The 72,089-nt window shown below is 40.4% G+C and overlaps 1 protein-coding gene across 1 annotated transcript; it reads left to right on the plus strand.

Annotated features, from left to right (window-relative positions):
- The first annotated feature begins 10,803 nt into the window (after positions 1 to 10,803).
- On the plus strand, positions 10,804 to 42,163 carry LOC148022062 (Translation elongation factor EF1A/initiation factor IF2gamma family protein). The gene is made up of 17 exons (XM_087697675.1): positions 10,804 to 11,350; positions 11,730 to 11,774; positions 11,887 to 11,964; positions 12,048 to 12,159; positions 30,675 to 30,720; positions 30,803 to 30,874; positions 36,556 to 36,618; positions 36,896 to 37,050; positions 37,378 to 37,442; positions 37,546 to 37,696; positions 40,646 to 40,751; positions 40,873 to 41,008; positions 41,091 to 41,158; positions 41,243 to 41,407; positions 41,483 to 41,555; positions 41,640 to 41,752; positions 41,836 to 42,163. The coding sequence occupies exons 1-16, from the start codon at positions 10,915 to 10,917 to the stop codon at positions 41,696 to 41,698; spliced, it is 1,830 nt and encodes a 609-aa protein (XP_087553801.1). The 5' UTR covers positions 10,804 to 10,914; the 3' UTR covers positions 41,699 to 41,752; positions 41,836 to 42,163.
- The last annotated feature ends 29,926 nt before the right edge of the window (positions 42,164 to 72,089 follow it).

Raw genomic sequence — 72,089 nt, forward strand, 5'->3', positions numbered from 1 at the left:
TTTTCTTAATAGGAAATGTCGAGACCTTATACGAATAATCATCAATAAACATAACAAAGTACTTCATGCCACCTAATGGCTGACAGGGCATGGGATCACATACATCAGAATGCATAAGAGCTAGAGGCTCACCCATGCGTGTAATGCTAGACTTCTTTTAAGAATTATGTGTCTACAAGCCATAAAGGCAATGGTCACAATAATCAAAACATTTGTAATCAAGAGATGGAAGATACTACAAAAGAGTAAGCATTTTCGTTCCTTTTAATAAGAATATGTGCCCGAGGTGATGATGCCATAAAGATACATGTGGTATGTTGGCCACATCCAAAACATAGTTAAGAGACCCATATACAAACAAGGGATAAAGGCTTCCAACCTTGCCACCTTGAGCAAAAATAGGATTCCCACTAATAGTCTTCCATGTGAAATTACCAAAAGATACATAATAGCTTGCACCATCCAATTGTCTAGTAGATAGAAGGCTTTTGGTCAAAGCCAGTACATGATACATATTATGCAAATAAAAGAGCTACTTGAGGGAAACTATGGCCTTATATCCCTGAAGCCAAGTCATTTCAAGTTGCATAGAAATCATCATGCTACGATAGGACTAAAATCATTCCCTATGCGGGGTAACATGAAAGGAACCCCCTAAATCAAGCAGCCCCAATGCTGAGAATATGTAAGTGAAGCATCAATCAATTGAGAAGCATCAAGAGAGGAAGCTATTAATATGTACTCATCGTCTAACTCAAGCTACAATACATTGATCTCTTCAATCTTTATAGTGGACTTACTAGATATGATGTTATGATCATTAGAATTTCCCTACACTTTATCCTCGTATTTTTCTTTGCACTTATCATTGCGCATCTTATGGCACTATGGCCAAATATAAACCTACTTCCCATAGTAAAATCATATTCACTCTCAATATTGATGCTAAAAATTAATACATTCAAGTGGTATACTCGAATGGCATCAAACCTCAATAGCCATAATCTTCCAGTTAAAAAGCTTGCTGCCCAAACACTGTACAATAGTAAACCTTTCACAAAGCAAGATATTTGAGCTCAAATGAAGCCAATGAACATGTGAATACATTACCATAACATCCAGGCATCAATGCTAAGCTCTAGAGGCATCACATAATTAATGAGAAGCTCAATACATACTGTCCTGGAGTGTATACAGTAAACTTGTATTGTTCCACAGTTAATGACTAAGATATTTCACTTCTGTGAAGTTCTAAATGCAACCAAGCAGTGTTGAGAGGTGTCACAAGTGATCAACCAATTAGCCAAAGGGCCCAATAGATGGAGGAGTGTTGGAGTAGAGCAAGGACAAGAGGCTAAAATGTGGTGCAAAACACATTGCTATTGCTACCCCCTTTGTTGGTCTTACTACTGAATATTGAGTCTCAAGCAATGATGAGGAAGGTCCTTTGCACCCTTGGAGCAAGCCTCAATAGGTGGGATTAAGTCAGGAAGAATCATCAAGAGCACAATGCATACCTTGGGGAGAAGAGGATTGAACTACCATGAAACCTCAAGATGAATATTTTGTCATGGGTTGAAGTGAATGAAGAAGAAGTCCTCAAATGGTAGGCTCTAATACCAGCTAAAGGGTAAAGCCCAAGTGGAGGCATGTTAAAGGCAGCGGCACTAGTAGCCTTTAAAGTTAGGAGCCACTAGTGGTATATTAAGGAGTCAACGAGTGCACAAGCAATAAAGACTAGCTAGCATGGCACATGGGTGGAGAGAATGTCCCACTATAAGTAGTGGCCTATATAAAGAAATGGATCAAATCATTGCTATTGTTATTCGAGCATACACACAACCTCAAAGGTCAAGTATCCAAGGGTTCTCTTGCTTCAGCGCCATATCCCTATAGAGTCCCTTTTGCTAGTCACTCTTGACTCGCATCTTGAGTGCTCTCTAATAGTAGAGCTTATATTGTATCATCCCTAGTCATTACATTCAGTAATAGTACTGCCTTGGTTTTGTATCTTGCAGCTGTTAATACTTATGATCCATAAGTACTAATTGTTCTCGAAGTCTTGTATTGTGATCGTATTGTTCCTTAACAAATACATTGTCCTTATTTCATCAATATATTTTGGGTTGAACTTTGGGTGCATTTATTGATTGATCTTTTGTCGTTACTATGCCTCATTCTAGTGCTTGGATAACTGATTACACATGGTGACCATGATTACTGTTCCTACATGCGTTAATGTGAATGCATACGTGTTTGCATAGTCTACCTAAGATAGTTCCGGTGTTAGGCCCTACATTGTGGATTAGGTCTCAATAGTGCCAAACAATACCACCTTCTGATGTTGTTTTGATCGTGAATGACACTATATTTGAAGTGCAGTAAGCTTTTTCAAATTTGCGGAAGTGTTGTTCGCATTACACTCCGCTGATTGGCAGTGAACTTGATCTTTTTGTCATTCCTCCCACAATGCCCTTAAACCTAACAGTCAATTCCCCGCTTTACCCAACCCAATAGGTGTCCTAGAAATAGCCCCAACTCCACCCTCAGTCAACTATCCTGGCTAGTCAATGAAGCCCACAAGGTCATCATATTCGAATCCTCAATGTAAAAAAAAAGGCTGCAACTTGGCTAGTAGTAGAGCATGGCTAGCCATCATGAAATGAAGCACTGAATGCCTTCTATATCTAGTTCCAACCAAACTGAATAGATGTGCAAAAACTTGAATACTTTGCTACCTTAAGCAAGGTGATAAATTTGTCTAGGTGTATACATCTAATGAGCCATATGAAAATATTGTGTCAACTCTAAGCAATGTTTCAAACCTATGACTAAAAGATATTGAGCACTCCTTACTTGATGAAGAAAACAAGCACAAAAACAAGGACACAAAGGGAACTGTCTCAACACCTAGAGATAATCTCTTGTTTACCAATGGAAATTTTGGAGCCAAAGGAAGAGGCTGAGGGAATAACATCGACAACAACAAAGATCATGTCATCTATCACTATTGTGGCAAGATTGGCCACATAGCTAGTGAATGCTACCACCACAAAAGAGTACAACATGTGTAGAATGACAACCATCAAAATCAATTCATGCAAGAAGAAGATGTTTTCGTTGCTAACAACAACTCAGATAGACTGTTTTGACAAATTTTCCATTTTATTTCCCATTGTGGATATTGCTCTTGTAAAATCCTTCCCCAAAGGTAAAGTTTCAAGCTGTAACTTGACTAGGCTACCTATGAGCTAGTCCTCCGGACCATGTCTTCATGAAGGGGGGGAAAATGTCAACATGTGTAGGAACTTATCATTTGAGGGGGGTGTTGGAAGATATAACAAATGATGTGTTGGAAAATAGGCAAATGATGTATGCACTTGGCTCTCATTTTAATGCAATATAATACTCTTCTTTTGTGTCACTCAAGTATGTGTTTATGGGTCCAAGTTAATCAATCTTGGAAACTAATTCACTTGAGTTACAATCTCTCATCTCACTCACGTACTGTGTCTATGATATGTGTCCACCATCGCTAATCTAGCTCTAGATCCGTGTTTGTTAACAAACCATCACTAATGTGATCTCCTTTGTAAGTGGGAAAAATCTTTTATGGGATATTGTAAAAATGGATGCCCTCAAGTGCAACACATTTTAGGATAATGAGTATCAACCTTTATGACAATGTATCAATCTTTATGACATGTGGCATGCTGCTGGGAACACATGCACACACCTTGTAAAGGAAGCCTCACTCCTATAAGGTCCTATGTATATTTGATCTAACGTGAGCTTATCAATATGTAATCCTCTGTGCTCCCTACTCTCACTAGATTATGTATATTTTGCTTCATCTTACTATGTTTAATTTTAAAGCTATTTATCTATCAATGATTACCCTTTTTACTGGTCTTGACTATGTCAACATAGTGCAATTCCATGATCATATGAGTTGATAGAGAGCAAGTTTCTTTGCTCTCTAGCACTTCTATGTTAAACTTCTTTTGCTATGTAACCAATCTAATGGGTTTGTTTTCACTTATAATAGTACTTTGTAATGGAAATAAGAATGAATAAGTAAAGAAAAAGAAAATTAATCCATTCTACCACTTCTCTTTGTCTCCTACTCTAAACCTATGTTACAGTGGCTTTCAAGTTTTGGGTGTGCATCACTTCACCGCAATCATGACCTAATCACTCTCGATGACCATCAAGGATGCTTAACTCACACTGTTTTGATGATATGCTTGTCTATAGTGGGACCAAAATGGAGGCAATTCTAGCCCAAGGGTCTTGCACTTGCAATGCTACTCATGGATATTGTGACCTTTAGTCTAGTGAATCACTTAATGGGATTGCCCTCTCATAACGATCACACCGCAATGTAGGCTATGGAACCATGAGAAGCTTGCCTCCCATGAATCCCCACAAAGTAGGCTTACCTCCTGGACTACGATGTGGTGCAAAACTCCACATCAAGCTTGACACTCATGCTAGCTGGCTCCTCAATTATGTCATGATGCTCCATGTGCTAGAGAAGGAGATGAAAAGGGAAGGGAAGGGAACAAGGAGATGGAGGGGAAGCACTCATGATCACATTAACTCGCCCATCATCTCACACTCACCTTCAATATCTTTCACGCACTTTGCACACATAGGAGATGGAGAGCACAAGGAGAAAGAGCTTGTGGGTACATTAGCAAATGGCAAGTGAAGGTATACTATAAGGGTGGTTCCTGTTTAATATTTTCAAAGGCAACTAGTTAGTATGCATTGGCCTTGTATGGTTGGACCCTTGGTCACTAGGCAAGGTCCTCTTTATTTTGGCTTTCTCTTCAATAATCACTTTCTATTGTGCCTCTTAAGGGAGCTCACATGAGCCATGCACAATTGGCCTACTAGTTATGGCTTGTCATTGGCTTGCTCTTTCATGATTGGCTCCTTTGATCACATCCATGGAGCATCCATGTTTTAGGCTAATACATTTATCAAACACAAGATGACCAACTCAATCTTTCTTCTATTGACAATTGAGCATAATAAACAAATATACTCCTCATTAGACCAATACAGCATCAAGAAACTCTTTTCACCCTTAATTATGTTGGAGTTTTCACCTATAGAGAACTACAATATAAATGTGAGCTATAAGGGAACCTCAAACCCTTACTAGGTGAGATATTTGACCCTTGGGCCAACAAACAACCTCTTGTTGAGCAAGTACACCTATTAGGGAATGCAGTCAATGCTCACATCCTAACCCATCCTAGATTGGGAACTTCATTACACTAGAGGCTTTACCTCTATTGTATTTTTGATGAATCAATCCCACATTTGGTTCAAGGATGACATCACCATTTTTCTTATCAAGTAGGGCATAGTCAATGCCATGGCCCCCTAAATCAAGATTGATCGTGGTTCTAAGTTTTTGTCTTATTTGTATACATTGAATCCTAATTGTAGGAAACCCACGCAATCAATTAGGTCAACATGTCCATCAATTGGGGCCATTGAGGCCTCCGCCACCCACTTTCCACCATGTCACCCCCATAATTTTAGTTATTTAATTACCACCACACTATGAACATACATGCCACTCGATTAAGCAATGGATTACAAGTTGTTGGAGTCTAATAATAGGAAAATTTAAGTATGTATAGCGAATTGCTTATGTTCATTAATCCTTTAACACAAGTTTTGTAAAACATTAGCTTAAGCAATCAAAACAACTCACAAAGCAATGTTTCATCTAGAAACTTAAATGAAATGAATACAATAGTCAAAATTGCCAAGTTTGTGGTCATAAATCCTTGTGATAACCTAGGATTTTGCCTTCTAGGCTCACTAACTATGTATGACCTAAGGGACCACACATCTCATCCTAAGCAGCTTATGAGGCATCAAGTTGGATGGTTGCCCCCCATGGACCCAACACTTGATCCTCCCACTCCTCAAATAGGTCTTAAACACTAGGGGAGGAGACCCAAATATTCCGTATCTCATATCTAGAATACTAGGTAGCTCATTTGTTATTTTTAGCATCCAATTGACAACTCGATTCACTCAACTACTAACCATGGTTCATCCCATCAATGCCCATTATTCTCCAGTGGCAAGAGGGATACCTTGGTTGACTTTGACAAACTGCTAGGATTGCTCCATGGACTTTGCAAACCATAGGGTAAGTCAATGTGGTAATGAGATATATCAATAGAAGTTCAAACATTCCTTTATATGCAATGAATTTCATAATTAATGTTCTTTTCCAATCTAATGAAAGCATTATTTTCCAATAGAATATAATGAAAATAACCCTTTTCCCCCAAAAAAACATCGTAACCAAAAACATGCTCTTTATTGTTTTAATCATAATTTAAAATACAATGTAAGTTCTCCACACATGGCATTCACCCACATCACTATTTATTATGATGGAGACCTCATTGTTGGTCATTAGGTTATCCACTCTTAGGTTGCTATTGGATGCATTTCCATTGGTTATGTTTCTATTACATGTGACCCCTTGTAGTAGCATCATTCCATTGATAGGGAGCCATGATCTCAACCTTGTAGTTGAAGTATATAATGCAAATTTGTAGAAATATGGACAATTTATGATAACTAGGGGAAGAAAATAAAGCTTATGGGGACGATAAAATTACGAGGAATGGAATGGGAATTTTATGATGATACAAGAAGGATGTGTTTAAGATAGATGGGGGAAAGTGTAAAAAGATCATGGAAGTAATAATGCAAGATTATGGAAATGTGGTTTTTAAAAAAGGATAACATATACATAGGGTAATTGATGTAGGAACAAGGGCTTAGAGGGGTATTTTACCAGCTTATGCAAGAAAAGAGAATACAACAAAGTACAATAAATTTGTAAGCATGTGATGAACAAAGAATTTGGAGAATCAAAAGCTGTGATTATTGGAAATGATTACAATCTATAATTGATGCCTCCTAGTTGTGTTCTTCTATTAGGAAGCTTGAATAACACTTAAGAAACAAGAGAGAGAAAAGGCTGCACATATAAAAAAGCATAAATTGGGTTTCCATAATGAGCCACAAACTATTATGCTAGTATGGGGTGCTCACAAATATAGAGCCATTATGTACATAGTCTTACAAGAGAGTTGACTTGAGAAAAGGAAGCAATGCCCAACAACATTCTTTCTCTGTACACCCCCCCCCCCCCTCTCTCTCTCTCTCTCTCTCTCTCTCTCTCTCTCTCTCTCTCTCTCTCTCTCTCTCTCTCTCTCTCTCTCGTGTTGTTTGATTAGGGTAGTAGCACTGGTGTGTGGAGTGCGTATTTATTTGAATGCTTATGGGGGAGAGTATATAAATGAGAGAACACGAGGCATCTCCTTCTCTACTCTTCACCACTCCTACTATTCCTCTACTTCCCCATCCTCACATCTTCACTTCATTAATGCTGCACTCATCTTCTTTTTCTCATCATGTTTATTGGCAATCATGATAGCCTATTGCGGGAGATAAAGAACAAATAGAAGAAACGTAAAAAATAATTATTTAAATATTAGAAACCTTTGTGTTATTGTAGTGTTTTCTATGGGCAACCCAAAGCATTGCAACTCATGCAAGACTAAAACTAGCCGATCTAGTCTTTTAAGTAAGGTTTAATGGTGATAGCAAAAAATAGGGGCGTTAGCAAATAGACTTGATAGATAGACCTTCGCAATTCAAAATATCAAGACATTGTTCCATTAACATTGACCTTAGCACTTGCATGGCCAAAAAGAGCCTTTACAATTCTCATAAATGTCTAGCCAAATCCCAACCATTTCAAAATGTTTACGACAAAGAACAAGCTAATTCTATTGTTGCTAAAGAGGCATAAGTGAGAAGGATGATGGCCCTAAATGGTTATGCTCTATGTTGTAGGGCACGTTCTCAAGTGGATGACGGCCCTAGATAGTTCTCCCTCGAGTGGAAAGTTGATAGAGATGTCTATCCTTTCCGAGTGTGACACTCTTGTGTGTGTGGGTGATTCCACTAGCAGTAGGTGATCCCATAATATACACATGAGCTAGTGTTAGTATCTTACTACTATATTATTTTTGCTATAGGTTCGGGACCTCTAGAGGGCTTTCTGAACCCATCCCCTTTTCCAAACCTCCCTTTTTCAATCAAAACCCCCTCCCCTCCCCTATTTCTCTTTCTCACGTGTAATCTCTCCTTTTCTTTTCCCCCTCCATTTTTTCATTAGAGCCTCCCTCCCCCCCCCCCCCCCCCCCCTTTTTTTTCCAATTAAAACCCCCTCCGCTTTTTAATTAAAATCCTCACCCCCCTCTCTCTCTTTCTCTCTCTCTCTCTCTCTCTCAGAGTTAGATTAAAAAAATTTAATTAAATAATTTTAAATTTTTTAATTTAAAGTTGTTCGAACATAGTTTTTTACACTTTGAGAGAGAGAGAGAGAGAGAGAGAGAGAGAGAGAGAAGAGAGAGAAGAAGGAGAAGAAGAAGAAGAAGAAGAAGAAGAAGAAGAAGAAGAAGAAGAAAACGGAGAGAGAAGGGGGGGGAGAGGAAAAAGAATAGTCATTTTTAAATTATACATTTTTAAATCCCCCTCCCTCCTATCTCTCATGTGTAGGGCCTAGATTCTCTCTCTCTCTCTCTCTCTCTCAACTAGATTAAACCTTTTAATTTAAAAGTTTAATTAAATATTTTTAAAAGTTTTTTAAAGTTAAAGATTTAAAATAGTTTTTCACACACTTTGAGAGGGAGATAAAAGAAGAAGAAGAAAGAGAAAAAGACGAAGAGAGGGGGAAAGCGAAAAGATAATTATTTTTTAAAATTAAATATTTTTAAATATAATTTTTGACTTAGAGAGAGAGAGACAGAGAGGAAATATATAATTTGAAAGAGAGAGAAAATAAGGGGAGAGAAAGGAAAAGATAGAAAAGAGAAAAATAGAGAGAATAAAAAATATATAGAGAGAAAAGAGAGTGAGAGAAAAAAACTTGAAAGAGAAAGAGAGATGAAAAGAAAAATAAGGAGATATATATAAAGAGCAGAAAAGAAAGAGGAGAGGGAGGGAGGGAGAGAGAAAGTAAATTATAGAGAGAGAAAATATTAAATTTAAGAGAGAGGGAGAGAGGAAAAGAAAAAAGAAAAAGAGAGGAGAGGGGGAGAGAGAGACAGAATGAAGAAAAGGAGAGAGAGAAAAAAGAAGAAGAAGAGAGAGAATTTGTACACACATAGAATTGTAGAGAGGAAAGAAAGAGAAAAGGAAAAAATTTAAAGAGAGAAGAAGAAAAAAAGGAAAAAAGAGGAGAGAGAAGGAAAAGAGAGAGAGAGAGAGAGAGAGAGAGAGAGAGAGAGAGAAGAAAAAATGAAAATTAGAAGAAAGGGGAGGAGAAGAAAAGGGGACAGAGACAGAGAGAGAATAAAAGGAGAGAGAGATAGGAGAAGAAAAGAGAGAATATAAATATAAAGAGAGAATTATACATAGGGAAAAGATAAATTTTACATACTTTAAGAGAGACTAGGGGGGAAAGAAAGTGAAAGAAGAAGAGAGAGAGAGAGAGAGAAGAAAAAAATGAAAATTAAAAGAAAGGGGAGGAGAAGAAAAGGGGGCAAAGACAAAGAGAATAAAAGGAGAGAGAGATAGGAGAAGAAGAGAGAGAATATAAATATAAAGAGAGAATTATATATAAGAAAAATATAAAATTTACATACTTTAAGAGAGACTGGGGGGAAAAGAGAGAGAGAGAGAGAGAGAGAAAACATGTAGAGAGAATTATAGAGAGAGAAAACATGTAGAGAGAGAGAGAGAGAGAGAGAGAGAGAGAGAGAGAGAGAGAGAGAGAGAGAGGGAACATATATAGAGAATTATAGAGAGAGGAATGATAAAATTTAAAAAGAGAGAGATAATAAAAATAGAGAAGATAGAGAGAAGGAAAAGAAGAGAGAGAGAGAGAGAGAGAAGAAAAAATTTAAAAAGAGAATGAAGAGAGAGAGAAGAAAAAAAAGAAGAGGGAAAGAGAAGGAAAAGAGAGGAGAGAGGGGGGAGAATAAAAGGAGAGAGAGAGAGAGAGAGAGAGAGAGAGAGAGAGAGAGGGGGGGGAAGCGGGGAGAGAAAAAAGGAGAGAGAGAACCAGGAGAGGAGAAAAAATAAACTAAAATAGAAGGCAGAGATAGAGAGAGAAAATTAAATATAAGAAATTTGGGGGAGAGAGAGTAAATAAAAATTTAGAAACAGAGAGGGAAAAGAGGAGAGAGAAAGATGAGAAATAGATTGTTGAGTGAAGTTGCAACGCGATATTGCTGCTTTGAGATAATGAAGCTACCGCGAAGCGGCCTATCGTTATGTGCGTGCGCGGAATGCTAGTTACACATTAGCTAGCATTGATGTGTATGTGAGTAAAGAATTCTTGCCAACATTCTTTTTCTTAGTCAGATGCTATTGGAATCCCTTGATTATTTACTTTTGGTGCTAACCGATGTTTAATAATGACTCAACCACCCATGAACCCTCTTGCCACATAAAACATGCCTTTTGACCTCGGTGCATCAATGGTGCTTGGCTCCGAGAGAATCTAGGCGCTGAGTGCCTGGTCAAAACTTATTGGGGTGAAGCAAGGATGCACATTGTGTATTGGTGCGTTGGACAATGGAGTGTGGTGGTTTGGATGGTCCCATACAAAAAGGTTAGAAAAAAGGAGAAAACCTACAAATTGGGAAAAAAAATGGTAAGAAAGGATGCCAGTTAATAAGTAAAAGGGCAAAACCTACAAATGCTAGTTAATAAATAAATAGGGGTAATTTGTGTCTTAAGATCAAATGTAGGCGCACAGAACTGCCCTTCTTCCTCACACAACTCAGTCATCTGTGTGCTGCGTGCTTTGTGCGTAGGGTTTCCGAGTCCATCTCGACCGGGATTTCTGCCATGGCGGAGCCCGATTCGTGGGAGGACGATGCTCCTCCAGCTCCCAGCAACACAAGCAGCAGCAGCAGTGGCAGGGGCGGCGGCGATCCCTCGCCACCCCGCCAGCCTGTCTCCAGACTCAACGCTAACGCTCCTTCCTTCACCTTCAACCCCTCTGCCCCTTCCTTCAACCCTTCCGCCACCCCCTTCACCCCCTCTTTCGCTCCTGCCCCCTCGCCTGCTCCTCCTTCTGTCAGCCTCGGCTCGCAATCGCCTGCCCCCGCTGACACCGGCAGTTTTCCTAATCCTTCCGAAGGATCTGAGGTCGTGAATGAAGCTGCAAACCCCCCTTCTACGGTGGCTGCTGCTGCCTCCTCAGTCACAGAAGCTAATGGGCCTCACTCGAAGGACGATGCAGATGAACTAAAAGGCGGCCCTTCTGATGATTCAGGGGCAGGTAAATTTTGTAGACGAATCTCAATTCCAAGAGAGTCATCAATCTCTTGCGAAGATCACGTACTTAAGATCCAGATGTCTTATGGCAACGGATTGGAGGTTTGAAACGTAGCTGTGGCTAGAAGCCGAGCGGGATTTAGTAGTGTTCTCACCTTAGGCGTTGCTTAACACTATACAAAGTACAAAATATTTAGATCACCGCAAGCATTTTGGCATACCGAGTAGTATCCTCTACCTGAAGGAGGCTTTTTCTCTATGTACAAACGATTCTCAGCTGCTCATAGAAAATTAGATTCACAGCTCCTCATAGAAAATTATACTCATGCTTTCAGAGATGGTTCTTTCTGTTTATGCTTTGATGATTGCTTATCTGCATGCAGATCATATTGAAGAAGTCATCGGTGATATGAATTCTCTAAGTTTAGGTAAGGCAGCAAAATGCTATTTGCAGTGATTACATCAATTAGATGCACAAAAACAGTTTTGGAGTATGCTGTAGTTATGCTATTGACTACATTTTTTACATCTCATCACCAGGTGTCCAAAATGAAGACAATGATGAGGAGGAAAAGGAGGAAAAACTACATTTGAATGTTGTGTTCATTGGACATGTTGGTAGGTTGTCTTTGCATATCCAAGCTTCATGGCCTGTATGTAGTCATTATATCTAAGGCACATTTTGATATGACTCTTACCAGATGCTGGCAAGTCAACTATTGGTGGCCAGATACTTTTTCTAACAGACATGGTAGACGAACGAACTATTCAAAAGTACGAAAGGGAGGCTAAAGATAAGAATCGCGAAAGTTGGTATGTGAAACAAGTTGTTTTATAATTGAGCTAGTTGTTATGGAGTTTGAACATTGTCGTGTCAAGGCTAGTAATATTTTGCTTTAATCAAAGAAAAGATACTATTGATCTTGTTTGATTTTGAATGTTGTAGGGTTAATATCTTGCTTGGGTCAAATTGAAAACCTATGTCAAGGGTCATTGTTGTGGAAGGATTTTCCTATCTTTGCTTGATATGACAAAGAGATTGAACTACATATCAAGAGGTTTGATTGCATTGCTGAATCGATCCAACCTTTTGTGGTTGTAGGCGTTTCAATCATTCATTGGCAAGCTTGGCCAGTCTCTTCAGAGGTATTTTGATGCCATGGGCTAGATGATGTCACACTAGTTAGAGGCATTTTCATGTCATGAGTTAGATGATGTTCATTACTCTTGTTATTCACACGGTAGAAAAAATATTGGCATTGATTGGAACAATCAAGAGGCCTTATTTCTTATTTATGATGCAACCTCCCATTCTCATATAGCTACATCATCAGCTTTACAAATGATTCAACAACCTTTTCCATATGTCACATTTTGAATGGATCCTAAATAGCAAGATGTAGTGCATATTGGAGTGTTGGAACTTGTTTCTCCATGTATGTTGCAATGTGAAGCTGAGGAGTGTTAAAATTGGGGATTTTGATCAATTGACAAAGATTTAGGTGGATATTTGGAGTGTTCCAATCAGCAAGATGTAGAGCGTATTAGAGGCCTTGGAGGTTTACTAGTGTGTCTTCTATATAGGGACAATGCCATTTGATAGTTGAATCATCAATTTACTAGTGTGTGTATAGCAAGTGCACATACTAGTATGTATATAACAAATGTATGTCGAATGTTCAATTTGCTAGTATGTATATAGCAAGTGCACATATATTCCGTGCATAAATTCAACTTAATGATACATTGCTACATTCTTGTGCATTTGTATATAACAACCTATTTTATCCTTTTAAAAAAAGGTTAAATGCTATAATAAATATATAGCATAACCTTTGTGAAAGAGTGAATGAGCATAACATTATGTGGTAGGTCATCGTTCAATTGAAAGGACAATCCTCAATCCTATTATCAAAAGTGGCCAACACTTCACAAGAATACTTGTTAAAGTCGTAGAATTGTACTTACATGAGGGTGTCACTTGTTGGTGAGACTAGTCAAATTTCTAGGGTATATCACAGGTGCCGACAAGCTAGCTAGGTGCTTAACACAAGGGCCACTTGGGCTGTATAGCTTGACGATGGTGAGCTCATGAAGCCTCAAGCCTTTTTACTTGGAAAGTTTGCTTTGAGTGATCAATGGCAGCAAATATTTTCCTTGAAATTGCTATCAAGTTCCTAATCGACTTTGAGACATGAGGAAGCACAGTTAATCCTAATCTTGATGTTGCATGCTGAAGCTTAATAGGTAATTAGGGTCTCTCAAGTGAACCTAATCACTTGTTGGAGAACCAGATAGAATGATTAGAGCAGCCCGTTGATTGGATTGGATAGCAAAGAGCACAAATGTTAAGATTTGAGTTCAATGGCTCTTTTATTTTCTTTAAAAATTAGAAGAGCTTGAAACACATGGATTTTAGGGTTGGCGAGAGGGATGAGATGATTATGCAATCACATAGACATAGCAAATGGGGTTGGATGGAGGCAAAATGCAGCAGATGGCAGCGTTGAAGATGAAGGTTTTGGAGAAAACTTGCACTTAAACAACTAATTCAATTGAATTGAGGTCAGATTGCACACTTGGATTGAAGAAGATATTGAATTGCAGTCAATGCTTGGACATGATGATAGTTGCAATTAAATGACTAAGCTGATCCATAAAATGCAGCAATTGACCAGAAAAGTTAGGCAAAACTAGAGAAAGTATTTTGTTGAAAATGTAGCGAGGGTAGCAATTTTTCAGAGTGGTATTGTGACATTAGTAAGTAGGTGGGGAATAGTAACATGGACTGGGCTTTGGGAATGGGAATGGAAAGGGGGAGCGGGGTAAGAATTGTCATCCCTTGTTATTATGAGAGGGGGCTCTAACTTGGGGATGGAATGGCACTAGGATGGAAAGCTAGAAAATGGCTATCCCTTGTTATTGGTGGGGCAGATTGAAAGTGTTAGAGCTTTGGGCTAAAGATTGGGTGCCAAATTGCAATGAAATGTAGCCATCATAGCAACATGGAAAGGGGGGAAGGAAACAGGGTCGGGGACTTGCAACAGCCAAAACTAGAGAATGGGGACCTGGGGGGAAATTTATTAATAAAATGCATTTTCACATGTAAAATAGTTTTCAGTTCATCACATAGGACTTTACTACAATGAAATACATGAAGAAGCACTTTTTAAGCTTTAAAAACATTAGAATTCATTGTATTTTATTAGTATATCATATAATGAACATGAGATGAGCAAATGGCAAATAACAAACCATATAGAAATTTAAAGATCGATGTATTACAAAAGAGTAAATGTCCACCGTCATGATTCATGTGCCATGAAAACTCGAGTCTAAACTTCAAAGGCAAGAACTAAATGTCAAAGGGAGGCAAATATGTTAAATAGTCAAAATAGATACTAGCAATTGGTAGGTTGTAACTAGTCGTAAAGCAACATAGAAAACGAAATTTCAGCAAGAATTAGCTCAAATCTAGAGCGTATCATTAAAATTTGTTAAAAACAAAAAGAGTATTTATAGCTCTCAGAGTGTTGGCCTTATGATCATGGGTACTAGGAATAGATAAAATGAGCATTCTTCTCCTCTTGCTCTTTCACTTGAAAAATGGTTGGTGTGTAATGTTATACTTTTATAGAGCATCCTCAAGTTAGCACTAACAATGACTAAATCTTTTATCTTATTCCACTATGAGGTGACTCCTTTTCTCTAAGGCAATATAACTATACATGCTTTTTAAATGGTCCAATTGACCATCATCACAATCATTAGAGCCTTTTCTTCTCTCATAGATAGCAAGTTGATCTTTGTCTTGTGCATGATATCTATATTAGGTATCATGTGCTCCAAAACAAGTCTCCAATGTAGATTGATCATAATGATTTTCTTAATTCTTAACCTAAAACTTAGGGTCTATAACAAAGGCAGTTAGCATTTCACCTCTCAACAAATAGATGATCCTATTCATTGCCTTTGTATACTTTGTTGATACATGGGTACACATCATGAATAAGTCTCAACAAGTGTATGATAGGATGTGCCATTGCATCTAATTTCTTTACATTCTCTTAGAGGTCATCGCACTCAGTCTTTTCCTTGCATAATATACCCATGGGAATGGTTGTCAATGGAGATATACTAAACTCATCACTAACAAAGAACTGTTTTGTTGCACCCATGGACTTTTTGAGGGATCTCAACATAAAAAACTTGTAGGCAAAGCGTGTTTTTAAATACTTTAGCATTTTTTTTGAATTTTTTGTGAACTCGTAGCAAAGGAATTGATGATTTAAAATAAAAGTAACCATTTGATATTCATCTTGTGTCATTGGCTAACTCACTAATATCCTTCAAAAGGTGGTTCAAGCAATGTGCCATACATGAGTAGAAATTGCATTTGAGTTGCCTAAGTGTGATATGAAGAAGTCCTTGAAATTTTCAATGCCAAATGAAATGTTTAAAGTTGAAGCCATGACTTTTGCGGAGGGATCTTATTGGGTTAATTTTCTTGGTAGTATCTAACTCCTTAGAATATATTTTACAGGGTAGATTAGGTTTAAGATTTTGGGCAATACAATCCCGCATATGATAGCCTTTTACAACAAACAAGTTGCACAATCTATATGAATAAAACTCGTGTTGAATTGGTTTTAAGTCATAGCAGCGTGAAATTACTTTTGTAGGAATCGGTTTGAAAAGAGTATTATGAACTTGGCTAAAAAAATAACTAGTTTAAGAAGAGATAGTGTGAATAGAGATGTGTGAGGGTTGATTTTAACCTTAGAAGGTTAGAAGAAGATAAGGAAGAGAATGAAAAAAATAATAGTGGATAGGGCGGCTAAAAATAATAGTGTGAATCCGATAGGCTAATGACATGTATTTGCAAGCGATAAATCAATCTAGAATAGCCTCACATAGCAAGTGATTGAATTCAAAGCATTAAGGCCATCCATTATTAATTAATCAACTCTTCTATCTCTTTCCTTCTCTTATGATAGAAGAAGTTGCCCCTAGCTTGTTGATAGAAGTTGCCCCTTTGCTTATGGCACAAGTAGCCCTTGAGCTTGAGCTAGACCCTTGCTTGGCAATAGCACTTGACAACTACCAAATGAAACCAAATAAGATTGATAAGGTTAATGAACCCAATATACCTCAATGCTTTAGTGATGATGGTTTCTTGATTTGCTTCAAGAACTCTTCTTGCTCTCAATCTTCAATGATATGATGGATGCATAATCTCATGGCCACAAGGATTGTGGCTTTGATATCAATTGAAAGAAGTGATTCATGGAGGCTCTTAAACAAGATAGGTTGTAGGTTTGAGAGAGCAAAGAACACCACACCCATTGCATAGAGCATGTCTCTTTAAATAGGCATATGAGTACATTATGTGCATTGTGTCCAATCCAGTTTGACTTGCCATCTCAGGTCCTTATCTATCGAACTCAGCATCCTTATTTTTTTACATTGTAAAGTACAATTTATATTGTGTTGCATATAAAGAAGGCACTATCCTTACATACACATAAATAAATGTTTCAAACATTATCCATTATTAAAGTGGTAGAGTGCGCATTTTAGTTTATTTGAATTTTGTGCTTGTTGTAATTAGTGTTGAATTAGGTTATTTACCATCGTATGTGAGGAGGAAGGCTGGTTTCAAGATTCCATCTTCAGGATACCATAAATTCTCTTGAATTGGTGGGCGTGAGGCATATGGGGATGTATGGCACAACTCCTTATAATATGCAATAACCAATGCGTGGCATGCAAGGCCCAATGTATTCGTGCATGGTTGATAATATGCATAACCCCATGTATAGCAATATTGGCATGATGTTGGAGCACAAAGTAGAAAGATTGGCAATGTATTTATGCAGCCCACTGTGTTTGGGACTCATGGTATTAATGCTGGTCATGCAAATGCTTCGTATAGTGTCGGTCATTAGGGAAATACAACTATTAATGCATATAATATATGAAAAAATGTATCTTGGTACAATTGGTAGTATGCAAATTTCCATGCACAAGCACATTGAGATAGCCCAAAGTATATAAACATGAATGTTTCGTAATGCATTTGGTAGCATGTGAGGTATACATGAGGGGCTAGTCAATTGGATGCAAGGTTTCATCTTAAGATAGAATTGCAACAATGTGAAAGTTCCAAGGATCTGTGTGCTCCAAAGAGACAAAGGTCTAGAATCTAGAGGAGGTTTTAAGGCGAGTAAAGTTAGAGGTAAAGTTTTCATATGCTTTTCGGTGAAGCTTCAACATTGTTCAACCTATGGAAAAATGCATTTGGATGGGAGAGGTATTAGCAAATTAGTGAGCTTAGGGTGAGTCTGTGCTGTAGAGGTTGTGGCCTTTTTATAGTATTGTTTTTGGCATTTTCTGGTGCCCTTTTTAGGGCTAGGGAGCATTAAATGCTGGTTGACCAGCATTAAATGTTGGCTGATTGCATTTAATGCTCCCCCCATTTTATGCCTATATATTGCTAGGGCTCCTCCTCCTCTTCTGTACTTCAGCCATCATTTGTGGATTCTTCTGAGGAGAGAGGAGCTGGTGCCAAGGTGCCCACTGGCTGCTAGGGCTCCTCCTCCTCTTCTGTACTTCAGCCATCATTTGTGGATTCTTCTGAGGAGAGAGGAGCTGGTGCCAGGGTGCCCACACAGCCAGTGACTCACTGTTGTATGCTGCTGTCTCGTGTTCGATATGGATTCCATTTCCCGGGCATACATTTGAGTTCTCATCTGTATTTGTGTTTATTTTTTTCTTGTCTTGTGTTTCAACAGTTTATTTCAGCATGTTGTTTATGCTTCCATTGCTGCACCACTTCTGACATGGTATTAGTTTTCAGGTTTTGTGTTTCTGCTGCGTTTTATTGCTGTTTTCAGGATTGCTTTACCCCTCTGCTGCCCTGGCGACTGCTGTCAACCTGATTGCGACCAGATTTTGGCTTCCATACTCTGCATTTTGATCAGCATATGCATCGCCTGCCTGTCCAACATCTTCTGCTACTTGTGTTTTCCTCATCAGGCTGCTGGCGACAGTTCCCTACACCTGTTTAGGCAGTGTACAGCCTGCGTTTTGCCGTTTACAACACTATTTTGGGCTGGGCGACTGGCAGAACAGGCCGTTTTTGCTGTTTCTAGCAGATTTCCACTGATTTTTTGACTTTGTGCAGCAGATTTTGGCTTATTTTGATAAGTTTTTGGGTTATACTGCATGTGAACTCTTGCTTTTTGCAATTTGTGCTCGTGGTTTAGCTGTGTTTCCTCTCCCAATCCCTCCTTTTCTCTACTTCTTTTCTAAATTCTCTCCAGATGGCTTCTCCATGCACATCCACTGATGATAAGCTCCATGGACCTGATTATTACACGTGGAGTGCGGTGATAAAGGCTTGGTTTATTCAGAAGCGGTTATGGTACGTGGTTGGCGGAGCTATGGTCCGTCCTCAACAACCTTCTCCTGTTCCATCTGATTTTGATGAAGATAATCATGAGGAGGTAGTGTTTACATGGGATTCGAATGATGCCCGTGCTTATTCGGCATTACTTCGGTGCATTTCCAAAGAAGCCCTACCGGCGGTCACCTCCTATAGGACAGTTCAGATGTATGGTCGAAGTTACAGTTGATGTACGAGGCTCCTTCCACCATGCGGGCCGTTACTCTCTATGAATAGCTCCAACAACTGAGGTTTGAATCCAAAGATACGATTCAATTTTTCCTACTTCGTGTTACCCAACTCTAAGACCATCTTCGCACTATGCAGTTTGCTCTATCAGAGGCACATCTTGTTGGTACGGTACTCTACAAGCTTTCTCGGGAATTTGATGGAGTAGTGAATGCTTTACAGGCGCAGACATCTACGACTCTTGTCAGTTTTCTTCACATATCCTCCATGCTACTTGAGCATGAGGCTACTTTGCGACTACAGGGGAGGCTTCCGTCACATTATGGAGGTTCAGGTGAGGCTTTTGCAGCTTCAGAGAGGGGTTCAAAGATGAAGAAGCCGAAGGCCCAGTGTTACCACCGTGGCTAGAAAGGTCATTTACGGTAGGACTTCAAAGAGTTACCGGCTTCTAGGAAGAAAAAGGAGCAGAAGACGAAGCGGGATACGACTCCTCCGACGAGTGATTGTCTGCCTCAGATTCCGATTCCGATTTCGATCCTCTAGCCAAGGCGAAGTCCAAGGCGCGGAAGGGATCCTCCTCTTCGGATCGAGGGAAGGGCTTAGTGGCCCCTTCCTTAGCTGCTTTCTAGTAGTGGTGATGCGGACATCCCTCATGACTCTCTAGTGCTAGAGAGGGAGTGTGAGGGTGGTGAGATGGAGCAGCTGTGCCTCATGTATATGTCTATATAGATGCACAGGATTCAGAGAGGGACATCCCTAACGCATCGTGCGAAGTTTGGCAGGTACAAATCCTGGAGCTAGGATTGACATCCAGGTCATGATGGGCCGATTACTTGATAGAGAGCAGGAGGCTTTCGTCTGGAGCTCACATGAGACACTTTGGCAGTTTTGGCGGAAGGCGGGGATTCCATGGTCACATGTTCAGAGACATGTTTGGCAGATTGGTCTTGTATGTCTTGAGTGACACAGGTGACATAACACAGAGAGTTGCTATGATTCTTCTCAATTTTTAGGTGGTGCTGTTATACTCGACATCGACGTCAGATACTCTCCGAGGCATCTTGGTGGTGGGCTGGCCACTCACTGCTTGGATATCCATGGTTCTTCTGGTGGTTCTATGTTGTATAGTTTATGATATCCCATCATTGTACTATTGTATTGTATCAGATCACCCTTGATCTGAGAGAGGGTGTTAGCAGATTAGTCAGCTTAGGGTGAGTTTGTGCTAGAGAGGCTGTGGCCTTTTTATAGTATTTTTAATGGCATTTTTTGGTGTCCTTTTTAGGGCTAGGGAGCATTTAATGTTGGTCGACCGGCATTAAATGTTGGTCGATTGTATTTAATGCTCCCCCATTTTATGCCTATATATTGCCAGGGCTCCTTCTCCTCTTCTGTTCTTCAGCCATCATTTGTGGATTCTTTTGAGGAGAGAGGAGCCGGTGCCAGGGTGCCCACACAGCCAGTGACTCACTGTTGTATGCTGCTGTCTTGTGTTCGATATGAATTCTTTTTTTTGGGCATACATCTGAGTTCTCATCTATATTTGTGTTTATTTTTTTCTTAACTTGTGTTTCAGCAGTTTATTTCAGCATGCTGTTTAGGCTTTCATTGCTGCACCACTTCTGATAGGAGGGTGATTTGGTAGATCATAATTAGTGATGCACTTTATCATGACAAGTTTCAATTAGAGCCGACTTTGGATTGGACTCTTTTATTTTTGGCAGGGCACATATGTCAACATGTATTTCGAGTAGTGGCAACAGATGCTTTGGTACATTGCAGTGCAATTGAGGACAATTGCAAGGATCTCATGGGGGTGATCTGTCATGAGGACGTGAAATTTTATTACTTCACTTAGTATTTGTTTAAAAGTTATTCAAATGTGCAAATGTGACTTGCACTTGTGAGGTGCACGTTAATTATTTCATAACGTGGGACCTAGGACCTCGAGATATCAATTGATACCAAAGGCAAACGTTGTAATAAGTTATGTTTGACAGGTACTAGGTGATACTTAGTGTCAGATGTTGGCCTATACCAATTTATTGGCCACCAATGTTAGTGGGGTGACATTAGAGACTAGGCATTAATTAATTGATTAATGCCGATCTAAGGGCTAATAACCACGTAGGGATACTTGGGAGGCAGATTGCCCTAGCTTGTTTAATTATTGGTTGGTGGAATCCTTAATGGCGTACGCAAGCAGAGATATTACATTCTTTGAAGATTCTTGATAAAAAATGGAGTATCATTTTTATGGATTTTGTGATAGGATTATCTCATATGAATTGAGATCGTGATGTAATTTGGATTGTGGTCGACCGATTGACAAAAAAGGCTGGACTCATTGTGACAAAGACGATTGTCATAAGCTAGGAGTTGGCTACTCTTTTTGTTGAGCACCTTTATATGCTTTATGATTTGCTCAATGAAATAGTTAGTTCTAAAGGTCTTAAGTTTATTGGCCCCTTTTGGTAGATGGTCTTTCAAAAATTGGAACCTTGATTGTTCCTATTGTCCTTGGAGCATCATGAGATTGATGGACAGATTGAAAGAGCAAATCAAACTATGGAGGCTATGTTGTATGTACACATTTTTCACAGACAATTCGATTGGGAGCATTACCTTCCTTAGATTGAGTTTTCTTATAAAAGTGCTAAGCATTTGGCTCTTGGGTTCACTTTGTCTATGTTGATGAGCCCAAACCATTGATTGTTGTGGAGCTCAAGGTGGTGAAAATGTAGCTCATTATCTTGTGAGAGTGCGCAACGAAAGAAGGAACACAAACACAAAGAGAGAAAGAGAGAGAGAAAGCAGAAGTTGAAGGAAGAAATACTGCACTGATTGAAGATAATGATGAGGGTAGATCAGTCCTTGCATGCAGCCCAAGGTGTTAGTGAAGGCACCAAATTAGGTTGCGATGATGGTAGCACCAATGTTAGAATGTTTGAGAGATGGAGTGTGCTGAATTTGCAAAAGAGTGATTTGCTAAGTGTGGGAGGTGTGCTATATACAGCCACGTTCACCAAAATCTGGTCGATTGCATATAGGAGTATGTCCTAAATTTGGTTGACTATAGCAGATGAAGGTACAATTGCAATAAATGCAGTCCGATTGCATAGAAAAAATGAAAAAAATGTTGTTGGGAATAATGGGCCATCGTGCCTTTTATATGTGCACGGGTGTGAACACACCCTTAGCACATTGTACTTTCATACATATATCTATCTAAAAACCTAAAGTGGTACTCATCATTGTACCTAAAAACGTGTTCACTCTCTACTCTGCTCTCTCGCACCCTAACTGTCTCTCTCACTGTGCGTAACGACTGTCTGCCTCGATCTCCGTGCCTAACCTTTCCCTACAAACTGGTATCAGAGCGTAAGGTGCTGTAGACCGTCGTCAGGCTGAGGCAGAAGACTAGCGTGGTGACGAGAGCTCAAAGGCGAGCAGGAGAGTCATAGGTGTAAGCTGCAGTCAGTAAACAGTCGGACAAGGTGACGGACTGGCTGCGTGACAGGTAATGGACTGCAGCTGGTCGGGGGTCCAGTGCGGACTACGGTGATAGGCGACAGCTGCATGCGACGGGCGACAACTGCACGGCGACAGCGGGCGCTGATGAGTGCGACCAGCCGGCGGGGTTCCAGGCTCACGGTGACGCCTGGCGGGTCAACGGACCTGTCAAAATTTTAAAAAAAATCAATCTTTTTTTGAAAATTCCTTATACCCATTGATGGGGTTTTGCGTGTGTAAGCACAAAATCTCAAATTTGTGCAATTTTGGCCCAAAAAGTTGGGGCTTCGCCAGACTGAGCACTGTTTGTGAAAAATTGAGGCATCTACGTTGGAATTGCAGACATTCTGCGCATTTGAATTGGGGATTTTGCCAAAATTGTTGAAATTTTGCCCATTTGAGTGAAATTTCTCAACATTTGGCCCAGAAATTTGGGGCTTTTCCCAGATTTGGAAAATTTGATGCAAGACAAGCAAATTTGTCTCAGAAATTGCAGGAATTTGTGACATTTTGTCCCCGACATTTGGGGCTTTTCATGTACATGCACAAATTGGGCTGAAATTGGCCCAATGTCTCGACATTGAGGCACATTGGACTCCGTGCAATTTGGGGGGTTTTGCGATTTGGGCAAAATTTGTGCAGCATTTGGTCACTTTATGTACATGCAGGTTGAATTCCGCGCAATTTGGACATCAACACTTGGTAAAATTTGGGGGTTTTGCTGAAATTGCTTTATTTTGGCAAAATTGGACAATTCTATGCATGATAGAGGAAATGCAGATGTGTGTTTGACGCTTTGAGCACAAAATTTTGGGGCTTTTGACCGTTCATGTCGAATTTTATGCCCGTGGGTACATGTACAACAGAAATTGCAGCTTCAATTTTGGGATTTCTCATGTAATGTGATGCACATGCCCTTTGGAACAGCTGTAATCAGTTGGATAATGCTTTTGAAAACTTAATTACATATCTGAAATCTGTACTTCTGCGTGGTCATTTATTGCTGATTGGTACTTGTTTGTACCTTGGTCACTTGGGTGACAATTTGGGCCTGCATTTGCTGGTTTTTTGGTCACATTTGGGCTGAAAACCATGGCTTGGTGCAATGACAGCAGTAATTTGATGCATATCAAGAAGCTTGAAGGCGCACATAATTTTGCAGTGTGGCAACACCAGTGCTACAATATCATATTACAAAAGAAGCAGGCAAAGCCGATCAAAACTAAAGGGGCAAAGCCTGCGGACATGGATCAGGACGATTGGGATGAGTTGAATGAGCTTGCATGCTCAACCATAGAGCTATGGATTTCTGATGCCTTGCTCTTCAACATTGAAGGTTTGGATTCTGCATATGCTATATGGACTAGATTGGAAGAACTGTATGCACAGAAGAGTGCTGCAAGCAAAGTGTATTGGCTGAAAAAGCTTATGGATTTGCGTATGAAAGAAGGTACAGCAATGTCTACTCACTTGAGTGAGTTTAACTCCATTTTCAGCCAGCTGGTTGCCTTGAAGTTCATGATTGATGAGGAATTTAAGGCTACTTTCTTGCTTTGCACTCTACTAGAGAGTTGGGATACATTCAGGACTGCTATGAGCAATTCTAATGTGATCCTTTTGTATGCTGATGTATGATGTAGAGAGTGCTCTACTTATGGAAGAGATGAATTGGCAGAACAATGCATCCAGTAAGTCTTCTAGTGCTTTGCATACTAGGGGCAGATCACAGCAAAAGGGAAAATATGATGGCAAGGGACGCAGTAAATCACGTGGCAAAGATGTTGAATGCCATCATTGTGGCAAGAAGGGTCACTTCAACGTGATTGCTACAAATAGAAGAAAGAGAAAGGAAAAGGCAAGAAGACAGATGATTGCAAGGAAGAGAAGAAGGACAGTTAGCCTGTAACCGGCCTGTTCTCTGGAAAGGGCGGTAGTGTACAACCAAAATATATAAATCCTTTCACCCAATTCACAGTCGCCCACTTTACCTGAACTTAAAGACACAGAATCAAGAAGACATATAGGAAGCTAGAATGCCCCTGTTGTGACATAGACACCCTGTTGGCCCCTAAGTCAGGCGCCCCTTGCGGTATTTCTTTATTTTTAAAAAGAGAAAAAGTACTATGGGCTGTCTTTCACCTATTCTGGGTGAAATTTGGCAGCATAACAGTACAATTACTGACCCAAAACAAGCTGACCAGGAGGGGAAACTCTGCCCAAGTTTGAAACTTCTGGTTGGAGTGCAGAATTGACCATTTCAGTCTGCTGTAATTACTGGTTCAGACCTGTTCTGAAACCTGTTTTCAACTCATACTGTTCCCTGTACTGTTCAGCCCACTGTAGTTACTGGTTCAGTCCTGTTCTGAAACCTGTTTTCAGCTCATATTGTTCCTTGTACTGTTCTGCATCATCTGTGCCAAGTGCCCCTTGACTCTGACACCAATTGGGCTCTGAAATAACCTTTGAACAGTCCAAAATCTGTACTGATTTAGTGCTGTTTCAGACACCTGCTTGGTGAGATTACCACCCTCACCTATTCCTGCTTGGGAACTGCAAACAACTGCTCCTGTTCCTGAAGAAAGGAGGCTCTTGCCTCATGCAAAGACAACATATTCCCACACAACTGTACATAAATCAGAAGAAAGGCCCTTGATTCTGAAGCATAACCATACCGTGAGGGAGAAAGAGAGAGAGAGAGAGAGTAGGGGGCAAGCTCAAGCCTTTGTGCATCATGGACAAGGTAGGCAAGCTCTCAAATCTTCTCCATCAGCAACTGTTCCTCCATCCTCCTCAAATGAGCTCCCAAAGACCCAAAAAACTGCACGCTAGCCCTCTTTAAAGAGGTAAGTGCACCAATTTGTGCCAAATGGCAGCACTGGAAGATATTTCCCGTTCTAACCTTTCGGTCTAAAATTCTCCATCCTCGGTGCAAAATTTGACCTCGGCACAGACCAGAGGATTAATCCTCGTGCAAAAACGAAGATAATGACGCGAACAGATTCTGGGGTCCAAAAATAGTAACTCCCTAAATTTTAGGAGTTGCTTCCATTCCATCCCCACTAGTCTTCTAACCATCTTTGCAGACTATGGCTACATCCAAATTTGCAATGTAGCTCAACTGAAAGTGAATTTCCATTGATGACCCCACATGGACTGGTTATTGCCAGAGGTTGCAAGAGTGATACGTTGTATCCACTTCATGTATCTTTAGGGGGAAAGAAATATTTTGTCACCTTCGTCGATGATGCTACATAGAAGGTATGGGTTTACCCTATTCGTAGCAAGGATGAAGTGCTTGACAAATTTAAAAAATTCTTGGCATTGGTTGAAAATCAGACAGATAAGACACTTAAGTGTTTTCGCTCTGACAATGGTGGGGAATATGTGTCCAAGGCCTTTCAGGCATTTTGTGACAGCAAAGGGATAAAGAGGGAGCTCACTGCCCCTCATAATCCACCCCAAAATGGAGTTGCAGAGCATATGAATTGGACCATACAGGATAAGGTCCGTACGATGCTGTCTCATGCTGCATTATCCCATGTTTTTGTGCAGAGGCTGTTATGACAGCTGTTCACCTGATTAATTGGTCACCAAACAGGTCTTTGGGGGGGGGGGGGGGGGAGTTCCCCAAGAAGCATGGTCGGGCAAGCTACCTTCATATGCTCATCTGAAAGTGTTTGGTTGCGAGGCTTATGTGCACATTCGTAAAGAAAAACACAGCAAACTTGAGCCAAAGTCCTGTAAATGCATTTTCCTAGGATATGGTGACGAGGGTGAAATGGGGTTAAAATTGTGGGATCCTGAGAAAAGGAAAGTAGTACGTAGCAATGACGTTATCTTCCGAGAAGATCGCATGCACAAACAGCCCGAAAAGACTGAGGAGGTTCGTAGGGTTGTATTCGGGAAAGAAATACCTTTTGGACAGCAAAATGTGCCCGCTGTACAGCAGCAAATACCTGCTGTAAATGAACCTATAAATGCAGGAAATGATGCTGGAAATGATCAGCCAGCTATTGCCCATGAAAATGAGCCATTACATGTGCATGAACAGCCAGGACATTAAGCTGTTAATACTGATTTGCAGGCTGAAATGCCAGGACAGCATGCTGAAAATGGAAATTTGCAGGAATAGCGAGCAAACAATGACCATTGGGTTAGGAGATCGTCTAGGGTTACTAGACAACCTGACAGGTTTGTTCTTGGTGCAATTAATGTGGCTGATTATGTAATGTTGACAAATTATGATGAACCGTCTTGCTTCAAGGAAGCAATGGACAGGCAGGACAGCAAAAAATGGTATAAAGCCAGGCTGTTAGAGATGGAATCTCTTGAAAAAAATGGCACTTGGGACTTGGTGCAGTTGCCTAAAGGGCAGAAAATCCTTCCGTGCAAATGGGTTTACAAAATGGTCACTTTTGGTTCCTTACCAAAGTACAAAGCAAGATTGGTTGCAAAGGGGTACAAGCAGAAGCATGGAATTGATTTGATGAGATTTTCTCTCCTGTAGTCAAGATGACTACATTGAGAATCATTTTGGCCTTGGTTGCAATTGAGGATATGGAGCTCATACAGATGGATGTAAAGACTGCGTTTTTACATGGTGATCTGCATGAAGATATATATATATGCAGCAGCTTGAAGGGTTTGTTGAACAAGGGAAGGAAAAAATGGTATGTAGACTCAAAAGGAGTTTGTATGGGCTGAAACAAGCACCAAGAGAATGGTATCATAAGTTTGATACATTCATGCAATCCCAAGGCTTTCATAGAAGTCAAGTGGATCACTGCTTGTACACCAAGAAGGTAGCAGATGGCAGCCTGATTATCTTGGTTTTGTATGTAGATGACATGCTGATTGTTGGCAGGGATACTTATGCCTTGGATTCATCGAAGCAAAGTTTTCATGGCAGCTTTGACATGAAGGATCTTGGTGATGTAAATCACATTCTTGGCATGCGAATAATCAAAGATAGATCGAAAGGCTTACTCTATCTATCTTAACAGGAGTATATCTCCAAAGTTTTGCAGCGTTTCAATATGGAGGGGGGAAAAATAATTGGGGTTCCATTGTCTCCATATGTGAAACTTAGTGCAGAGAACAACCCTACATTTGATGATGAGAAGGTTGAAATGGCCAAGATACCATATGCTTCAGCTGTTGGCAGTTTGATGTATGCTATGGTTGCTACACGTCCTGACATGGCCTTTGCAGTGGGAGTGGTTAGTAGATGCATGGCAACCCCTGGCAAAAAGCATTGGGATGCGGTGAAAGGTATTATGAGATACCTCAAAGGCACAAAAGAGTTGTGCATTTGCTTTGGAAAGCAGAAGGCATCTGTTGTTGGCTTTATGGATGTAGATTATGCTAGTCATGCGGACTGTAGGAAGTCCACTTCTAGGTATATGTTTACTTTCACAGGAGGAGTAGTCTCTTGGATCTCCAGGCTACAAAAGTGTGTTGCATTGTCTACTACAGAGGCAGAGTATATAGCTGGCACTGAGGCATGCAAGGAGGCTTTATGGCTTTCACGTCTGGTGTGAGAGCTTGGCATCACAGAGTTACTTGTTCTCCATTGTGATAGTCAGAGTGCTATCATGCTAGCACGGAATCTTGTCTTTCATGCAAAGACAAAGCACATACATGTGAAGTACCACTTCATTAGAGATGTACTTGACAGCAAGAGTATTGAGCTCGTCAAAGTGCATACAGATGATAATCTTGCAGACCTTCTCACGAAGGGTCTTCCAGTAGAGTGGTTTGCTCATTGCCGATAGATGATGGAGTTGGATAAATATATTTATTTAAGCTTTGTACATACCTAGACTTAGTTGATTCTTTTCTCCTCTTAAGGCATATTGTCTTTAGGTGGGAGGTTGTTGGGAATAAAGGGCCATCGTGCCTTTTATATGTGCACGGGTGTGAACACATCCTTAGCACATTGTACTTTCATACATATATCTATCTAAAAACCTAAAGTGGTACACTCGTCATTGTACCTAAAAACGTGTTCACTCTCTACTCTGCTCTCTCACACTCTATCTATCTCTCTCACTGCGTGTAGCGACTTTTTGCCTCGATCTCCGTGCCTAACCTTTCCCTACAGAAAAATAATGACAATCTCTCCTAAGCAGTCGTAGATCAAAAAGTCAGTGGTAGGAGATGTCAGCCAACTGACAGACCATGGAAATGCACAATAAATGCGCCTAAAACAGAAGAAATGCACTCTAGAATGCAAGAGCTTCCATGTCTCCATTAGACTCTGACAGGAGCTCACAACTAGGAGATGATAGACTGATAGGACTAAAATAGGCAGGCCAACATATCCACGATAGACTTTCGATGTGATATGCTAGAGATACTAATGATTGCAAAGAAAAACATTAAAATGGTTCGAGATCGTGCCCCATTTTATGCTAAGCAAGATTGTACTCCTCGAGAGCTCAAGGAGGGCACGTGGGTTATCTTAAAGTCTCAAAGGACTTTGATTCAATATCTATTGGCAAGTGTTGTAAGTTATCTTCAAGGTATTGTGGTCCTTTCTAGGTTGCTAAGAAGATAAGTAGCGAATCCTATGAGCTTGATTTACCTTTGGAGTTCACTCGGTCTTCTACATGAGTTCTTTTGAAGAATGACTAGGGCAAGGTGTAGTGATGTTTCCGATTGATGAAGTCCCATAGCTTGAGGATATTGCTCATTATGTTATAGTTGAACTTGAATTGGTTCTTGACCATAGGACTTAAAGATATTGTCAGCCCATTTATCTTGAGTTTTTGGACAAATGGAAAAACCACCCATAGGCGGAGGCTACTTTGGAGTCGGTACGAGGTACACTCATTGAAGAATCGTTTTTCCCACTTTGTTCTTGAGGTGATTGTTCGAGGATAGTGGCCATTCATAGGGGAGAAAGTGTTACATCCTTGGACATTTGGATGAGCGCTAGTAGCATTGATCACAGTGGTTATGAGGTGAATTAGTCTGTATATACTAAGGGTACTTCCAAGGTTAGGGCAACTGAACTCTATTTATAGGATGCAAGCCCCTATTGTGCACATCATTGTGTGATCACAACTCTTGGACTCTTGGCTTGTAGATCAACGTGTTCACACAAAGGGAGTGTATGGGTTGGTGGTATGGAACACCAACTCTTGGGGCGTGGTTGTGACCCGATGTGTTGCTTGCTCCCAAGCTCAAGGGGTGAGCCTGTTTGCCTCTATGGCTGGAAGGTGAGTTTGATATCCATTTCCCATATGTTAACAGATATAGCTTGTGCTGTTCTCGTGTGCAGGTTTGATCCTAGGTGGATGTTTCACTAGACATGTCCATGTGACCCAGGTGTTATTGGATACCTATTGTACAAAAGAGGAACATATCTTGGGCATACATACACTTGGCACCCTACCATGAATTGCGTCTTAAAGAGCCAAGAGGTTAGACTATCCTGCATAAAATTTGGGCTACGTCTTGGAGTGCAGAGCTCCTCTAGGCTCTCACACTTGAGCTTAAAAGAAAATGCTTATGGCCTAGGCAATGTATTTCCCGATTGGTGGTCCTGTCCATAGAAAGGAAAAACATGGAAAAGAAGCATTTGCTAGAAAAGCATTGCTCTACAAATAGCCGACCAATCACCAAACTCCAGTTCACCCATAGGCAGCCTGTCTCAAGGTGTGCACATCTTGTTCATTTAAGGTTTTTGAGTTTGCAGTGAGGATATAGCCCTCTTGAGACCGGGCTTTCAGGCCTGTTTTCTTATGAGCAGCAGAAAGGAAACATATTACTGTGCAGTGTGCACAAGTAGAAATTGTTACATATGTTTTGATTAATAATGTGCAATTTGTGCAAATTTGATGCGGAATTATAGATAGAGATGAAACAGGCCTCTGGTGCCCTTATTACACAGGTGCACATGCATGTTCGTACATTTGCATGCTTGTAGGCAGGAAGAGTATGGTACACAAGTATAAAGGATAGGGAACTCGGAGGGTCTCTACAAAGGGTAATCTAAAATGGTGGACAAGTCAGGTGAGAGGAGGCAGATAGGTAGCTCCAAGCTAACACATTTTCCAATTGAGTTTGTACATATTTTAGGAATTTTATGTGCACTTCACTGTTTGACTACCCAGATGCTTATAGACTTGATTTTAACTGACAAGGTATTTGTTTCCCTACCCCCCTTTGGCAGGTACATGGCTTACATTATGGATACAAATGAAGAGGAACGTTCCAAGGTGTGGTGAGCTTTTCAATAACATGTGATTCTTCCCATCTGAAACTAGAAGACTCAATAAAATGTGTGTATGATTTGAGTAGGGAATAACAGTGGAGGTGGGGAGAGCACATTTTCAGACAAGTCAGCGACGGTTCACTGTTCTTGATGCCCCGGTGAGTAGTTAGTCCAAATTATGAACTGCCGTGCTCTTGATATGTCCTGCTTTTGATTCATTTGTAACTGTTCCATGGGCCTACATGAGCAATGTTAGAACAATGTTCAAGGGAGATAAAAGAGTGAGGATGGCGGAGGAAAAATGCCTCCTCACACATGTTTTGTGGAATGCTTACATGAAAAAAATGATACAGTACATGGATAAATGTCTCACCTTGATAAATTTTGAAGGTGAGACATCTTATAGTTGAAAAGTCAAATTGTTTTGTGCAGCCCAAAACCTAATCTAAGTGATGACATTGGACATGACCAAAGTATGCAGTAACTGTCTTTTTGAATGTTGGAAAATTGTTGACAGAACCGAGCAGTACTTCTTTTTGCCAATAAATGTCTCAAGGGCTTGCACATGACAAACATCTCCACATAGACACTCTGTTATAAAGGCTATTTTCACTTCCAGATGATGGACAGATTCATTGTTCACCACTTAAAGAGGCTTATATGTGTGCCATAATGGATTTCTATGAAGCTTGTATCAATAAATAGGAGATAGAAGAAATGTGTAAGTAAACCTTGGCCTCCGTTAAGGGTGCAATTCTGTGCATATTATGGAGCCCATCTTCTCTACAAGGGGTGAAACTGGCTGTGCAGATGACATGAGCATATTATGAACCCCTTCTTTACAAGGGGTGAAACTGGATGTGCAGATAATATGAGCGTTGTAGTCTATGATGCATCTGAAAACCTGGCCTCTGATTTGCTTGTGCAAAAGAAAGCTTGTTGCCTTGATCATCAAGCACATCTTCCACATATCCAATATCTAGATGTGTCCAGAAGTTATGCCTTTCTTAGCTGCAAAATTACCAAATTTTGATGAAAAGCTTGGCTGCAATGAAGGCTTTCAGCTCTAAAAGAGTTACCTCTATTGCAGCTCCACATAAGCAATGGAGGTACTTCATTAATTGCTGCTAATCCTATATCAATATTTTTAGAGGAGGGGCTGCCCTTAATCCTTATATGGAAATGATCAAAATGTTGCCTTGAATAATATATGACCAATGGTTGTAGTTTTATCAGGCTTATAGCGTGATCCTTGATCATCAAGCACATCTTCCACATATCTAATATCTAGATGTGTTAAGAAGTTATACCTTTCTTAGTTGCAAAATTACCAAATTTTGATGAAAAGCTTGGTTACAATGAAGGTTTCAGCTCTAAAAAAGTTACCTCTATTGTTGCAGCTCCACATAAGCAATGAAGATACTTCATTAATTGTTGCTAATCTTGTATCAATCTTTTTAGAGGAGGGGCCGTCCTTAATCCTTATATGGAAATCATCAAAATGTTGCTTTGAATAATATATGACTAATGGTTGTGGTTTTATCAGGCTTATAGCTAGCATTATTATTTAGGGAGAACATGTCTATCAGAGTCTTAGGGGGACCTGAACTAGGAAAAAATGTGGGTTTGTTCAATGTCAAATGGTCGATATTTATTCTAGTGACGATGATGGTGGCTAGCTTTTCTTAGGAGTATCACCTTTTTATGTGTCATGAGGATATGCATTTTTGAAGCCTAACTTAACATGTTGATTAATTTTTAATCACATGGTTAAGTAAATGTTGCACATGTGAGGTGTACCTAGGATTAGAGTAAATTTATGAGCTCAGGACTCTAGAAAATCACGGGATGTCAAAGGCAAAAGTTGCTATAAGTTATGTTGTACAGGTACTTGGTGGTATTTGGTATTAGTTGTTGGTCTAGGTCATTCATTTCGCGATAAGTGTCAGTGGGTGACATTAGAGAAGTGGTATTTAATGGTATCTAATACCAATCTGATGGTCAAAGATGGTGCAAAGACACTTGAGAATGAAAGTTGCATAGCCAATTTAATTATTGTCTAGTTAGATTTTTTTTTTGGGCTTCGAAATAATCATTAGATTAATTTTCAGTATTTAAAGATTAAAAATTAATATTTAATTGGTTGGATAATGTTGAAAATGAGATTAAAAGATTGCCACTTGGCAAGACTTGCCTATGTAAGTGGGAAAAACGTTTTGAGGGGTTGGTGGAGTCTATTCCAGCCATTGTGAGAGAGGAGGTTGTTAGAGAGTAAGGAGATGTTGCTGATGTGATTTGTAGCCACCAGGGATCAGTCCTACAGTATGTGACAATAGTTTGGAGTCCTTCAGGAGCAAGTGACAGTAGTCCAAGGTCCTAGTGCAGATGATAGCATATAGGATGGGATAGCAGTTTGTCTGGTGGTCCTAAGCTGTAGATGATAGCTTCCATTGTTGTTTGACAAGGCAACAGAAGTAAATAATTGATTTTCTTTAGTTCTTTGTAAAGAAAATCTGAATTTTCTCTCTCCTTAGCATTTTCTCTCATTGCCTAGCCTTTCTACAGCCTTGCTCTGAAGATTATAACATTGATATCACCAGAGATTAAATAATTGCAGATTTCTTTGCTGTAAATCCTAATCTAGAGTAGAAATTAGGGTTTACAACGGCCTCGAGAAGCGTGTCAAAAATTGGAAGCTCTAAGACTTGGATTCAACAAGGCTGAAGCTGTTTTTAGTCAAATTCAAGTGTAGGGATGGGTAAATCAATGAATTTTGGGCATTTTTCATCTTTATCAAAGTGGGTGAAGGCCAATCGATTGCCCGAATCAAGGGGCAAACCAGATTGAAGACTTGTTGGTCATTTTGGATAGCAAGGGGAGTTGGAATATTGAAAGGGATTGGGAAATTCCCATTGTACATCAACTTATTCTTCAATTAAGTTAAAGAAATATTGAAAGAGATTGGAAAAATCCCATTGTACATTAACTTTTTTTTCAATTTAGTTAAAGAAATACCAAAAGGGTACTAGTTTTGGGGCCAATAGGGTGTCCATTGTCCAAGATTGTGAGTTAATTTGCATTTCTCAGTATTGTAATAAATGTTGCTACTGTAACTAAGTTGTAATCAAGGAAGTACCACCATTCCATGGAAGGAAGGTTGATTTCATTATGTTTATGCTTTCTTGTCTTCGTCTTGTGCTTGTGTAATGTGACTCGTTGTTAAACAAATGATTTTTTTGTGTGTGCTATGATTTCAATGCTTGGGACCTTGTGTCGAATCCAACTTCATGGTCGGCTTTGTTTCAATACTTGATATGCTCCATCTGTACCATTTAAGCACCAAATGTTGCCAAAACAAGCACAAAATATACATCCAGAAAAAGGAAGACACTGGTGTAGTGCCTATGCCAAGGAGGGTAAGTGCAGCTTTGTGAATGAATAAGCACATACGTTGCTCCATGTTGACCATGGGCATGGGGCTGTTCCAAGTTTCAATAGGGGTTTACACTTGCTTTATTTTCAATTCTAAAATGTCAAAAAATGATGGATTGCAGATGGTTTTGGAATAATTGTAAATCTATTATGGGGGTGGGGACGTGAAATTTGGAGATGCTTTAATCTTGTTGAATCTTGCTGATAACACTTGATTATGTTATTAATAAAATGTGTAAGGTTGTTTAAGTATATGTGATGCACATGGTAGTTATTTTATAGTAACATGTCTAGGACCTTGAGGATGCAGTGGGTGTCAAAGGTAAAAGTTGTGATAAGTTTTGCCGATTGGGTTTTGGTGGTCAGTTGGTATCAGATTTGATCCTAGGATAGTTTGGCCAATAAGTGTTTGTGGTGACACTAGGGATTAGCATTAATCAATTTAGTAATGCCAGTCTAAGGGTCAACAGAGGTTAGGGACCACTCCAGGTTGCAAATGGCCTAGCTAGTTTAGTTATGGATGGGCACATTTAATTTTGGATAGGGTCAAAAGGGTTGGATTTAATTTTTGGAATTTTTTAATTTTGAAAAATAATTAAATGGTTGGATAATGTTGGAAAATGGGTTTAGAAGGCAGCCACTTGGCAAAAATGCCCATGCAAGATTGGAAAATGTTTTTGAAGGTTGGAGAAAGGAATTCAATTCATTCAAGCTGAGGAAAAGAGAGAGATCAGGGTGCGGGTCTGATTTTTCTGCAGTGGGGGACCTTTTGGAGGCTGAAGCAGTAAAAATCAAGCCATTTGATGCACGCGACAGCAATTATGGGATCTACAAGAGTTGCTGATAGCAGATTGGGATAGGCTACAGCAATTCAAGGCCTCTTAGCAGCTGGTGATAGTATTAAATGCTGTTTGGTGCAGGCAACTATCAGATTTCAGGCCTTTCTTGTGTGAAAATCGGGAATTTCTCTCTCTTTTGGCATTCTCTCACCTTCTTTAACTTGTGCTTAGTCATTCTTAGCATTTCTCAACATTTTGGATCATATTTTGGCTAAATTTGGTGGACAGCAGAGAGAGATCTTTGTTGTAAACCCTAAATTTTTGCAAAGATTAGGGTTTTATAGCCACCTTGGGACCCATGCCAATTGGTAAAGGCATCGTGTACTAAATTCAGCACTTGAAATTTGTGTAGTTGTCAAGGAATTCAGATGCCAGCCCATTCATTGTAAATTGGGGCAGCATTTAGCCAATTGGTGGTTCCATTGGAGTGGGTCTTGGGTGAAAAGTCAAGGGGCAATTGGCCTAGATCGATATTGCTGTTATAGCAAGGGGCTTTTGGAACAACAAAGGAGATTGTGAATCTCAGCTTGTACTCATTCCATTAGTAATCAAGTTAAGGAAATACTGAAAGGGGCGTTGGTTTTGGGGCCAATTGGGTGTCCAATGTCTAAGATTTATTAAGGTAATTTGATTTCAAATTATGTTTATGTACTGATTGTTGTAATTAAGTGTTTTAATCAAGGAATTGCCACCCTTTCTAAGAAGGAAGGCTGGTTTCAAAATCAATCACAAACAACGGCTTAAAAGCTGGCTGACTGTATATCATATGCTGGAAATGTCTTGAAAATTTGGGAAATTGCTAAATGCCAGACATATGACTGAACATCAGCCCATATATATTCCTTGTATGACTGTTTAGCACTGTAGATAAAGAGTGCAGTGTGAAGGATTGGACTAATTTCAAAATTTTTGCATGCCACTATCTTCCTTGATTTTGTAGGAAAGAATCTAATTCATATCACTCAGGTCAGATAAAGATTTAAAGAGAATGAGATTTCCCTGAAATAGACATGGAATTGATGTATTTGATTTTATGTGAGCAGTATTGACAGGGTTCTAGAGAAAATACAAGGATCCAAAGGCATGAAAATAAGTTGCCTACTTTGGAGTCCCGAATGTAGCTAACTATAGTGGCTAGTTGATGAGATGCTATATAGCTTTGGTTTCATTTCCTGTTTACTGCTCACGATCAAGCAGCTGAGTCAGCTTACTGGAGGAATGTGAGATGGGAGTACTTAATAATTGTTGCCTACTGTTATTGCCTTCTAGGTCAATAAATGGTAGCTGACATTCTGAAAGTGGTACCTACAAGCCTCACCTTTGAGTGCATTGCAATTGGAAATAAACTAGTCTTGGAAACTTGCCTATCTTTTTCTAGATGACTGAATTTATGTATGTGTAGGACAATGGATGCACTCTAAATCTATTTGTTTGCAAAAGAGTGAAGCTTACAAGTGGGAGAATGTTTTTAGAGAAAGGATGGGTCTTGTTTGTGGCTTGTTGTTTTAAGGTTGCTCTAGTGCCGATCTCACCAGATGATGACCTAAACAAGATTTTTATATTCTCAGGGACATAAGAGCTATGTACCAAACATGATTAGCGGTGCTTCACAAGCGGATGTTGGAGTTCTGGTAGGGTACAGAAATTTGAAGTTTTGTTGTAACATATCTTGTGTGATGCTCGAATGAGGCTGCACATTAATGTAGGGTCCAAGTATTACTTTCTGTTATTATTCAGGTCCTTACAAGCACAATTTTTAGGTAGTATCTGCTGGATGCTAAAGTTGTCATATTAGCGTTAACTAGCTTGTGTGACGTGAAGGTTGCACATTGATGGATATACCTGCCTGTAGATCCAAGTTTGTTGTCTTCATGTAGAGAAAGGAAACAACTCCCTCTCTGTTTGTAGGTAATATCTGCAAGAAAAGGTGAATTTGAGACTGGTTTTGAGCGAGGTGGACAGACTCGAGAACATGCTCAATTGGCAAAGACCTTGGGAGTAGCTAAGCTAATCGTGGTGGTCAATAAAATGGATGATCCATCTGTGCAGTGGTCCAAAGACAGGTAATGTTTTGTTGCCTTGTTATGCATAAGTTTTCATGGAACACGCTCCTTAAATTGAATGCAGGTTGTCCCACTTGATTTGTGTGGTCTTGGGAGCATTACAAATTGAATGGAGTGTTGTAGTCTTTCATGTAAGATTTCAGAGTTTCATAGTTCAAAATCAGCTGTGAGGTCTGTTATAGACTGCAGCAAATGTGAATTTATTTATTGAACGACTTAAATGACCCCCATGTAGAAAGTATGAATTTGTAACAATGTCATGGTCTGATAACGTCAATGGATGTTGCTATCTAAAAGTGCCATTTGTGACTGTTATTTTTGATGCAGATTTGATGAGATAGAGAAAAAAATGGGACCATTCTTGAAATCGTGCGGCTATAACGTTAAGAGGGGTAAGTATTTCGATGAAAGTTTCACCTCTTTCTTCTTTCCTTGAAGAATTGAACTTCCAGTAATCACTGAGGAGGGTTTCTCATCACCTGTTGTATTTGACAGATGTAGTGTTTCTCCCTATATCTGGTCTCCTGGGTTTCAACATGAAAGACAGGGTGCCAAAAACTACATGCCCTTGGTGGGACGGACCCTGTTTTTTTGAGGCCTTGGATACAATTGAGATCCCACTTAGGGATCCAAAAGCTCCATTTAGGTGATCTTCTTTGTGATCTATGTGCAAATAATACATTAAAGGCACTTTACATTTCTGGTTTTGTGTCTCTTCCTTCTTCTCACATTTCTACACAAATATGAGATGAAGGGTGCTTATATAGGGAATTGGCCCTATTACAATCCTTAGAAATTTGATACAAACTGGCTTGTTTTTAGGATTACTTGTTGTCACACCTTAATCTTTCAAAATATCATTATTGGAAGAGACACTGATGTGAGCATGGACTTCAACATAGTGTAGTCATGGGATTTAGGGTTCTCATTTCTATGCCTCAACAATACTTGTTTATTTAAACACATTTTGTGAAAAAGCTTGTGAAATCATTGTGTGCACTCTCTAATACTCAAACCATGGTAAGATAACTTCAATGAATTATATTGTAAGATAAGTTCTATGAGTTAAAATGGAAACACTATACAATGTATACAATGGGGCATATAGAGGAATTTTCACAGGGAAAGGATTGATGCTCCCAGCAAATTTCAGAGCCACCTTGGGTAAGAAAAGAGTCCATGTCCATGTGGCCTAGAAACCATAGCTGAGGTTCATGGCACAGGTTGGTGAACGATATGTCATGTGCTGGTATGGATGAGGTGGAAGGCCACCCATAGTTTGCTGGACAAGACATCTTTTGGCCCCACTGCCAGGATGAAATTGGGAGGTTACTTATCTTTGTTTTTCTTAGTGCTCCCTCCACTGACAAGGTCGACACAAATTCCCTTGCCCAATGTTGTTATACGAACTTTGGTATGCTGGGAATCCCAATCCCATGCTGGTGGGTGAGTCATAATGTTTTGACTTATGCTGGCCATGATAGTGTGCAGGGCCTTTTGTGGGATTGGGAGACCAATTCGGCCTCACTACCAGGTTGAAATTGGGAGATCTACCAGAAGATTCTCACAAATTGTATGGCCATATAGCCACCAAAACCTTAAGGTGATAGTTGCCCTTCGGTCTATCCTATTTCTAATAACCTTCCATCATGCTGTTTTCTCTCTGGTCCAAGAGGGTTCAGATATACGTTCAAGAGTCTCTCAGCTATATCAGAATGTTTCAGTCTGCAGAGTGCAATGATGAAGAGTGGCAGGGCATGATCAAAAGGAATGTGGATGGTGAGTGCAGGAGTGAACCATATGACTGGTCATTGGGCGACTCTTTTTCATGGCACTTGGAGGATGTTGAGACAGGGATAGCTGTAGGCACTTCTATGTAGAAAAGATATCTAAAATGAAATGATCCTCTGGCTATGAAGATTCATGATGAGCATATCTTTCTTCTAAAAGATTGCCAGGAACAATCTAAGGAAGGAACTCAATCTAAATTTTGAGATAGTAGAAGGGCCATCAAAGGCTTTGCATTGGCCTCAGACAGGAGACAACGAACAACATATTTGATGAACAAAGCCTGGCTTTGTTTTGTAGGATGAATAATTCTAAGGAGAATATTCACCAAGGCATAATGGGGCAAATTTTTAACTTATGTCGACTTCCTATCTGACCACCATAATCCATTTTCAAAGCCTGCACCTGGTGATCAATCTGGCAATTCTGAGTCTGAACTTCTGATAGCAACCAAATAGACTTTCCAGGGTTGATTGAAATCCCATAGATTCCGGCTTAATATAGATGGCTGTTCCATCAACAAATTCTGATTCCTTGAATGTTATGTTAAGTAGATGGAGACCATTGTGCCATCTAGTATGAGTTGAGGTGAGTTTGGTCATAGCCACTTGAACAAACAAAATAGAAAAGGGGTACCTTTGCCTTACAGATTGAGAAAGACTGAACGATTGCCTTTGGTACCAGACCAGTTCAAACGGCATGAATTATTCCATTAAGAAGGGCTGGAGATGAAGATTGATTGTTTTCCTGATATCTTTTATGCCCTTTTTGAAAGAATAATGATATATCATTTCTTAATGTCTCGTACCTTGGCCTTACAGATTGAGAAAGACTGAACAGTTGCCTTTGGTACCAGACCAGTTCAAACGGCATGAATTATTCCATTAAGAAGGGCTGGAGATGAAGATTGATTGTTTTCTTGATATCTTTTATGCCCTTTTTGAAAGAATAATGACATATCATTTCTTAATGTCTCAAGGATCTCCATTTCTGTAGAAATGAGATGAATTGAGAATGATATAAGACTGCATAAGTGAGAACTTGTTCTGCAAGATCTGTAATCTGCTGTAAAGTGACCAAGGAGTCTGGTGAGTTAAGCTGGTAATCGTCCAAAAGGATAGTGGGAAGCCCATCCTCTCCAGGACAATTTAAGGAGAACTTTGTATCAGTTAGTGGAGTCAATAAGGGAGGCCACTACTATACAGCTCTTTTGACCTCACAAAGGCATCAGTTTGCTGTAATTTTGAGTTGCATTAGTGCTTATCTGTTGTTGATAAAACCATTGGCCTTTTGAAGGTTTTACTTAAAGTTGCCTTAGCCTCAGAAAAGAGCACTGCAGCCTCCAATTTAAAATCCGTATTGGTTCTTGGGTGTTTGACCTGTGACAGCTCTGATATCTGTTCATGATGCTGTGCAGCCGCTCTTTCTCTTTCTGGATTGAGGTTCTTCTATACTTTTTTAATTGTTCTGAACTGTATAAGAGTCTTAGCATGTTTTGAGTCATATGGTTCAACTTATATAAGGTAAAAAAGCTGCGTTGGTAAGTTCCTTTTGTGATGGTTGTGAAGTTCAGATGTTTTTCTCCAACAAATGTTAATATCAAGATTTCTCGAGAGTTTTTTTGATTTTGAAAGTTTGGAAACACTCCACTTTTTTACAGTAGGTACAGTCTTCTTAATTGTAAAATCTGAGGTCTCATTGCTTTGATAGTTCATGGTGATTCTATAATACATGGGCAATCCTGTCTAATTGTTGTTCTCTGGCTACCAAACAATTCTCTCATGTTTTGGACTCCATGCTTGTACAGGATGCCACTTATAGACAAATTCAAGGACATGGGAACAGTTGTGATGGGGAAAATAGAATCAGGGACAGTAAGGCGAGGTGACAGTCTGTTTATCATGCCAAATAAGGTTGGGATACTATGCATTAGCTTGGTTTTCTTTGATATGAGATGCTCTTTTCTTGAGTTCCTGGACACCTCTGAACCTTTGCACTTGAAGTCTGATGCATCTTATCTCATGGTAATGACAGGTCCATGTGAAAGTTGTCACAATAATGAGAGAGGCTAATGAGGTCAGAGTTGCCAAACCAGGGGAGAACCTTCGGATCAGATTGTCTGGCATAGAAGAGACTGATGTATCACCTGGTTTTGTTCTGTCAAGTATAGGTGTGTAGTGATGCAGTCTGTTTTGATAGCTGATTTTGTATTACAAGTGGTGACGTGTGTTTTGTCCTTTCTGATGATACAGCTCGGCCTATTCCCTCTTTAGTGGAGTTTGATGCCCAGCTGCAAATTTTAGAGCTGTTGGATCACAAGGTGGGTGATTATGTGCTGCTCTGCACTAATGTGATACAACTGAGGCACAAGTTTTGATTATATAGTTTGTAATGGCTATTTCAGGCAATTTTTACTGCTGGCTACAAAGCTGTTCTTCATATACATGCGGTTGTGGAAGAGTGTGAAATTATTGAGCTTCTACACCAGATCGACCCCAAGACAAAGAAAGCTATTAAAAAGAAAGTGCTGTTTGTTAAAAGTGGAGCGGTTGTAGTGGCTCGCATTCAGGTAGTATTGTTATTACCAAGTATCTCTGCACTATCTTTGCAGGCAGTTTCAAGTCTCATTTGGTTGTCCTTGTAGGTAAACGAGCTAATCTGTGTTGAATGCTTCGATGACTTTCCACAATTGGGACGCTTTACTCTTCGTGATGAAGGTTAATAGTTATCTGGTTTTTTGTCTATCGATTAAATATTTTTTACTATGTTGCTGCAATGCTCTTTTGTATGGGTGACTACAGGGAAAACTGTGGCAATCGGTAAGGTGGTAAACCTCAGGGGAGTCAACACTCAGGATTGACTTGAGTAGGCCTGATGAGCTGTGCCTTGTGGGGTAGTTGTTTGCATCTTCTGTGTAAGTAAAGATATCAATCAAGAAGCTCTTCATCTTTTTAGCTCTCGGCAACAAGTTCTTAATTTGGTTGTTTCTGGTCTCAGGTCTCTCTTGTTTTGGATGCCTCTGGAACGATTGAAGGTGTAAATTCCAGACATTGGGGAAAAATAAAGAATTTCCGGAGTGTAAATATATAGTGAGCATTTCCAAAGGCACGGCACTTCAACACAATTCAAGTGGAATCTGAATATTTAGAATTGTAATTCGTGAGAGCTCAAATTATGGAGTACATGCCTTTCTTATCACTTCGCAATTTCCATCCCTTTCAATTTTGGGAGATGAACAATGGCAGATAAGTGCACACTTAACATTATGCAAGATATTACTCATTTCGGGTGCTGAATCCAATGTGGTTGGATCTGTTGCTATCTCTATGTGTGCCTTTGCTATAAATATTACGTCTGTTCCCAATTGTGCACGCTTTGAACAAGTTGGGCTATCTATTGGTTTGGACTGGGTCTTAGATATCCATTCTGTCTGTGTATCTTTGGAGAGAGTTACAAACATGTCTTGTAAAGACTCGTAAAACTTAAGCTTTGTTAATACTGATATATTACAAGCTAGGAGCTGGAGGAATTAAAATTTACAGGTTAAAAGGGATTTCAAGTCCAAGCAGAAAGAGGATTGAGTGTGGATGTTTGGCAGTTTACACTGGGTGTGGGCGATACACTTGTGCCACTGGGTTGTGGCCTGACTTGTGAACCTGTCTGGTCAAGTCTCTCTCTCTGTTAGCCTGTGGACACTCTGTAATGTTCCCTTGATTATAGTTGCAAGCTACCCTTGCCCCGCAGTGATAAACATCTTGAGGTGCAGATGATAAACATCTGTAGTCTATTGGTTACTTCTAAAGATGAGCTTTCTGTTACTCTAGGCTATCTGTCAGCTTGTGGACACTCTGTAATACTCCCTTGATTAGTCGTGAGCTGCCATTGCCCCATGGGAAAGGGTGCAGTGGTAAACATCTTCAGGTGCAGGTGATTTAACATTTTTTGTCTGTTGGTTACTTCTAAAGCTGAGTTCCAAGTTAGCTTGTGGAATGAAAATAGGGATTTCAAGTTGAAAATGAAAGTTCATACATTTGGCTGAGTGATGATGGAGGACTGCGTTGTGGCCTACCGACTTGTGAACTTCAGTCTGATTACTTAAGGCTATCCGTTTCTCTGTCAGCTTATGGACACGCTAATTCTCCCCCCATCATAGTCGTGAGAGGGTCTCTGTTAACATCACCTCCAGGTTCAGCAATAAACTTCTCTGGTCTATTGGTTAGTTTTAAATCTCTCCGTTCTGAGGTTTAAGCTCCCTTTGCCCTCCCATGAAAGAAATAAAATGCTCCTGTTTTTGGAGACCTGAATTGCAGTATACTCCGTGTCAAAATGTTTGCTTCAACTTTCAACCATAGTCCCATTCATGTATGGTCTCCTCGCAACAATCAGTCTTTAGATGTTTCTTGGAAGTTTGGGTCGGGAATAATCTTCTCATTAGGCACACTAGGATAAGTCCACATGAGATGTAAAGAGCTCCGTAAAGTTGATGGTTGTGCAGAAAACTGTAACCTTAAGGTCTACTTAAGTACTGGCCAATGGGTGGTTCCTTATCTGAACATTGATTAAGGGCCCCAGTGCAGCACTTACAGTTGTGTACTGCCGCTCTCTCCAATGCAGGTGGTCAGCATTCTTTTGTGCAGTCCACATGAGATGTAAAGAGCTCCGTAAAGTTGATGGTTGTGCAGAAAACTGTAAGCTTGATGTCTACTTGAAGTAGTAGCTGATGGGTGGTTCCTTATCTGAACATTGACTAAGGGCCCCACTGCAGCACTTACAGTTGTGTACTGCTGCTCTCTCCAATGCAGGTGGTGAGCATTCTTTTGTGCAGTAAATATCTCGTGTATTGGAGTAAGAGGCTAAGTAAAATTGTGCTGTCTTTCTCAATACTTTTGTGGGATTGGCTTGTGCACATGGTCCCAGTGGGAAGGGATCTTGGTATACCCAGATCAAGTATCCACAACATGATAGGATTTTGTATGCCCATTGAGACCTTTATGGGGATCTTGGTTTGATGTTTAAGATTGGCATTACAAAGTAGGCGTCTAGATGTATTGAATATGGGTCTCAAAAAGTAGATGTCTAGATGTAGCATCCTCAATATGAGGGGTTTTGTTAGACTGGGTTACCTATTTTTGGGGCGAATCTAGAAGTTTGTAGAAATATTGCAATTTTTAGTAATACTAACAGTGAACCTGGGAAAGGCTTATTTATAGCCAGCCTTTAGTTCCTTATGAACTTAAATGTTAAGTGGTCTTATGGTGGGTTTGGGCTTGATACTTTTGTAAGGTCTCAGAGGACACATTCTATAATTGTCAATAACAAACTGAAGAAGTGGTCTTATGGTGGGTTTGGGCTTGATACTTTTGTAAGGTCTCAGAGGACACATTCTATAATTGTCAATAACAAACTGAAGACAAGTGTTGATATTTTTGGATTTGCCATGCACTGGTCTGGTGATTCGACCCAAAAAGTTCACCCAACTGGGGTCTTGGTTGTACCTTTGTAACATGAAAAACTGCATTTTATTTGACACCCAAACAGAGAATTTTTGGTAGAAAAGACAACGGAAGTTTCCAAAATTGTTCTAAAATTTTACATTAGAACAAAATTACTTGAGCATACCTGATTGGAGAACACAAAAGAGCTTGATATGATTTGATGAGAGAAGATTACAATACTGCATTAAAATGAACCTATTTGAAATAATAATGGAGGAGTTAATGAGTGTAGTCTGCTCTCATTTCAATAGAGATAGGTTGCTTTTGTAGATGAATAGGTTTGTTAAATAACTTTTCAAGTTTGCCTAACTAGTGATGTTCAACTCGTTTTCGCAAGTTTGTCAAAATTAAGTATAGTTTTGAGTGTTTCCTAAGCTTGAGTTCCCATGGTTTTGGTAAGGTGTGGTTGGTAATGTGTGAACCCGAAAAGTACGATAAGTAACTAGCAGCCTCTAAAGTGCGTGGCGTGTTACTTGACAAATTCTTCGTCTTGCTACATTCTTTTGTAAAGCTTTGCCCATAAGAAATTGGCAAATTGGGCACATTCATATCTATCAAGTTTGGACTAAGTTTCATCGTAGCTCTATATTTGTGTCTTGAGAGTTAGGGTAGTGCAACTTTATGAACTCACCTTGCAAAGTCCAGTAAGTTAGCCTTAAAAATCATAACAAGAATGAAAGTTTGAAGAACGTGCTTTTCTCACCTTACTCATCCACAGCTTGCTAAGTGAATGCCTAGTTATTTGTCTAGCTTTGGTTGGTTTTCTTAAGTCTCAATATTTGATTGTCTTATTTTTCATAATATCCCCACCTGACTAGAAAACCATTCTAGCTCATGATCAAATATGTTGGATATGACCTTTATACATGTACTAGACATTGAGTAGGTGCAACACACATTCATATTGTGCTTGACAAGATAACAAGGTTGTTAGCTAGTCTTTATCTTGATGACCTCATGTTTTTAGAATGACAAATTATATTCTTTCTTTCTTATTGCACTCGAGTGCATTCTTCTTATGTGCAAGGATTTATTAATTGAAGGCAAATCAAGCATGCTTACAGATCTCTCGACTTGTTTTTGTTCCCATAATATCTTTAGTGTCTTCCCAATTTGTGGTGCATATAAAATAGATATAGACAGAAATTGGCTTGCCAATGCCATATTTCATTTTCTGGGCTTCCCACATAGTTGGTATACACACTTGTTTCGAAGATTAGCATGTCTTGCACACTTTTGGAGAATCATTAGCATGAATGTTTGATCTAAGAGCATATATAGACATTATGAATGTCTTTCATAGGGAACCTAAATCCCTTCCTAGCAAAAATGGCCAATTTTGAATAAATTTGTATATTACTAACAATGCACAAATAGTTAACTCAATGAATTGGTTACTTTATCCCTTAGGAGTTTGTTGGATTTGATGTCTTCACATTAGAAGAAAAGTTTGTACATTGGAAATTTCAAGGATAGTAATTGCATGCTTGTTCTCAAAGTGGGACAATTGAAGATGATTAGCATGATTCTCAATCTTTTTCCTTGGTTACCTTGGATAATCTTTGGACAATAGTACTATTTATGATGTGGAAGAAATAGGTTGAATGCTTACAATAGATTTGGGTCTTTTGGTTACCTTAGTCAATCTTCTGACAATAGTACAATTTATGATGTGGAAGAAATAGGTTGAATGCTTACAATAGATTTGGGTCTTTTGGTAGTGTGTGAGATTGAAACACCAAATGTATTTGTATCCTTACTTGAGGTTGAGAAGATGCACTACTTGTTCTTAAACCTCTCAATGCATGTAAATAGAATTTCAAATTTAGGCAAGCTCAAAAAGTGCATTTTTGGGTTGGAACTTTCTCTATCTTTGGAATTGCAAGCCATGAACCCTTCTACTTTACATGAGACCATTCAATTGGCTAAGAAGTATGGTTATAAATATACAAGGGATATGTTCAATCTTAGCTTAAAGCATGGAGCATTAATATTCACTAGTTTTATCACAAATTAAGATTTAGAAAAGCAATACCAATAAGCCCAATCCAATGTATGGTGAATTTGATCTTTAATGAGATTTTCACCTACTCTTCCATTTATGCTTCAAAATATAGTACTAGATCTAGTGGTGATCTAAAAGTGATTTCAGGAGGGCCAATTTCATGGGGAAACAACATTCCCAATCCTTCTCAATCCAAGCACCTAGCAAGTGTCAAGTTGAGGGAAATGCATCCTAAAGGATCAAGCTATGCAATTGGAAGCTGTCACTCGATCACAATGATAAACATAAGGCAAAAGCACTCTAAAATTATAGTGATCATTATGTTCTTTGATGATGTCCTCATATATAGTAAGAGAATGAAAGATCACTTGACACATATTGAGGGTGATGTCCGATATTTTGAGAAGATACATTCTTATTGGAAAAGAGAGTGGTGCATTCTTTTTGCAAAAGAGAGCAAGTGCACGTTCATGGTCAATGGATTGGAATAATTGGGCTACATTACAGGAGAAAAGGGGATTATGGTAGATATAAAGCAAAAAAATCTAAAATTATAGTGATCATTATGAGAGCAAGTGCATGTTCATGGCCAATGAACTTGAATAATTGGGATACATTATAGGAGAGAAGGAAGTTATGGTAGATGCTAAAAAGGTCCAATGGGCGAAAGATTGGACCACTCCTACAAATTCTATTTCTTTGAGAGGGTTTCTTCCTTCTATTGGTGCTTCATCAAGAACAAAGCATATATGGCTACTCACCTTACCAATAGATTGAGAGTGAAGCCTTCTTTTGGGACACTACAAATAAGAGCTTGTTGGATGAGCATGTGGCTATGCACATCAGAAATCATATGAAGACTTTTGTGAGAAGTATCCCAATTACAAATGGCTTATTGGCCTCATATGGTTTTAGGGAAGAGTCTATATGGTACCCAACGCTTCAACAAAGGATTCTTGAAGAAATGCATTCCTCTCCTTTAGTTGGTAATCTTCACCTTTTTAAGACATTTGGTAATATTCATAATTTTTTTTTTGGAAATGGCTTTGGAAGAATATAAAGGCAAGTTTTTCCCAATACTTACCTTGTCAATATAATCTATTGCTTGGTGGTTTACTTGAGCTTTCACATATTCCATAGGGGAAGTACACCAATATTAGCATGGAATTTGTATGGAAATTACTCTTTACCAATCATGGATAGAATGCAAAATGTAGTGGTTGATAGATTGACTAAATCATGCCATTTCATTGGAATGAAGACCCAATTTGCAAGCAAGCAAGTGGTTTTATGAAGGGAGTGTTTAAGCTACATGGACTTCCTTTAGAGATTGTTTCTAGTAGGGATTCCAAGATTACAAATTCCAAGATAATAGTAGGGAAATTGCATAGAATACGAGGAAGGCTCAAGAAATAATGGAGTCTTATGATAGTGAGTGGAGGCTTTATAGAGTATTCTAAAATTTGGATATCTAGAATAACAAGCTAGTGTTACCCTATTGCTCATCATGTATTTTGTGTATCCTAAACTCATGGAGTACGTAGGACTTGATATTCACTAATTGTGTGAGGAGTTGCTATCAATTGATGAATATAGCATGATCATCTATGAATCTGAGAGGATTATTGGGAAAAGAGAAAAAGTTTCGAGGATCAATTATTTGACTAAATACTTAATCAAATGGAAGGGTGTACTTGTGGAAGAATGCACTTAGATTCATTTTGGTGAATTATGTAGTATTAGGACCAAAACACATAAAAAATAGCACTTTTGTTGTGATCACTAGATTAAGGAAAGGGCCAATGAGAGTTTGCCGCATGTGCAAGAATATGGCAGTCTTGTCTCATCTACTTTGGAGATAGTAGAGGACATTTCCTGGATTTCTCCTTCTTTTTAGCCAAAATCTTTGAAATATGACATCTTTTGGGAGTCCTAAAGCTCATAAAGCTAATAAAAGTTGAAAAAGATGTGATAAAATGAGATGTAGTTAATACTATCGATTTTGTAACTTTCAAGATGCATTTAAATATTCTCCTTGGTGCTTGGTGTATTTTCATTAGCCTTGTTGACATTCATTTTGAGTTCATCGGCCTTTCCTCTCTAAGTTTCTTTCTTTGCACATTAGCTGTGGTCTCTTTTTTTTCATGGCTTCCACTAGGTATCCTTCTCATTGGATAAACTCTCGTACCATCTTTAACAAAAGTGCAAATGGAAAATGGGAGCCCAAAATATTTAGTATAAATGATTGGGTTGCCATGTTGCCATCTTGCAAGGGTTCTCACAAGGTGAAGAAAACGGAATGAGAGGATATCAAGTATTATTGGAAGGGATGTATCATTGGTTTCAAAATCACAGCCCAGGGGTGGTTTGCTTGGGTGCAACATGTTTACATGATGAAGGAGATGTACTTGCCTCTAAGTGAACATTTTTCTTAGAAGTCACAATAAGTTTGGTTTTGAGTTGCATATTATATGTAGACATATGTTTTTGTTAAAGCACCAAGGAAATAGTGGATTATTAGTGTTAATATCTTTCTGTCGGCAAGTTCTGAATGATAGACCATGGAGAGCCTTAGCATCATGTTCTATGAAATTTATAAAGAATTTGCAAAATTTGTTTATGCTGATCACAAACCACATGTTCTTTTTAGTGAAGGTAGGATTTTTGTATATTATGCACAATATGTGGTTCCACCAAGAGAAGGTGTATATGGATACATTGAGGATTTACCATTGCCAAGTCTTGCATCCTTAAATTGGGGGATTCCTAATGAAATAATGGTAAAGAGCTTCAAACTTAGAATAGCCGAAGAAATTTGAAGGGCCATGACTCTTGGAAGGATATCGAGAAGAATACGCTTGTCAGGGTTTGCACCCTTACATGTCTTTGTAGCTTGTTTTAAAACAATGAATTTGTAGAGGACAAGGGTTTCATGGCTAAGTAGAAAGTTTTTATAGGAGGATTTGGGTAGTGTTCTAGGACTATCTTGAAAATTTTGGAAATATGACCACAAGGGTGATGTTATATAGTGCAATGCATGTTATGAGTCTTTGGCTATATCTCACAGTATCTCTCGACAATCTCTTATTATGGGTTTTGATTATGGGAGGTACAAACTTAGATATGGTACTTGGGTTCCTTTAGATTTTGGAGTCTAAAGGATGTAAGAGACACCTTGGAGTTTCTATACAATACAACTCCTAGGTATAAGTTCAAGATCAATGGTATTGCAATAGGAAAAATAGTTGAATGCTCTTTCTCTTGTATGAGGTGTTTGCCTCCTAGCATTTTGAGTTTTGAGCTAAGAATATATAAAAAATTTCAAAATTTTCCTTGCTTACAAACATTATTGCCAAACGTATTCTTCAGTAGACACTCATAAGCATTGCAGAAAATTCATTTGAGCAATATTAAAAAAATTCATTATATGTGGGTTATACAATTAAAGTACTAATGTAGAAAGGCAATGTAATTGTAGTGCAAATTTACAAAGGTTTAAATACAGAGCTAATTGGCATTTTGATCTTCAGTTTCTCCTTCCTTTGAGCTTTTCTCATTCTTTGGCACAAGTTCATCTTTATTGGTTTTATTCATCATCACTAGTTTCCTTACGACTAGTTGTTTTTTGAATTGCTGGAAGAATTTGAATTTCATGGGGCTATTCTCTTGAGGTTTCAGAGGAGATTGATTAAACTTCAAAGGAGAAATCTTACGCATATCTTTCTTTGTAGAGGTAATGTAAGTATTTTTGGTGGTTGACTTGGCAGTGCCCTTACTCTTGCTTGTAGCTTTCAGTTGTCTCTTGGTTTTTCCCTTGGAATATTTAGGAGGAAGAGGGGAGTCAGGGTCCACAGGTGTTATTGCCTTGTCTAAAATTATCTGAATACACCTCTTCCTTATCCACCACATATATGACTCGGGGTAATCTTTGTATAGAAACAAATTACACAAACTCAATTGAGAACACAAGAGAATTTAAACTTAAAAGCAAAAGATAAAAGGCTTACATTTACCCCATCTATGTTCAATAACTTCTTGTCTATAGTCCTGCAAATGTTCGAGATAACTCTCCATGTGCAATTGTTTGTATTGCTTTGTAGTGGGATATCTTGAAGGAGAAACATGAAAGGTCTCTTAGAGTCAACAATGTCTTCAAAATTGGCATCCAAGTGGGTAATAACAAGTCTAGCAGCACTACAAATGAAAACTTGTTAGGAAAATTGGCACATTTGAAGGCTTGCCATGCTTAGGAGCATTAGGAAGAGGTGAATGCTCCTCTTGGCTAGGAACAATATGAGAGGTTGAAGGCTGAGACTAGGAGAAGTTGGAGTTGATTTGTCATTTGAAGATGGGACCTCAACTTGAGTTTTAATAGGAATCTCTTGAGGCACTGTGAAAATATCTAGAACAACTTGGCCAACATTTTGCTCTAAAGGAATATCATAAGCTTGTGGTTGTGGCTATTGGATATAAACGTTTCTTGCAATCTACTTGGTTGTGGTGAAGATCTATGCTCTCACAAGCAAGAGGAGCATGATGAATAGCTTTAGAACAAGAAGGCCAATATGACACAAGTGGAACAATTTGTGGAGCCACAGTGGGGTCTTATTGCATTGTAGGAGAAGTTGTCAGAGAATGGATGGTACAGTACAAGAGAGATAGTTGATGAATCTACAAGAAGTGCTATCATGCCATAGGGGAAGCCCTACAATAGATGGTTGTGATGGCATGAGAGAGAATTTGTGGAGTCATAGGAAACCCTATCGCACAGAGAGTAAAAATTCGTCTAGGAGATTGTTAAAAGGCATGGGTGGGACACTTGGTGGAGATGCAGGGGGATGCAATTGTATCGTAGGGGAGTCACAAAGGAGGTTGCCAATACTGTTGGGGGTAAAGGTGCATGCTCCTAGCCGCTCGTGTATTACTATATTGACAATATTCGCACACGTACACTACAGGTGTGACGGGCGCCCATCATTCTCACTTCATTTTTTATTCTTTCAGTGACATTTGAATAAAGGGAAGACTCGTCACACATTGTGACTGTTGAAATTCCCACATTTCTTCTCTCTCTCTCGCTCTTGTTCCTTCCACCATAGCGCTTGTTTCCACTTGCATGCTTCCACTCTGAGCTCACTCCCTTCAATTGGTATTAGAGCCATGTTCCTTGAGAGCTCGAGCCTGCCAACCTGACATCAGCTTGCATTCAAATACCTACAATAGCTCACAGTCATGGGCAGCCATAGCTTAAGGTGTGTGTTGAGATCTCCCATTGCTTCAGCAGCTACTAGGGCCTATTAAGGCTTATTCAAGGAATGATTGGGCCCACCTTAAGCTGAATTTTGTGAGCATTTAGATGAGCCATACTACCAGTAACCACACTAGCCCCAGTCAACATGATTTGTACTTGGGTGTTGAGCCCTTCTTCCTGATTAGTTTGGTGCCTCTCCTGCCTCTTGTGTAGTAGTGTGTAGTCATTGATATTGCTCGGTACTTGGGGAATCTCTTGGATTCTTGTCAACGTTGGCCACTCGCGTATTGGAGCTCAAACCTCCATTCCTTGTTGAAATATACAATAGACTTGTTGTAATATAGGTATGAACGTAATTTTCTTAGTCACATTGGGGCTTGTACATGCTTCCCGAGATGCCCATATGCATATGTATGGATGTTAGCCACTTGGGGGATGATATGGCATTGATGTGAGATGCTATTCGGATGATTTGAGCACACAATTGACTCAGTTTTCTCAGAGATTTCATTGCCTTAATAATAGGGCTGAATATCATTTATCTAGGAAAATCGTATGCCTCTTGTCATTTGATGCTTCTCGGGCTTGTTATTGATGTCCAAATGTTAGCTTGACACTTGGGGATGCTTGACACATGTCTTAGAATGCTTTTGGGCTTCTATTGAGCTTGCATTGGTTCAATTTTAGTAGAGATTTCACTACTGTAATACAATGGACAACAGGCTTTTCTTTGAAAACACTAAATGCCTATTGGTCTTGAATGTCATTCGGGTGTTTCATATACATGTATTGATGCTTGGCATTGGTCTATGCACTCAATTATGCTATGGGATGCTCTTGAGCTTTGATTTTGAGCTTGGCAACATTCATCTTGACTATGGTTCAAGCATTGGTTGCTTGAGTGGCTCATGCAGTTACTGACTTGACAAATATATTGGGTTTTATGCTTTTCAGATGTATGCTTTATGAAACTTGGATGTATGGATGCCATTCACATTACGTTTTGAGGTTTGTTTACTCGTCTGAAAGTCCACTTTTGCTTTAGTGGGAGCTATTTAGTTCGGAATAGCAGTACGGAATGTGTCCTATGACTCAAATAGTGTAACCACTAAGAACAAGGGAGGAAGATTATCCTTAAATTAAATCCCCTGTGAAAAGTGGTTGAAAATAGAATGAAACTCATTTAAGTAAGTAGATATGGAAGTCCTCTCCTTCATACAAAGGTCCATGAGTTTCTTCAACCAATACATTTGAGAGGTAGGGCTTTGCTTATCATAGATATTATGAATCTTATCCCATAACTACCAGGCAGTTTGCCCATTAGAGACAACATTATAGTAGACTTGCTTAGAGAGTGATAAAATAATCGACTTACATAACTCATCGAGTTCAGCCTCATCCTCTACATCAATACATTTGGGCTTGACACCCTCATGTCTTAATGGCTTATTTTGCAATTTTTACACTAGAACTTGCCAAATTTCTACCTTCCAATAGCTGTAGTTGTGGTGCCATCCAACTTGTCAATGTTGAAGATAGCACTGTCATTTGACCCACCAGCCATAATGGAGTGAATGAAGACACAATCTAAAACAAACAAGCAGTTGTAAATGATAGCAAAAAAACCAAAAATCATAGCCACATTGTTAATCTTAGCACAAGAAAAAGCAAAAAAAGTGAAAAAGCACAAGTTGGGAGCTGAAAGAGGCGGCTCAGAAGGAAATTGGACACAATAGAAGAAGCAAGAAGGGAAACACTTGAAAGCGCAAGGGTGGCCTCAAAAGCTAAGTCAAAGGAAAAAGCGCATTTGTAAATGCAAGGGGCCCCTGAAACTTTTGTAAAAGAGCGCATGCTCCCTCTTGTGCAAATTGTAAGGGTAGACGGGCGGTAAAAAGGAAGCTAAGAGGATAGGAGAACAATGGGAAAGAGGGCCACAGGCCACGATCGACCATGTAAAAAAGGGGATGATCGTCCAAAAGGGATTAGGGTTTTGTATATAAACTCAAAAAGTGAATGAGAAGCTCATTCTTTGGTGTATGGCAAAGTGGACTCATCTTCTTCTCTTCTTCTCCTCTCCTTCTTGCTTGCTTGTGTGTGCTTGAGAGAGGGAGTGTGAGAGTGTGAGGGAGTGAGCGTGTGAGGGTGAGGGATCTTGGAGGTGAAGCTCTCCATCTCCTCTCTTCTTCTTTTCTCTTCTCTTCTCTTGTCTCACGTACGGCTATAGAGGATGGAGCTTGGAGGTGGAGACTTGAGGATGCTTGAGCTCGCATCTTGAATCATGGAGCTATCGGTGTGCTTGAGGGAGGAGGCAACTCATTCGGGCATTGAGGTAACCTCAGTACACCCTAGCAGGATTGAAGGTGCGTCGGCTAGGTGAGAGATAGCCATAGGTATTTGCTTGAAACACTTGAACAATAAGCGGTCCATGGGTCTTGGCGATTGAGCCTGAGCTCACCTCTACATTTTGGTTTCATTGCCGGGAACAATGGATTCAAGCTTGAGCACTTGCGCACCTCAAATCAAGCGAGGAAGTAACGGTTTCATCCCCGAACCGGAGCTTGAGATAGATAGGAGGTTTTGGGTTTTTAATCTTTGCAAGTATTTTGGTTTTTTAATGATTACGCAATTAGGAGAAATCATTTTAGTATTTTTTTTTCGATTTTTTTTGCATTTAGAGTAGGATAGAACCGAGAAATTGAAGTAGGAAGCTTTAGGGTTGGTGCTATGAAATAGGCCCAAACAGGGCACAAATAGGAAAAAAAAGGGAAAAAAGAAGTGCTTAGAGGTGTTGGAGTGGCACAGGGAGTGATTGGGAAGATTAAGGTTGAGTCTAGCAAGGGTTTAAGACCCCAGGAAACAAAGGGAGACCTCATTTTCACTTTTGTGCATTGAGAGAGAGAGAGAGAGAGAGAGAGAGAGAGAGAGAGAGAGAGAGAGAGAGAGAGAGAGAGAGAGAGAGAGAGAGAGAGAGAGAGAGAGAGAGAGAGAGAGAGAGAGAGAGAGAGAGAGAGAGAGAGAGAGAGAGAGAGAGAGAGAGAGAGAGAGAGAGTTGATCGACTCCCATTGGCGTTGTTAGCGCATCCCATATAAACCTTGTCTTATATTCATAGTTGCATTCTGGAAGTCCTCGACTATTGGCTTGCTCATAATTGTGTCGTTAATTTGATTTTTTGTTATTTCGGTGATGGAATCAGATCGCCTTACCAGTGTTTGATTCCCAGAATCGGACACTTAGACACCCTACACCTGTTCGATTTCGAGAATTGGACAGATCAGACCACTACCATATGTCTAATCTTGATGATCAGACACTCGGAACTGTGTCCTCGTTTGATTTTGGAAATCAGATGCTCGGACCACCCTGTTCGATTTTGGCTATCGGACACACTCAAATCGGACTAACCCATCTTGTCTATTTTCGAAAATCAGATATCCCATAATCGGACACGAAAATCAGACCATTCAGAATCTGATAGCTAAAATTGGACAGCTGTAAAATCAAACGTCCGATTCCTGGAATCAGACATTGCAGAATCAGACTCTACAGAATCGGTCTAGATTTTGACACATCAAAATTGAAAAATTTAGCCCGTCCAGGACAATGGAGAGTATAACTTGCAACAGGAGAATTCATCGAAAGGCTTATAGATAAATCTAACCCTAGAAATCATAGCCGAATGGCTAGGAATAATATTGACACTCATATCAGCATATTCGAGACACTTAGAGCCGTAGGCTAACCAATAGACCCCAATTTGACCTTGAATGAGTTGAACGATGCAGCATACACCCTAATCACTCACAAGAATGGCCATGAATTGAGCCTAGAGCCCCATTAGGCCAAATACGTAGACGAGAGTGCGAGAGCTACAATTGTCACTTTGTAGTCACACCCACATTGTTTTTTAGCACTTGAAGCACACTTAAGAAAAGCTAAAAGCTTGATTTTGCACGGTGCATGGAAGAGAACACACACACACATTGAGTGTAAGTTGAAGATTGTTTGTAAATAATAAGGAACTCACTTAGACTTAACAATCAGAATGAACCCATTAGTAGGAGAAGACCTTGAAACGTAGTTGGGTGATCCAGAACCCCAAGTATAGGACCAAGCAAGGACACGACACATATGTTAGATACAACAAGGACCAACACCATTGGAGGAGTGGATCTATTCAACTTGATCAATCTCATCGACACCTTGGTGGAACAAGACACCGCGGATATGGAAGAGACTAGCACGAACCATAGATGCAATGAAGGGCTCGATCTAGGGGATTTTTTGAATGAAATCCAACAGATGGTGAGAAAGTACGACTTATAAACCTGAATGGACCACCATGGTGGTAGGCCATCTGAGGATATCATAGCGGACCTTGAAGAGGAGAGGAGACTAGCGCAAGAAGCTTTGCAAGGCATAGTGGACTACAATCAGGAATAACAAGCTAGAGGCTTGCCAACAGAACATAGAAATACGGGAGATCCAGTGAGTGGTAGCCTTAGCAAACATAAATCGATTGGGACCTGGTGCGGAGAGAGAGAGAGAGAGAGAGAGAGAGAGAGAGAGAGAGAGAGAGAGAGAGAGAGAGAGAGAGAGAGAGAGAGAGAGAGAGAGAGAGAGAGAGAGAGAGAGAGAGAGAGAGAGAGAGAGAGAGAGAGAGAGAGAGAGAGAGAGAGAGAGAGAGAGAGAGAGCGCTAGGAGACCTTACACCGAGCAAGCTTCTTATGAAGCGACTGCTCTAGGACAACACCTCCGCAGAGCTGAGTGCAGCAACACTTGCAACCTCGTTGCTCATAGGGCTAGGATTCAACCAAGGCTCAAAGAGCCAATAAAAAATCCCTGCCATTGCTAAGAAGTTGGACAAGTTCTAGCCAAATGATGATCCCTACAGCTTTGTAGAGTAGTTTGAGCAGGTCTGTGAGTTTAGTGGCCTCATTGATCTCACCCAATGCTCACAGGCCTTTGGTCTATGCTTAGGTGATAAGGGAAGGACTTGGTACACCAGCTTAGATGCTATAGAATGTAACAATTTCAACCATCTCAAGAACCTATTTATTAAGAGATTCTCGAAGGCAGGGTACTCAGATAACCTGATCATACAGCTCATGAACGTGCAATAGAGAGATAAGGAGGATATCAAGGATTATGTAACCCATGTGAGGAGTCTCTTTAAGAGAATCTCGACAAATGAACAACCCACGGAAAGAGGGGTGTTGTCCACAGTCTTCACATCAACGGACTACTAAGTGAGGAACTCTACAAGGCCTTGGCAGGCGGCAGGGAGTGTCCACGGTCTTCACATCAACGAACTACTAAGTGAGGAACTCTACAAGGCCTTGGCAGACAACTCAAGCTTGCAGTGAGACATGTAAGGAGCTCTAGGAGCTCAAACGAAGACAAGGCTAGCTTTAGAACCTTAGAAAGGGAAACCGCATCCAATGAACTGTCGATCAGAACCAGGAGCTAGCGGAGATGAAGATGGAGATAGCAAGGCTACAAGAAATGGTGAGGAGACCAATGTGCCCACACGGATAGTGTGTGTATTGTGGTAGAAACCACCTACTAGCAGAGTGTCAAGACCCTAGGTCTCGACCTTGTGCCAATTGCGGTAGGCTCGATCATGATGCCATGCATTGCAAACTATCAAGACGACTGCCATACTCACAACCTTACAACCAGCCTTACCTAGGGAATAGGCCGCCAAAATTTTTTAGAAGGGGAACCCCATTGGCTCTCCTAGCACCTAATGATGCTAAACCAGCCATTACCAGGATGGAAATAAATCCCACAGGCATCCCCCGGCCACCTGGACCTTTCGTGAGCGACGCTCCAGTCCACTATGTGGAGGAGCCGAATGACGATAAGCCCTATGTGAACCCTTATGTCTCCTACGACAAAGAGAGCAATCCAATCCTCATGGATTATCGACCAATGCCAATCATGGTGCTAGGTAGAGGCAGAGGCTTAGGGGGTAGACCCAAGAACCAATTTCTTGTTGGAATTGCAGTCACCTAGGACACATCTCCTTACGCTGCCTCAATAGGAGTAGGCTAATCAAGAAAAGGCCAATCTTAGATGCCCAGAGTGTGGAATCACTCACTTGTTTTCCAAATTCCATAGATAGAAACCACCCTCTAGTGCGGCAAACGAGCCATCAGTACCATTGGGGCTATTTGGAGTTGAGACATTTAACAGAGAGAACACACCTATCCCATTACACATCATGACTTGGGTACAGATGAAGTAGGCCGACATATCACTGCATGGACCCAACAATCTAGATGCAACCTTGATATGGGGAAAAAGAGCCATAGGCGAAGGAAGAAGAGGACATAGGCCAAGGTCACACTTAAAATAGAGGGTGCTACGACATTGCCAACATGAAAAAAAGTCATTGATGTAGAGGTAGAGACAACTGCTCAAGGACTGTTGAGAAGGGGAGTGCTAGGGTGGGGAGTACCCCAATCCAAAACGCTAGCTCAAAGCCATAGAGAAGGTTAAAGAGGGAGTGAAAGAGGCCCAAGAGCACCTTAAGGACGTTGAGCCCATCTTGGAGGACGAGATTGATGATCTCTCAAGCATAAGCACACCAACTTCGCCTCAACGATCAAAGTCGAAAGACGTGTTTGTACCAACAAGTAGTGGCACTTAGACAGAGTTTAAACGCTACGGGCCAAAAAACCAGTCAAGGCCATTGGCCAAGGAATGCTGGACTAGAAGAAGAGCAAGTAGCTAGCAATCTTCTTACAATGCTAGTGACCACCCTAGTGACTCTAAGCTTAGGAGATCTGCTTAGAGGCAACATCCAACGCTATGGCAAGAACTAAAGCAGTGGGTTGAAGGACCAATGGAGCAAGGGGCAACTGATCTACATGATCATGATGCAGTAATTCGAATACCTAGTGTGATGCTGCACTCAGTGCCCAAGTCCTTACATGTTAATGCTTTTTGGGAGGGCACAAAGATGCATGCAGTCATATTGGTCCTAGCATTAGGAGTTGCCACACGAAAAGGGATCGTGGACATGGGTGCAGGAGTTAATGTGCTTAGCATGCAGTACTCCAGGCTTGGGGTAACCCACCTATTGAGAATGCTAGGTTTAATGTTACACTAGCCAATGAAATGAAAGTTAGGGCATTCAGAGTGTTGAAGAATTGGCCATTGAAGATCACATGTGTCCAGTTTTCTATGAACTTCATTGTCATGAAGAGAGTGGATTACGACATCTTGTTAGGCTGACCTTGGATGCGCAACGCCGCATGAGTCATCGAAGATTGGGGCAATGGTCTGATCCTCTTAGTAGGCAATCGAACGCAAGCTGTAAGGGTAGAGATGGATACTTGGAAGACTATGCTACTTGACTTAGATGCCATCTTAGCCATGGTAAAGGGTGATGCGCAAGTTATAAAATCGTACAGGCCACTCACGAAGTATATCCCTTGTCTTAAGGATGAGCAAGATTGGATGTATGTGCTAGCCACAATCGATCGACCATTCTCGGATAGTGACAAGTATGAACAAGCTACTAAGACAATTGATAAGCCTAGTGACACGCCCCCAATACCAATCTGCATGATGGAAAGGAGCTCGCATAGACAACCCAACCCTGTTAAGGTATAAGTGGCCACCATCATAGAAATTGAAGATGAAGATAAGGAAGTGGTGGCACCTGCCTACCTACACATATCAGTGGTGACTGCCTAGAAGACACATGTCTTTGACACACTCATTGATGAGGGAGCCGACTATAACATCCTTATGCACGATCATTGGATCCTCATTGGTCAGTCCCACCCACTGCAACCTACCAACACTAAACTCAATCCATTTGGAGGACAGTCCTACTCGATGGCTAGGAAAGTGCAAAATAGCAGTTTCTATCGAGATTGAATGCCTGCCTGTGATCTTCTATGTGATGCCTAACACTAAGACCGCTGGTAAGGAATCATTGCTAGGATGTGCATTCTAGAAACAAGCACACTGCAATGTCAACTATGACTCTCAACATATTCACCTTGCCATTACCAATGTTTAGATAGTGATGGCTTTTCGCAAGGGCAGTGCAACTCCATCAAAGCCTACAATGCCACCGATGGAGGAACCTAATGCAAGGTCTAAGGAGGGGGATTGTAACTCGATCCATCCTGCGAAGACAAGTTGGCTGCAGCCTAAAGGAGACACATCTGAGACCATTGAGTAGGAGCTCAAATGGGTGCCCAAACGATAACCGTAGTAGCCACTGAGAAGCCAACCCTCACGAACTCGTGACCATAGAATATCACGTCCTAGTCCTTAAAGGCAAATCTAGCGCCATCGAACTAGATGAATAGTCAAACCGCGATGGATACCCAAAGACCTATTGTGCGCTCAAGGCTACTACGAAGGCAACAAATGGATTTGGTTGCCCATTACTCCATGAAGAACGGTACACGTGCTCCTCAATCCAAGCCCTCCAGCCCATCTCCACAAAGTGGGAAGCCAACTAGGGATGATAAATCCATTGCCCCAAAAAGCACCAAATCCATAGAACCTCATGGAGCCTATCAACCAAAGCCACAACTAGTTGGTCCTAGGTCAACTCAACCTAACACTTCAAGTGTCCCAATTGATCCACAAGTCGAGAGTAGTACATCAACTAGGCCGTAGGACCAATCTATTGCACAAGTGGCCGACAGACTCCCTATTGAATAGTCCAGAAGACAAGCATCAATAATTAAGCTATCTAGCTCAACCAAACTTCAATCTCCCCCATAGACCTCAAACCCTCCTATAAGCGTAAATCTATCCTTACGATGGACATGGACCTAGCCGCAAACATGGGGGATGATTTAGTCACCTGCATCACATGCTTGGATGCCACGTTCACCATGCTAGCTAGGAACTATGAAGGGCTGGACTTAGGACTCCTTGATAAGACTTAGCAATGGAAATGTGATCCTTGCCATGCACTTGGGAGAACTATGAGTTCGTGTTCATCAAGATTCCTGAAGTAGCCAAGGAACTGATTAACAATGAGATCTCTTGATGAGAGCAAGCTTGCACACAATGGTGGGTGGTTGATCCCATCATATTGTAGGAGCAAAGTTGCTGCAACAGGCCAGGAGCTAGAAGACCTGACAAAGCTGACTGACTTTGACTCCTTCTTGAGGAAATGTTATGCTCTTGGACTTCAATGGGAGCAAAAGGGCTGCCAAATCACGACTAACGCTGAGCAACGATGTGCCATCAAAACCTCGGAGTATGATCCCACTTATGTAGCTCCAATCTCCTATAGGGTGTTGACCATCATTCATAAATAATCAACCCATGGAAGAGCACCTCCTAACCCACCCATATTTAGATCACATTCTGACTAAGGAGGAGCTGCACATTGCCAATCAAATAAACTTCGGTGACTTCCTCACGGATGTTCTCATCTACATCACTCAAGTAGGCATCCGTCCTTTCAACATGGACCACTACGCTAATCTAGAATAAAATCCAAACTTCTATGATGGGCTCTTGCAAAAGTAAAACGCTACGAGCACACGTTGAATGCCCTTGACCTCTCAAAACTTAATCCTAGGAAGGATTCTTCTCAATTCCAAAGGGGAGAGGGTAAGGTGAAGTGAACATGTAAGATGAATGGTGAGGCAAACTGTAAGATGAATGAAACCAAAAGCGGAAAAGAATGGACGAAAATCAACTTGTGATTGAGGAAAAGTAACATAAATTTTTGTGAAAAATCATGGACTATTTAAGAGAAAAATTCTATTTCTTTAATTGAGAATTTCAATTTCCATAAGCATTTCTTCCATCACCTACATGTCTTTCTACAAAAATGATCTAAAGGATACTAATGGTGAATTATGGTATTAGGATAGATACCTACAATGGCAGGTTAAGAGAAAAGCAACAAACTTCCATTCTCAGAGGAGGAACAAGCAAAGTATGGCCTCTCGTTGGAAACAAGGGCTTACAATCAATTCAAATTCAAGCATATCTTGAATTTGGAAGACATAGTCATGGAGGAGCCAGCCATCAAGCAATTGGTGAAGCAGTGTAAGCTGTAGAAATATGTGAAGAAGGCGGGCCAAGCCGTTGACTACGAGCAGTGCATGGAATTCCTTCGGACCTTCAACAAGAATTGCGGCATTGTCACAATACATCTAGAGAATGAAGCTTGCCAAGTAGAAATCGAACTGAGCTCCCCTGAGTTGGTATAGAAAGCATTGGGCCTATCCAACAAAGTGGAAAGATGGCCACAAAGGGATATGTGCAACATGTTGGGAATGGAAAAAGTGATAGTCCACACCAACGATGGCATCAGCCTAGTTGACATCCCCAACCCCGAAATCCAAATTCAAGCCAAAATGGTGCACGCCCTATTCTCCAACCAAAAGGTATAATGTATTGATGAACAGAATCAATGTGCCAATGTTGGAGAGCATCGCTACTGCCTAGTCCTTGATGAGGTAAACCTAAATGGATTTGTGAGAAAGACGATAGAAACATCGGCAAAAGTACTGGCCACTGGGGGAAGACCCGCAGGGGGAGAGTCCATGATCTCCAAAACTAGGAAGTTGTCATCATCAAAGGCTTCTACCATTGGCTTTAGAGGGGTCTTGATGGCATCATAAGAGAGGCATTACTGGGGAAAGCACAAGAAGACAATGCAATAGTAGTGAAACACCAGACAACTCTCCTCGGCCACCAAGGATAGGAGCAGTCCAACAAAAGGACTATGAGTGAGCAAGGAGGCATTATTTGTCCAAGGAAGGGCCAAGAAATCAAAGAAAGAGACTTCGCAGAAGAAGGCCAAAGAAGCGAGTGGGAAGAAAGAGAAAGCAGACCTACATGGAGCCCAAAGAAGCGAGTGGGAAGAAAGAGAAAGCAGACCTACACGAAGCCCAAAGTATGTCCAAAAGCACGAAATTACAAAGAAAGAGAAAAGAAAGGGAAGATGCAAAGAGAATAAAAGAGGAATCCAAGAAAGTTGAGGAGGAGAGAAAGAGAAGAGCTGAGGAAGAAGATGCAAAGCTCAAAAAGAAAGAGGAAGAAGACATAGCCTTGGCCATCAGCCTCTCAGTGGAGCAACCTTTAAGGCAAGAAGAGATGGTTGCATGAAGGTCCAAGCACCAGCTCCAAAGCACCCAAAAGCCTGCCACCCCCAGTAAGGGTAAGGGCTCTAATCAATCCCATCCACCCATCCTACTACCTACCACCCCAACCACTGCACCCACCCAAGACTCCTCTACCACGGTGGATGCCAGCAATCTTGTGGCCTGGGTGTAGTTCCTGGTCAATAAAGAGGAAACTCAAAGTGCAAGTGCAGGAACCCTTGTGATTGGAGCAAAAAGACATGCAAATGCCAATGCGGAATTCAAACGGGACCCCAAAAGGTAGAAGATAGAGGCATCTACAACCATTAGTTCCATTGCACTGTTGTTGTCTAGAAACTATGATGGCTATGTATAGGAACTCCTATCATAGCTGGAGTGGGCAAAGGAAGACAAGAAAATATCTGTAGAGCTGAGCTCGAGGCCGAAAGAGAGATGATAGTAGCCTCTCAATTAGAGAGAACCTGATCTGAGAAAATTACAAAAAAATATTTGTCTAACACTTTGTTAATTCTTTGTACATTTGGAGGTTTGAAATAAAGAAGAGGGTGGGAACAACCACTTGGGAAATCCAAGAAATCACTGGATGGAAATATTTCATGGACCGATTTACCAAGGGGGGGTGAAGAGTAAAGATCAATGGAGAAAGGTGAAGGGAAAATGTGTAATGTGAAAAGAAAAGACATGAAATGGATTTGGAGCCATCCAAATGGCACGTGAGGCTCATAATGTCATGGCTTTGAAGCCTTATGATAATTCAAACAAATGGGACCCTTCTTGGAAGCATTAGTGGAAGAAAAATTAGGCACATGATTTTGTAAGATTGTTTAAAAATTACTTCCACTCCGATATCCAGAAAAACTTTCAACATGAAAGTTGTAGCATGTCAATTGAAGTTTTAGTTGGTATTTTTTTATAATTTTTTGGAGCTACGAGTCAAGAGATATGGCCAAAATGGTGGATGCCAACTTTTTTCAACTGCGGTGGAGACCACCTCCCAATTTTATACACACCCACACTTTCTTCCCCACACTTAACACTTCCATAAACCATCATTCATTAGACTCCCAACCCTTTCCCCTCTCTTCTTCTCTCTCTCTCTCTCTCGCTAATAAACCATTAGAATTCTCCTCCTAAATCACCCTCAAATCATCCTTAATTGTAGTAGTAATGTATGAATTCTCACTACTCTCTCTCCATTATTGCTAGATATTATCTTATTTTATGAAGATTCTCTATATTTTTTTATAGGAGAGCTCTTGGACTCAAGCTATGGGGGGGGGGGGGGAATGGAGACAACTCACCTATGATGGAACTTGATTAAGTACAAAATTGGTCAACAAAACATCTAGATGGAGCTTCCACATTGGTGGAACCGCCTTAATGCAGCTTTGGTGGTGCTAATTCCTATTCTATCTTAACCTTTTCCCTAAACACCCTCAAGGCCTATATAAAGAGGCATTTTCCTTTGTAATTTGTAAAAAAAAAGAGAGGGCCAAGAGGCCTTCTTCAGCCCTATTGAGACTTCCCCATTCTCTCTTATGAGCTTATGCAGTTCATTCCCTCACTATAGCTTATGCATGCTCTACAGTGTAATAAGCCCATGCTATTGGTGTCCATGTTGTGTATATTGGTTATGTCTTGAGGGTTCTCCATCTCTTGTGTCCTCTTAAGTTTAATTGATTCATCTATTTTTTGTAGCTCTCTCTCTCTCTCTCTCTCTCTCTCTCTCTCTCTCTCTCTCTCTCTCTCTCTCTCAGTTTTCCTCTCTTCTCCCTCATAAGCTCCTCTCCCTCTTGTATAGCGTCCTAGTCCGCTCTTCCATGACTAGGTAGTTCCCTTACCTCATTCGCTTTGTGGCAGAAGGGAGTTTGGCATAGTATAGAGGTTGCCATACCGAATTTCCTTCGTCATAAATTGGTGCCCCCGCTGAGGACATTCTCATCCACAATTCTCTACCTCCTTTTGCGGGACGATACAACACATAGTGGTGCATCCTCTACAATAAGTGCTCCAAGTGGCTCTTCTCCTATGCCTTCACCAACTCTTTTTGAAGCTGTTCGAAGTCCACGACTCCCACAATGGTCTCCCAAGGAAGCCCAAGAAAGGAAGTATGCCTACTGGATGACGGCACGTATGCGGGTAAAAGGTGGTCATCTTAGAAATTCCATTCTCTCATAACGAAAAAAATCATGTTGCCATCAATTGTTAGGTTCTCATAATTGTGGTGAGTATTTTGCAAACAAAGTGAAGGCCCTTTCGGGAGGTCCTCATCTCCAAATCATCAAATCCCTCTCTCTCTCTCTGGCCTAATCCACATCAAAGGAGGACAACTATGCATGAACGGTGTGGAGTTTTGTAGAGGTGTAAAGTATGGAGACTACCTTCAACTGTTGCTAGCTCGAAGGTTGGGTGTGATTGAAAAGGTGGCCATCACACCTTATGAAATACATGTCACCGAGGATGGACACGCTAAGGCAAGAACAATCACTGGTGAGCGAATTCTCTGTATATCAAAGTTGGTGGGTTCCAGAAAGAAACACTCTGGGGAAAATCCTTTATAATTAAAGAAAGTGTATTTCCTCTACTCCCTTAAGTAGTCTCCACTTATGAATAATAATAATGGCCCGAATTTCTACACCTTCCAGTATGTACAAAACATCCGAGTTAGTGTATGCATCAGTAGGAAGATTTTCTTCTAGTAGCATCTTGTCATGTACTTTGGGGCTGAAAGATTAAGAGAGATTCTTGTATCACCAGAACCTATAATCTTCCCAATGCTAGACTACAATGCATCCTTCAATGTACATGTCTTTATTTTATTATAATAGTTTCTCATGAATCACCGCGAGTTGTATGGACCGATCCAATCTCTTTCTATGCAAACTGTGCATATTGTAGCCAGCACAAAGCTTAGATTCTAAGGCATTATTAGAAGCATACTGGGGCCTAGACGTCTTGCTGAAATCAATGCATCTGTGAACCCATTCATCCTTCCCCTCACATAAATACAACTTAAGTCTAGATGTGTTCATCTTTGAACTCTACTAAGGCAACATGGCATTTCCAAGCTTCTTTGGGTGCAATGGGAAATGCAGTGGATTTTTTGGACAACCTTGAGATGGCCTTCCTTGTCTCTAGGAGGGATGATGAAGCATTAAAGTTGAGGGCTTTTCCTTTGGTGCTTAAGGAAGAAGCTAGAATGTGGTTCCAAACTCTAAATCCGGCCCAAAGAGCTGAATGGGAGGGACAGCTTTCTTGCAGAAATTTCAACAAACTAACTCAGCTGAAGAGTTATGGCAACGGCTTTTGGCCCTCCATCAAAGTGATCCTTATGGTTATGCAACTTATGAGGAAGGGTTTTTGAAACTTTGGGGGCAGTGGTCAGACTCATTGGATCCTGGTGAGAGAGCTCCAAACTACCTTCAAAAGGATTGATTTATTTCAGGTTTGTACCCCTTGCTTAGGGAGAAGATAAATGTGAAATTTCCAAACACTTTTGAAGATGCTTTGAGAATCAATAGAAAAAAGAATCGAAAGATTCTCTACCAAGCCCAAGCTAGCCAAGAAATTTTGGGAAACAACATCACAACTATGGAGACCTCTCAAGTTCCCCCAAATGTATCTAATGCACCAGGCCTTGTTAGAGGTCAAGAAGATATGATCCAACAAATAAACAATCTTACTAATCAAATAGAGGGTTTGAGAGTGAATCTTGTGCAAGGTGCAAGAAGACTTATCGAGGGGAATGGTGGGAGTCGACCACAAATGCGGCAACAAGAAAGGGAGATATTGTGTTACAACTATGGAGAAAATGGACATGGCATGTACAAGTGTCCTCACCCTAGAAGATACGATCACCCTGCCAGAGGTCCTTGACAACAAGTAAGCCCTCCTCGTGCTAGGACTCAAGAGCAAGAGCAGTCACGACCTGCAACTTTACAACCACCTTATGTTCAAGCTGAAACCCTTGCTGTTCAACCAAATGTTAATGTCATAAAAATAGAGGAGGTGGTCAGGGATAGAAGGCTCCAAGAAGAAATAGCAAGAGGTAAGATGAAGGTAGATGTAGTAGAGACTATGGCTATCAAGCGGGTACGTGTCCAAATTGAGGCAAGCAAGGAAGAAATCAATGAGACAAGTACATCACGGGCACCTAGAGATGAAGGGAAGAAGAGGAAGACTCAAACTAGGTCTAAAATTTATATCTCCGACTTCCCTTTGGGTTCTCGGACACAACCTTATGATCTAATAGCAGATGTGAGCTCTCAAGGGCCAAAAATTACTTGGCCACAACCACTTCATGCCTCTCCAAAGCTACGACGACAATGGTAAAAAATGGTAAGCACAAGGGCAAGGCAAGGCAAAATGGTTAGTGCAATCAAGGCATATGGCCTCAAAGATATAGTGCCTTTAGTGGAGGCTCAAATCAAAGGTCAACGGATTCGAAAAACATACATTGATAGTGGCGCAGAGGTTTGTGTCATGACAAAAAAGCTTATGCATCAATTAGGCTTAGAAGTAATGGAATCCTCAACCTTTAGGTCAAAGATGGCCAACAATGATGCGGTCACATGTGTGGATGTAGTGAAAGCTTTGAGAGTTTTTGTTTTTGGAATCACTGCAGAAGTGGATGTTTATGTGATGCCAGTAAAGGGAGAAGGATATCCCCTCATCCTAGGGAGACCTTGGCTTATGGGTATCGGAGCTAGGCAATATTGGGCAACAGGGGATTTGGAGTTGAGGCCATGTAAGGTGGGTGGCCACGATCAAAAGGTGGTTTACAACTTGAAGAGTGGGCATCAAGAGAACCTTGAACTAGAAACGTCTACCGATGAGTGGAGCTCAAGTGGATGTTCCTCATCGATAGAAGAGGAAGAGAGTTCAAGTGGAGAAAGTGATAGCACTCTCAAAGTTATGGGCATCACCTTAAAGGAACCTACCTCATCAAAAGACAACCCAAGAATCCAAGGAGAAGATGTGTGGGATGCTAGCCTAGAGAAGATGATATCCAAGGATATAAAGGATGAAGAAAGGAAGGGTTATGTGAACGTTCTCAAGAAGCATGCATCATTGTTTATTTCTGATTATACTCACATTACAGGTGTCACTGCAGTGAAGCATCACATCCAACTCAAAGAAGGAAGCAAACCTGTAGTACAAAGATTGAGAAGACTGGGAGTTGTGTAACATGATGCACTGTTGACGGAGGTGAAGAGTCTCTTGAATGCAGGATTCATATACCCAGTGGGAGATTCAGAATGGGTCTCCCCAATAGTAGTGAGGCCAAAGAAAAATGGTAAGTGGCGAGTATGCATAGATTACAAGCCACTAAATGTTGCAACAAAGAGGGACCACTTTTCTCTCCCATTTTAGGATGAAATCTTGAATGAAGTAGCGAGACATGAGTGGTATATAGTGTGTGATGGCTACTCTGGCTACTTCCAGATTGCATTGCAGAGGAGGATCAAAAGAAGACCACTTTCATCACACCATGGGGCTGTTTTGCCTTCTGGGTCATGCCCTTTGGTCTCACAAATGCCCGAGCAACCTTTCAACAATTCATGAATATGGTCTTCCAACCTTACTTTGGTAGGTCCATAAGGGTTTTCATAGATGACTTTTGTATTTATAGCTCAAGGAACATACATCTATGCAAGGTTGATGAAGGATTTACTCGCTTAGCTAGGTTGGGTGGACAACTAAATAAGGATAAATGTCACATTGGGAAAAGCAAGGTTACACTACTAGGGCATGTTGTGTCAATTGAAGGAATTGAGGTAGATCCAAAAAAGGTAGAAACATTGCTAGCTCTACCTTCCCCAACCTCCATCAAACAATTAGTCTTCTTCTTACAAAAGCTAAGTTATTTGGGTAGATTTATACACTTACTCTCTCAGGCCATATATCCCCTGCAGCCAACTAGCACGCCAAGAAACACTTGTATGGAGTGAACAAAGTGAAGGACATTTTAAGGAGATAAAAAAAATGTTGGGGTCACTTCCTATAATCCTCCAACCTTGTTGGGAAGAAACATTCTTTGTAAACCCTAGCGTGGGAGAAGAGGCCATTAGTGTTGCTCTCCTACAAAAAGATCCAAAAACATCCTTCATGAGGCCTGTATATTTTGCCAACCGCCTCATGAAAGACTCAGAGAAGGCTTACACCTCCATGGAACAACTAGTGTTGGCCCTCATGTTTGCAGTAACCAAATTTCAGCCATATTTGCTTCCAAAGAGGTTTGTGATCATCACTGTGGAGGATATGTTTTCCTATGCACTACAACATATGGAAATCTCTGACAAAATAGCAAAGTGGGTGGTTTGACTTCAAGAGTTTGATTATACAGTGTAGGTTGAAAAAACAACTCGAGCATGCTTGGCTGATATTTTGACAAATAGGTGCTATGAGAAAAATCTCAGGGTGAAAAGAAGGGACCTTCCACCACCCCCATCCATAAAGACTCTTGTAGATGCTTTTAGTCTCTACTTTGATGGTGCATACAAGAGAATTAAGGATAAGGCAGCCGCATGCATTGTTGTTTTCTCTCATTTAGGAAAGAAAATCTATGGTGAAGGAATCATCTTGGAAGGTGTCCACTCTAACAATGAGGCAAAATATCAAGCTTTAATTCATGGTCTTTGTTGGTGTCTTAGCAATTCAATCGAGAGGTTGGATGCTTTTGGAGACTCCATGCTATTGGTAAGGCAGATGCAAGGTACATGGGCATGCAAAAATACAAACCTCTCTAGTAAAATGAGAGAGGCCAAATCTCTTATGAGAAGATTTAGGGAGGCACAAGTACATCATGTGCCAAGAGACCAAAAAAAGGATGCCGACCATCTAGCATCATCAAAGATGAATGAGTCAATGGTAGGAGCAGTGGCTATCAAACCCCCACTTCAACAAGGCAAGGAAGACTTAGAAGATATTCTACACCTCTTAGAGCAAGGAGAAGCTTCCAAACACCTGACTAAGGGAGAAAGACAGTGGCTAGCTCGGAAGGCTACAAGATATCGCATGGTAAATGATAGTTTGTATTGTCTTGGTAAGGATGGTCTACTTAGGAAAGTGCCTTCAAAATGGGAAATTGAAGAAATCTTAAAGGTTTGCCATGATGATGTGTGTGGAGGCCACTTTGCACACGACATCACAAGTAGAAAGGTTCTACAAGCCGGCTTTACTTGGCCTAGTCTACACCGAGATGTCAAATATTGGTGTTAAACATGTGAAGAATGTCAGAAATCAGGACCACAATGGCTCATAGCAGAACCCCAAACCCCAATCAAGGTCTATGGACCCTTTGAGAAGTGGAAAATTGATGCCATAGGGCCTCTACCACGCACTCCATCAGGAAAAGAGTATATTATCATGGGGGTAGATTACATGACTAGATGGGCCGAGGCTATGCCAACTAGAAGAATCATTACTAAGGAAGTGAGTAAATTCATATTTGACCACATTTGTTGTAGGTTTGGTACCCCTCTTGAAATACTATCAGATAGAGGACCATGGTTTAGAGCTAATGTGGTGGGTGAACTCATGCAAAAGCTAAATATTCAACGACGACACTCTACCCCTTACTACCCTCAATGCAATGGATTGGTGGAAAAGGTAAATGGAATGATTTGTAAAATCATCAGTAAATAGGTACATTCAAGGCCCCAGGATTGGGACAAGCACCTTAGTGGAGCTCTATGGGCTTACAGAACCTCCTTCAAAACCATGTTAGGGTTTACACATTTTCATCTAGTTTATGGACAAGAGGCTCTTTTGCCTATTGAGGTGAAATTAGCTAGCCTTCGGGTATTAGGTGGCACAGTAGGCTCTCAAAAGGAGAAGTTACATAAAAGATTACTGGACCTAGAGAGGCTACAATTGGATCATGAAGAAGCCATCAACCACTACTCCTAGGAAGCTGAGAAATATAGAGAAAAGTTCAACAAGAAGCTAACAGATAAAAACATCAGGGAGGGATCTTTAGTGCTTCGATATGACAATCGCTTTGATAAAAGAAAGGATGGCAAGTTTCTCTACCAGTGGGAGGGATCGTTTTGGGTCACAAAAAAATTCAACAATGGCTCCTACAAACTTCAAGACATTGAGGGAAAAGTGCACAAGACCACGGTAAATGGATGGTGCTTAAAACCCTATCACATCAGGGTGGGGTCAGCTCAAGATACCAAAGAGTGTCTAGAGGCATAAATACCTCTAGCCAGGTTGGGGGGGGGGCTATATGATCCGAGAAAATCACAAAAAAATATTTGTCTAACACTTTGTTGATTTTTTGTACATTGGGAGGTTTGAAATAAAGAAGAGGGTGGGAACAACCTCTTGGGAAATCTAAGAAATCACTGGATGGAAATATTTCATGGACCGGTTTACTAAGGGGGGGTGAAGAGTAAAGATCAATGGAGGAAGGTGAAGGGAAAATGTGTAATGTAAAAAGAAAAGATATGAAATGAATTTGGAGCCATCCAAAGGGTACGTGAGGCTCATAATGTCATGGCTTTGGAGCCTTATGATAATTCAAACAAATGGGACCCTTCTTGGAAGCATTAGTGGAAGAAAAATCAAGCACATGATTTTGTAAGATTTTTTAAAAATTACTTCCACTCCGATATCCAGAAAAACTTTCAACATGAAAGTTGTAGCATGTCAATTGAAGTTTTAGTTGGTATTTTTTAATAATTTTTTGGAGCTACGAGTCGAGAGATATGGCCAAAATGGTGGACGCCAACTTTTTCCAACTGGGGTGGAGACCACCTTTCAATTTTATACACACGCATACTTTCTTCCCCACACTTAACACTTCCATAAAACATCATTCATTAGACTCCCAACCCTTTCCCCTCTCTTCTTCTCTCTCTCTCTTGCTAATAAACCATTAGAATTCTCCTCCTAAATCACCCTCAAATCATCCTTAATTGTAGTAGTAATGTATGAATTCTCACTATTCTCTCTCCATTATTGCTAGATATTATCTTATTTTATGAAGATTCTCTCTATTTTTTTATAGGAGAGCTCTTGGACTCAAGCTATGGGGGGGGGGGGGGAATGGAGACAACTCACCTATGATGGAACTTGATTAAGTACAAAATTGGTCAACAAAACATCTAGATGGAGCTTCCACATTGGTGGAACGGCCTTAATGCAGCTTTGGTGGTGCTAATTCCTATTCTATCTTAACCTCCTCCCTAAACACCCTCAAGGCCTATATAAAGAGGCATTTTCCTTTGTAATTTGTAAAAAAAAAAAGAGAGAGCCAAGAGGCCTTCTTCAGCCCTATTGAGACTTCCCCATTCTCTCTCATGAGCTTATGCAGTTCATTCCCTCACTATAGCTTATGCATGCTCTACAGTGTAATAAGCCCATGCTATTGGTGTCCATATTGTGTATA

The sequence above is a fragment of the Lygodium microphyllum genome, chromosome 17 (assembly GCF_053477565.2).
Source record: "Lygodium microphyllum isolate KBCC chromosome 17, Lygodium_microphyllum_v1.1.10, whole genome shotgun sequence".
Classification (NCBI taxonomy): Eukaryota; Viridiplantae; Streptophyta; class Polypodiopsida; order Schizaeales; family Lygodiaceae; genus Lygodium; species Lygodium microphyllum.

What these genes read in the sequence shown, in the direction of transcription:
- LOC148022062 (XM_087697675.1), top strand. Translation starts at nt 10,915, where the DNA reads ATGGCGGAGCCCGATTCGTGGGAGGACGATGCTCCTCCAGCTCCCAGC. An exon ending in TTCTGATGATTCAGGGGCAG is followed by an intron (nt 11,351 to 11,729) that starts GTAAATTTTGTA and finishes ATCTGCATGCAG; the next exon opens with ATCATATTGAAGAAGTCATC. An exon ending in GTGCAGTGGTCCAAAGACAG is followed by an intron (nt 37,051 to 37,377) that starts GTAATGTTTTGT and finishes TTTTTGATGCAG; the next exon opens with ATTTGATGAGATAGAGAAAA.